This window comes from Pristis pectinata, chromosome 13 (genome assembly GCF_009764475.1).
Source record: "Pristis pectinata isolate sPriPec2 chromosome 13, sPriPec2.1.pri, whole genome shotgun sequence".
NCBI lineage: Eukaryota > Metazoa > Chordata > Chondrichthyes > Rhinopristiformes > Pristidae > Pristis > Pristis pectinata.
In genome coordinates, this window is record NC_067417.1 from 35,770,365 (window position 1) to 35,842,453 (window position 72,089).

The window sequence follows — 72,089 nt, forward strand, 5'->3', positions numbered from 1 at the left end:
TTGTCTAATTATAAGAAAAATTCTGTTAAATTTACTTATGAGGATGCTTTATGCAATTTTACTTCATTTTTAACTCCTGAACCTAAACCACCATCTGAGTAAATTTGCCATGTTTTAATTAGCCGTGTCCTCAAGGCAGAAGTAATGCAGTACTGTCACTGGTGTAATTACAAAGGAAGTTTCCATTATACATGCGATTTTATAATAAGGAAAGACTGGATATATAACCCAGATTTTGAGTGAGAGAGATGGTGAAACCACAGGTGTTTGGCATCATTATCCTGCAAAATTGACAGCAACTTCAGGACTTCTGTCCATGAACAGAAAACACAAAAATACAGAAGTTGCTGTCAACAATTTATTCCAAGTCAGCAGGTCGTATTCCAGCACATTTTTTTTCATATTATATTATAGAGTCATTGAGTCATAGAGCAATACAGCATGGATACAGGCCCTTCAGCCCAACGAGTCCATGCCGACCACAGTCCCCACCCAGCTAGTCCCAATTTCCTGCATTTGGCCCATACCCCTCTAAGCTCCATCACCCCATTTACCTATCCAAGTGCTTCTTAAATGACACTATTGTACCTGCCTCAACCACTTCCTCTGGCAGCTCGTTCCATATACTCATCACCTTCTGCATGAAAAATTTGCCTCTCAGGTAGCTTTTAAATATTTCCCCTCTCACCCTAAATCTATGCCCCCTAGTTTTGGACTCCCCTACCCTGGGGAAAAAATTCTTACCATCCACCTCAACTATGCCTCTCATAATTTTAAACATTTCTATAAGGTCACCCCTCCTTCTCCTATGCTCCAAGGAATAAAGACCTAGCCTGGCCAACCTCTCCCCATAACTCAGGCCCTCTAGTTCTAGCAACATCCTCATAAATGTTCTATCTACCATGCCCTCATTCATTTACCTAACCTGTTTATATCCCTATGAAATAAAAAAAACAGCAAGAGGCAGAGCTTACACTGCAGCACTGATATAGAGTGGCTGCAACCTGTGGTCCAGTGGAGACTCTGACTCCTGTTGTCAGGTGCCACGTACCATGATTGTGTCTGCAAGTTAGCACGAAGCAGCCATCACCTTTAAGCTGGAAGGGATGGGCTCGAAGGTGCATAATTAGAACTGGACTTACTTGTCCAAGACACCTCACACAGGCTTTCAAATGGGCCTTAAAATGCCCCAGGGATCTCCTCATGCGTGCACATCCACCTTTGTCTATAAGATGCCCCGCTGCAGGTCTCATCTGAGTCATCAGGAACATCTGGCTATTGGGCAAGCCAAAGGGATGATTTTGCTTCAATTTACTTTTTCTAACTTTAATTGGACTGAAATAAGAGTCAAGTTTTAATGTTATTTTGCATTAATGAAGCAAAAATGTTAATTGCTTCTAAACTCATCGACCTGCAACTGTTTCTCCTTCTAAAGAGGCTGCCTGAACTGCTAAGCGTTTCCAACATCTTTTGTGTTTATTTCAGATTTCTTGCAGCTACAGTATTATATTTTTGTCCACTGTTTCTTGTTTGTTTGCACATACTTAGCAAGTTAAACATTTTAGCAGCCTATGGTATGATATAACAGGACAACTTGTACTTTGAAGTGATATGGTTCCTGGGTGCAACACTACATAACATTTGTTATGTACAGTATGGTAGAGTATGGGCAGGCACAGCAGTGTATGGGCAGGCACAGCAGTGTATGGGCAGGCACAGCAGTGTATGGGCAGGCACAGCAGTGTATGGGCAGGCACAGCAGTGTATGGGCAGGCACAGCAGTGTATGGGCAGGCACAGCAGTGTATGGGCAGGCACAGCAGTGTATGGGCAGGCACAGCAGTGTATGGGCAGGCACAGCAGTGTATGGGCAGGCACAGCAGTGTATGGGCAGGCACAGCAGTGTATGGGCAGGCACAGCAGTGTATGGGCAGGCACAGCAGTGTATGGGCAGGCACGGTAGTGTAGCAGTTAGTGTAACACTATTACAGCACCAGCAACCCGGGTTCAACTCCAGCTGCTGTCCCCGTGTCTGCGTGGGTTTCCTCCGGGTGCTCCGGTTTCCTCCCACATTCCAAAGGCGTACAGGTTACAAAGTTGTGGGCATGCTATGTTGGCGCCGGAAGCGTGGTGACACTTGTGGGCTGCCCCAGAACACTCTACGCAAAAGAGGTATTTCACTGTGTGTTTCGATGTACATGTGACTAACAAAGATATGTTATCACTATTATGCTTCATAATAATTTAGTTACTATAATAAATAATTTTAGAACATAGAACACTACAGCACAGTACAGGCCCTTTAGCCCACAATGTTGTGCCAACATTTTATCCTGCTCTAACATCTATCTAACCCTTCCTTCCCACATAGCCCCCTATTTTTCTATCATTCATGTGTCTATCTAAGAGTCTCTTAAATGTCCCTAATGTATCTGCCTCCACAACCTCTGCCAGCACTGCGTTCCACACTCCCACCACTCTGTGTAAAAAAACTTACCTCTGACATCCCCCCATACCTTCCTCCAATCACCTTAAAATTATGTCCCCTCGTGTTAGCCATTGTCGCCCTGGGAAAAAGTCTCTGACTGTCCACTCGATCTATACCTCTTATCATCTTGTACACCTCTATCAAGTCACCTCTCATCTTCCTTCTCTCCAAAGAGAAAAGCCCTAGCTCACTCAACCTATCCTCATATGACATGCTCTCCAATCAAGGCAGCGCCCGGGTAGATCTCCTCTGCACCCTCTCTAAAGCTTCCACATCCTTCCTATAATGAGGCGACCAGAACTGAACACAATACTCCAAGTGTGGTCTGACCAGAGTTCTATAGAGCTGCAACATCACCTCGTGGCTCTTGAACTCAATACCCCGACTAATGAAGGGCAATACTCCATATGCCTTAACAACCCTATCGACCTGCATGGCAACCTTGAGGGATCTATGGACTTGGACCCCAAGATCCCTCTGTACTTCCACACTGCTAAGAGTCCTGCCATTAACCTTGTATTCTGCCTTTGAATTCGATCTCCCGAAGTGTATCACTTCACACTTATCAGGGTTGAACTCCATCTGTCACTTCTCAGCCCAGTCTGCATTCTATCAATATCCTGTTGTAATCTACAGCAACCTTCTACACTATCCACAACACCACCAACCTTTGTATCATCAGCAAAATTACTAACCCACCCTTCTACATCCTCCTCCAAGTCATTTATAAAAATCACAAAGAGCAGGGGTCCCAGAACAGACCTGGTCACTGACCTCCAGGCAGAATACACTCCATCGACCACCACCCTCTGTCTTCTATGAGCGGGCCATTTCTGAATCCACACAGCCAAGTTTCCCTGGATGCCATGCCTCCTGATTTTTTGAATAAGCCTTCCATGAGGAGCCTTATCAAACGCCTTACTAAAATCCACGTACACCACATCCACTGCTCTACCTTCATCAATGTGCTTTGTAACATCCTCAAAGAATTCAATCAGGCTCATGAGGCATGACCTGCCCCTCACAAAGCCATGCTGACTGTCCCTAATCAGCCTATGCCTCCCTAAATGCCCATAAATCCTGTCTTTAAGAATTTTCTCCAGTAATTTGCCCACCCCTGAAGAAAGACTCACTGGTCTATAATTCCAGGGTTATCCCTACTCCCTTCCTTAAACAAAGGAATAACAGTTGCCACCGTCCAATCATCCGGCACTACTCATGGCCAGTGAGGATGCAAAGATCGCCGCCAAAGGCACAGCAATCTCTTCCCTAGCTTCCCATGATAGCGTTGGATATATCCCATCTGGCCCTGGTGTCTTATCTATCCTAATGTTTTTCAATAGTTCCAGCACATCCACTTTCCTTACATCGACATGCCCTATCATATCAGTCTGTCGTACGCCAACCTCACAAATGTCAAGGTCTCTTTCTCTGGTGAATACCGAAGCAAAGTATTCATTAAAGACCTCCCCCACCTCTTCCGACTCCAGGTACAGGTTTCCTCTTTTATCTCTGATCGGTCCTACCCTCACTCTAGTCAGCCTTTTATTCTTCACATACGTGTAGAACGCCTTGGGGTTTTCCTTGATCCTACTCGCCAAGGACTTCTCATGCCCCCTTCTAGCTCTCCTAAGTCCATTCTTAAGTTCCCTCCTGGGTACCTTGTAACTCTCCAGAGCCCTGTCTGATCCATGCTTTCTAAACCTTAGGTAAGCTTCTTTCTTCCTCTTGACAAGATATTCTACATCTCTTGTCAACCACGGTTCCTTCACTCTACCATCCTTACCCTGCCTCAATGGGACAACTCTCCAGAGCCCCATGCAAGTATTCCTTAAACAGCCTCCACATTTCCGCTGTGCACTTCCCCAAGAACATCTGTTCCCAACTTATGCTCCCAAGTTCCTGCCTAATGGCCTCATAATTGCCCCTCCCCCAGTTAAAGACTTTCCCATATCGTCTGTTCCTATCCCTCTCCAAGGTGATGGTAAAGGTCAAGGAGTTATGGTCACCATCTCCAAAATGCTCTCTGACTGAGAGATCTGAAACCTGATCAGGCTCATTGCCTAGTACCAGGTCCAGTATGGCCTCTCCTCTAGTCGGCCTGTCCACGTGCTGTGTCAGGAAGCCTTCCTGTACACACCGAACAAACTCCGTCCCATGTATCCCCTTTACACTAAGGAGGTGCCAATTTTGCAATAAAATAAATGATAATGCATAAATACAAAATTAACTTTGAGGTAAATTTATGACATCCACACACATATTCTTTTTCTATAGTTAAAATATTATGCAAACTTAATTTAAGTAGTCTCCAAAAATGATCAGTCATCCCTATGGCTTAGCTTCTTTTAGCTCAGTATTGTTTCCCAACATGTTAATCTACCTATTAAAGCATTCACTATATAAAAACATTCATCTAACAACTATGGTTCAACACTTTAGTCTAAGTGTTAACAGTCCTCCAGTACATGTTCAGACAGACCACCACACTTTCAACACATGCTAAGAAGTGCAAGCAGCATTAAGTTCTGTGCTTCCAGTGGTTTTCCTCCAGGCTGCAGTTATTTTTGATGCAGAGCTTGTAATGGAAAACAAATTCAGAAGGGACTTATGGGTAAGTCAAATGAAAGCCAACAGCAGTTTAATTTGGCAGCCACGCTGGCAAATCTGTACTGACTCTTGTGTACATCAGTTTAAATGAGATAATGTTACTCCTGAAGATGAAAACTCAAGGCAAGCCAACCAATCCGCTCAGTGAAAACAAAATGAATTGCTGGTTTTGGTTCAGTAAGCTGATACTGTTTATCCAGAATTGCATAATAGTGAAAACTGTGTTTATTGCTTCAGGAAATGGATGAACCAGGCTACTTTTATGTTGGCATGCAATACTGTAATGTCGAGGAACAGTCAAACCCAAAGGTACATAGAGACTCAGCTGTGATGCCACATAGTAAACACTGCAACCTCACAGGAATGGATGTCTTTACACCCTGGCAAATAAATTACCAAGAACAAAAATCACAGTTTAATTCAAATACTTTCCAATAGTACCAGATAACTACTAAAGCAAAGGGCTTTTAGTGTGCAGATAAATATCGGCGTTTCAATTAACTTTGGATAAACTCTATGTTGAACTGCAGACTTGCATATCAATTGTTATTTAATCAAAATATTTGAAATCTTCACGGAAATACAAATCATTTTCCTCAATTATTCCCACTCTGAGTCTTGCACACACTAATTCTGATCAGTACAGTGCACTACAGACTGAACCCAGAAGCTACAGCTATTTTAGAAATTAAGTCAACTTAGTGCAAAGTTAATTGTATTAATGAAAAACACAATGATGCGGGAGCAACTCAGCAGGTCAAGCAGCATCCTGGCCTGCTGAGTTCCTCCAGCATCATCGTGTTTTTCATCTAGATTCCAGCATCTGCAGTCCTTTATTTCTCTTTAATTGTATTCATGTTTTTTTATTCAAACTAAATTATTGAAGTGGACGAAAATACAAAGAATTATGATTTGGCTGTTTAAATTTACATTTTATGGATACCAAGATTACAAAATTAAGTTTAGTTCAGATGGTAACATTTTCACCCTTGGATCAGGGGTTATTGGCTTAAGTTCCAGATCAGGACTACAGCATAAACTGTGCAGTGAAGGAACAACACATTATTACCAATGTTATCATCTGAGCGAAATGTTAAAACAAGACTGGATCTACAAGTTCTGGTGCCCCAAGATGCTGTGGAATTATTAGCAGAAAGAAGGGGAAATGGAGAATCATCCAAATGTACGGCTCAGAAGTGGGCCATTTAGCTGGTCTACACAGTTGTAGGACACAGCTTTTCAAGTGGACATCCTGGTCCTTTATAAAATGTGGTGAGTGTTTCCATCTCCACTATCCTCTCAGGCAGTGAGCTTCCAAAGGAAACAACCTAGTCTCGGCAGATGTCCCGAAGTCCTGGCAAATTCCCAGCTACACAATGAGCAGATGTAGAGCAGGAGAAGATGAGGAAATTTTGACATCTTTTTCCCATCTGGCAATTGATGCAGCTGCTCAACTAAGAAATATAATCCCATTTCCTTATTCACCAATAGACTACATCTTCCCTCATCACCACTGCCGATTGTCACAGAATGTACTTGTCTATAATGTCAAAAAAGTCTTATCAAAACCAACATCAAATAAATTAAACACGATATGTCAAATGTCATCAATCTATCCATGTGTTCCTTTAGTACCGCCTTCTGTGTCTTTGCCAATCCTTTGCCAAAGGGGTGAGCATGCATACTACCCGGCATCTGAAGCCTGGCAGGAGGAAGGCTGCCGACTTTCCACCGATGTTTGGATTCCGAATTATGCTGATGGAGCTAGCCACCATTTCCTTACTGGATAGGATTGGTACCAAGCACTGCAAGGAGTTGGTGCTGCAAGCCAGCACGACACTGCCTCTGGATTGCTCCATGCTCCTTAATGTAATGCACAGCCTTGTTGGAAAGCCACCTGATGCACCAAGCATTACATTATACATACACCATCAGCCTTCTTCTGCAGTCCACCCCATCAGAAACACCAGCAGAACACATTGCACAACCTTGCCCTCCAATAAGCTGGCAACTGTGCCACAGCCACCTCGACAGAAGGTCATTTGTACCCACTGTCTCATCACAAGCAGATCCTGCCTTTAAGCTAAATCAACTCCCTGGTCATCACCCAGAGACATAATGACACATCTTCATCTTCACCATCTTCCTGGTTTTCTACAGTCACCAGGCCAGGTTGCAGTTCCTGGCTGTTGAAAAGAGAAAGGCACAAGGACAAGTCTGTGGTGACAGGATGTGGAGACAAATAAGTGGTCCATGCTCCTACCATCTAGAGCATGTAAACCAAAAGTGATTGCAGCCTAATGAGGAACTGAAGTGTGAGAAGGAGAATTAGCTTTGGTCACCTGCCCTAGTTTCTGCCCCGGCCACTCCAATGAGTACCATTCCAGTATCCTCCATGCTTAGCCTCTACCATCAGCTACTGCTGCCTCTGGTTGTGTGCCATCAATTTCTTCCGCACGTCAGAGGGAAGTTTGTAAGTGAGTGTCGCAAAATATATTTTGGTGATCTGCAAGTTGTGGTCGAATATCTGTTTACGAGCCGTCAGCTGTGTGAGGCTTGTAGCTGGTGAATATACTTTCTGCCAGTTCATGGTGTCAAGCCACTCTGATCGGTGATGACACTTTCCTCAATCACCAGTTATGTTCTCACTACTGGTACTGATGGCCTCCACTTTAATCCCAATCACCAACTCCTCATGTTTCCACCCAACTCTTTTCTGGTCACTCATTTCTTGATCTTCTTTAAAGAACTATGAAGGGCGAGTTGAGCCTCCCATCTGGTCAGCTTCCTCAGCACAACTACCACTCACAATGATAACAAGGCCTGAAGCCATAGATTTCTCAGGCTTGTCTAATCACACTTGTTTTGGGGCACAGTCAAAATTTTAAGCTATTAGGATTAGCCATTTTGATCTATTTCAGCAAACTCTTTAGCTCCTTCCATAAACCTCTTTAGATTGAATTATTCCAATAAATAGTTTGCAATGTTCCACAACAATTTAACAACATTAATTTAAAAATGAAACTTCATATTCAGTTAGTTTTATCTGAAACCATCACAGTTCTGTAATTCAGGAAAATCACTGCAGTTGAATGTCATAAGCAAAATAAATCTGCAATGTTTAAGAATATCCCCACAGAATGAACAAAAAGTCAAAATTGTGCTGACATGAACACCAAACTGAAATTAAATTGCTAGCTGAGCTCATGCAGTGTGGGTGTAGATTTATTTGCTCTTTGGAAAATAAACAAGATGAAAGATAGGAGAATCAGACAGTACTTTAGAAAGCTAAAAGCCGCAAATGAGTCAACCCTTCTGCCTCAGACTAACTGACAGCATATTTATGTTCTAGTAAAAGTATATGTGTATCGTCGATAAACAGTTAAATATTACATTACCGGGGAGATGTTATCTCCAGTGATAGAATGAGCAGTGGGCAGCACACTGACTTGTTCTAACTGAGGTATACTCAAAGACTGGGCCTTATTTCCACAATTACTGTAAATTTCAGGCCAATTAGCTGATCTGCTGGCCAACTTCAGGCAGTGGGGGTGGTAAACTGGGGCACTCTCTTCCTGTGCAGTGTGTAAGAGTGCCTCAAGGTGAAGTTACTCCCACACTGCTGGACCTCACTTTACAGCCTCCAGGCAAACACTGTAGGCTGACCTGACCACACAGAAGGAAATTTTTGCTGTAGGACCTAAAAGAGCACTTGTGGTCCTCAAAAATAATTCCATAATCACACTTCAGGCCTGGTACCATTCCCCTTTCCGCTTTGCTGGCCAAGTTAAATCTGGGCCTTGTAAGTTAAAGAAAGATTTAAAGAAATTGCCTCATACTTTAAAAGGAACACTTTCATGAAAAGGTGTTTCATAAAACCTTTATTTATCTGCCAATGGGATAACATGCAAAAGACACATGAAACAGAATGTAAATTCAGCAGAAAGACATCACAGAATAACCATGTAAAGGAGACATGAACTGCAGCTTCTGGAATGTGGAGCAACGTACAAGATACTGGAGGAATTCAGCAGGTCAGACATAGATGCAACAGTGTAAAGGGTCACTTTTTCATGAAGATGGCATTTTTTTTCCCAATTACACACTTCCTTTTATATTCACATCAATATCTCATTATCATATCTGAAAAAAAACTTTGCACATACAATAAATAATCATAAAGGAGTAACAAAATCATGATTTCTCCAATTCTTCACTTTGTATCCACCATCCCTTTGCCTCTGGTGTCTGTCAACTCAGCTGGCCAGCCCCAAATACTGAAATACCCAAGCAATGCTATTTGTGCCTCCTTCACCTTTCTCTGTTGAAAAGTACCCTCTTTACGTAAGGTTTTTGTCAGCCCTTCCAATTTCTTCTGCATTATCTTGCCTTCCCTTATTGTCTAATTGCGTCTCTGTGAAGTGCTTGACACACATGTATTTACACATTATACATGAATTTCAGTTGGTATTGGTAATATTATTGTCACTTGTACTGAGGTACAGCGAAAAACTTGCCTTGCATACCGATCGTTAATTCATTACACTGAGTCAGTACGGAATGCATTGATGTAGTGCAGGTAAAAACAATAACAGTACAGAGTAAAGTGTCACAGCTACAGAGAAAGTGCAGTGCAATAAGGTACAAGGTCACGACAAGGTGGATCGTGAGGTCATAGTCCATCTCATTGTATAAGGGAACCGTTCAATAGTCTCATCACAGTGGGGTAGAAGCTGTCCTTAAGTCTGGTGGTACGTGCCCTCAGGCTCCTGTATCTTCTATCTGATGGGAGAGGAGAGAAGAGAGAATGACCCGGATGGGTGGGGTCTTTGATTATGCTGGCTGCTACACCAAGACAGCGAGAGGTAAAGACAGAGTCCAAGAAGGGGAGGCTGGTGTCCGTGATGTGCTGGGCTGTGTCCACAACTCTCTGCAGTTTCTTGCGGTTCTGGGCAGGGCAGTTGCCATACCAAGCCGTGATGCATCCAGATAGGATGCTTTCTATGGTGCATTGATAAAAGTTGGTGAGTGTCAAAGGGGACAAACTGAATTTCTTTAGCCTCCTGAGGAAGAGGAGGTGCTAGTGAGCTTTCTTGGCCTTGGCATCTACATGATTTGACCAGGACAGGCTGTTGGTGATGTTCACTCCCAGGAACTTGAAGCTCTCAACCCTCTCTACCTCAGCACCATTGATGTAGACAGGTGCATGTACACCACCCCCTTTCCTGAAGTCAATGACCAGCTCTTTTGTTTTGTTTACATTGAGGGAAAGGTTGTTGTCATGACACCATGTCACTAAGCTCTCTATCTCTTTCCTGTACCCCAACTCATCGCTGTTTGAGATACGGTGTACAACTGTGGCATCATCTGCAAACTTGTAGATGGAGTTAGAGCAGAATCTGGCCACACAGTCATGAATGTATAGGGAGTAGAGTAGAGGGCTGAGGACACAGCCTTGTGGGGCACCAGTGTTGAGAATAATCATGCCGGAGGTATTGCTGCCTATCCTCACTGATTGCGGTCTGTTTGTTAGAAAGTCAAGGATCCAGTTACAGAGGGAGGTGTTGAATCCTAGGTCTCGGAGTTTGGTGACAAGTTTGCTTGGGATTATTGTATTGAAGTCAGAGCTGTAGTCAATAAACAATACTCTAACGTAGGTGTCTTTACTGTCCAGATGCTCCAGAGCTGAGTGTAGGGCCAGGGAGATGGCATCCACTGTAGACCTGTTTTGGCACGAGGCGAATTGCAGTGGGTCGAGATTGTCTGGGAGGCTGGAGTTGATGCGTGCCATGACCAGCCTCTCAAAGCACTTCACGATAGTGGATGTCACAGCCACTAGTCGGTAGTCATTGAGGCATGTTACCTTGCTTTTCTTCGGTACTGGGATGATAGTCTTCTTAAAACAGGTGGGAACCTGAGATTGAAGCAGGGAGAGGTTAAATACGTCTGTAGATACTTCTGCTAGCTGATTAGCACAAGATCTGAGCACACGGCCAGGGACACCATGTGGGCCAGGTGCTTTCCTCGTGTTCACTCTCCGGAAGACTGATCTTATGTCTTCAAAGGTGACCACGGGTTCAGTTGCATTGGAGTCTGTCAGGGTGGATGGTGACAATCCACATCCCTTCTGTTCAAAACGCACACAGAATGCGTTAAGCTCATCAGGAAGGGATGTGCTGTTGTTAACTATGCAGCCTGTCTTCCTCTTGAAGCCTGTTATGGCATGTAAGCCCTGCCATAGCTGACGGCTGGTCAGGGACTCTATTTTGAGTCAATATTGCCTCTTGCCATCCCTGATAGCTTTCTGAAGGTCATATTTCGATTTCTTGTACAGATCAGGATCACCAGACTTGTGCGCAACAGTCCTCGACTTCAGTAGAAAGTGGATCTCTCAGTTCATCCATGGTTTCCTGTTTGGGAACACCGCATTGTCCTCTTTGGTACACAGTCCTCAACACACTTGCTGATAAAGTCTGTGATGATGGTGGCATAGTCATCTAGGCTGGCAGCTGAGTCTTTGAACATGGACCAGTCCACGGTCTCAAAGCAGTCACGTAGGAGCTCATCTGCTTCATCAGACCAGCACTGTTGTTGAAATTACACTTTGTATTCTGCCCTTAACTGCTAATTTCATGGAACTTTGTTAGGAAATACTAATACAAGTGTCATACCCCAAGAGCGTTTATGATAGTCCTTATAAAAATACAGATAAACAAAACAGCACAAGACAAACTGCAGAGCTCAAAATGAAGCCAAGTCTCTGCCTCAACTGATTTTAGTTGCAGTAAAGCATTGAGTGCTCCAGTAACTTCTGGGTGTGACAACAGTAGTTTCAAACTACCCTATTGTCCTAATGGAAGTATTTCCACAGATCTTAATTTTTTTCATAAATGTGAGTAAAAGCTGTTAAGATAAATATTCTCTCCTGTGAATTGTGCATAATCTTGTCAAACATAATTTGACTACAAAAGTTGGTCGCTGGCTGCACCAATAACATCCCCATTAAGGTGGCCAAAGAAAAGAACTAAGAATAAATATATGTGAAATAGGTTATCATACCTCAATGGTTAAATAATTATCAACTGTTGAAGAATAATCTTAAGGGGTACAAATGTAATTCTGCTCACCTATTGGTTCAATGTGATTCAGAATTTACCTCAAGTCTGGTAAATTGATTGTAAATATTATAAACACATGCAAGAATAATAGCAAGAGTTAAGTTTACAGAGTTCAAAAAGTTAGCTGGAGCAGACTGCAAAATGCAGGTTATATATTCTCAAATACAAACAAGGACTACTATTTGGGGCCTCAAATTCACATTTATCTAGTTCTGCTTAGACAACATACTGGTGCACACAGATGTGATAACATGACAGCTCCAAGCTGAACAGCCTCTGCTGAATAATAAGGTATTCAGAGAAACCTTTACAGTTACAGTAGAGTCTTTCATAAAATTCCTCTGTACAACAGAGCATAAAAGCCAATGCATACTTGCTGAAAAAAAATCAAGTTTTTTAAATATTTACCTAGCACACACATTAATGGTGCTACCTGTAACTATGCTTTCAAGATTTCCATTTCTTGAGGCAAACCCTCATCTCAGTACATAATCTGAAAATTTTTACTGTAGAAAATGAAATAGCATTATATTTTGCAGCTGTCAGATGGAATCAGTATAAAAGCTTTGTATTTAATAATTGTAAAATAGCAATTTATGCTGAAATCATTTTATTAAAAACTACATAGAAGCACAAATTTGTGACAATTACAAAGTCATCATGTGTGGAACTACTGCTTAAGAATTAAAGCCTGCATCTCTGCAATCAGTGGAAAAATATACAGTATCAAAAATTAAGTGTGAATTTTGAGGCATCCATTGTTTATCTGTCCATAGCCATTCGTGTCCCCACATCTATAATTACCTCCAAGCTTTAATATCTTCCAACATTATCATTGTTATCATTGCTCCACCATTGGCAGCCATGGTTTCAGCTCTTAAGCTCTGGAATTCCTTCCCTCAGCCTCTCACTCCCTTACCTTTGTGACCAAACTCTTGGTCACCCATCCTCCTCCCTCCTTATACATCTCTGCCAAATTTTGTCTTCTACGGAGAGCCTTGAGAGGTTTGACAACATTAAAGATCCTATAAACATTATTGATGTGGTTTCAGGAGAGTTAATTGGGCCACAAGATGACGACTCAATGCCAATTAAACACAGCAAATCTGAGGTATGCTTTAGCTCAAGGCAACCAGATGCATGATCACACTTCACCCTGATCAAAGTGCATGAGAAAATGGTCTCTTCCATCCTCCCCTCTCTCTCTCCCACACACACACACCCTACCCCCCTCCACCACCAACTGAACTGTGATTGGGGAGGTGGGGGATGGGATTCAACATCATCTGTACCAGCTGTCTTCTTTCTCAGTTTGCACATGGATTCATTTGGGAGTCATTAGGAGTCTTTAAGCAGGCTCATCCACCAATTTCCTCACAAAATGAGAGCCCAGGTATGTCCAGATCAACTGCATTGTGAAATAAATATCAGCTCACTCTGATACCAATGAAGCCTAGAAATCTCCTGTACAATTTGTTTTCTCCTTCTCTGTGCACTGTTCATTTGCCAGACACCACAAAGAGAAAAATGTCATCTTGCATCATAACATCCTTGAACTATTTTAGCTCTATGAAAGAGGCAGCAAATTCACAGGATCTTTGGTGAGTGCCTTTATTTGATGCTGGGTACTGTACAGTCACAGCCCCCCCCCATTCATTCTGAAATCAGGAACACCACCACAAGTCAGATTTTGTACAGGTCCTCAAGTAAATGTGTCTGATACTCACATACAATGAGAGCCAAGCATGTTCTGTGGAGTGTGGTTGTTGTGTAATGTGAAGGAGCCCAAGTGCCTAGGAAGTATTGACAAAAATGACTGACGCATCATAAAGCAGTATTGACCCAAGGGCTAGATTCTCCACTTTAGGGCAAATTAGAAACAAATTTGCGACTGTGCGTAGAACACCACCAAAGGAACTGGGCATCAGTGATCAACAACTGCAGGCACCCCACAGAATCTGATGGCCATACCTTACTCGTGGTTGCATCTTGGTTCAATTATAAAGAATAACTAGTACTTCCAGAGACAATTGACAATGAAATAATATATACATTTAAATAAAGATGTAATTAATAATCAAATTAATAAAATGCTGCTTATACTCAGCAGGCAGAGAAAGAAAAACAGTTTTTGTGCCATACCTGACTTCCAGCAGGAGAAGCCACCTTAAATCACTGTGGACATGTGTACCAACTATGGATTTAGCATTTCCAGATCTGCCAATGTCAACACTGCCCAAAGCCACCCTGATCCCAAATGCCAATGCCCTCTGCTGTGACAGTACCTTGTGTAATGTACAGACAGTATCTGGGAGGATTAGAATAAGCCCTACCCTGAAAACTACCAAAGCAAAGCCCCCCAAATTTTTACTGGCTGCCAAAGCTTTGAATGGTTTTGAATGTCAGGAGCATGCCAAAACATTCAGAAACTACTACAATCAAAGAAATTGTTTTTTTTAAATGGAATTACTAAAAATGTTAAAAAATTAATAATTTGCTTAGAAACAGAATTAATGAAAATATGTACATTAGGTTATCCTTACATTTCTCTTGTGTCAGTTCAGAGGGCAGAGTCTACATTGCAAACTGCCAGAGAACTGCAGAAAGTTTGTGCTTCACCATTGAACTCCTTGTACAGTCCAACACCTGAGCAGGAGTCCTGAACTACCATTTCGAAGTTGAGGAGGATATTTCTTGGGAAGTTCTGGCCCAATGTTTTCACTCTTGCTGAGCATGCCACCTCAAGCTTCTTTTAAACTGAAATGTGTTAATTGGTATGCAAGATGCTTTATCATATTGTGCCTTTAAGATAAATACATATGTAAAATATTTTTTGTTCAAATTTCTGTTCCAAGTCCAATGTAACATTAAATCCTACACACTGAGAAGATTACTGGGAGTTAGACACGTCTTTAAAATCCTACTGTTGGAGCTTCAACACTTCAAGTCCTGCTGTTATTTTACTTTGATAAGTACTCTAGTTTAATTAAATCCTGTCATAAAATATAAAATGCTCAGTCTCCAGTGTCATTAATTCAACCTTTCAATTCCTACAAACCTAAAACACTAATGAGTAATTAAGTCCATACAGGCTGTCAATGGGGATTTGTACAAAAATAACAAGACAAGCAGAAATATTAGTACGATGCAGTATTTTTTTCAGTGATAATGGACTACCCTGATTTGTTAAAGAAATCATATCTCCAGAGATCAAATCATTAAGTGCTAAAGAAAATCTGACCGAGTTGAAATGCTGTGGGCTCTCAAAACATATTAGCAAAATATCATTCATCACCCCATCACCTCTCCCCAGACTACACTCCCTTGAACTCTGTGTCCCAGGACAGAATTACTAATAAAAATCAAACATTTGCTGTGTATTTTAATTACTTACCTCACACTTTGAAAAGAGAATTCATGAAAGCTATGGTGTATTTAAGAACCACGCATCATGATGTGGAATTGTCCAGAAAATATGTGCAGTATTTTTCTTTCAAGTGACAAAACAACATTATGCATCACTCAAAAGCATCCAATGTATTTGGCACAACAGAATAACCTGGAGATATTATTCTGGGATAAAGTAAGGAAATGTCATAGTCTCATGTCCTAGTGATATTCAGTCTTCCTACATGTGACTGCTTTTGAACGACTGCATACAAGGGAAATATTACAAGGCTGATTGAAGAAGAAGAAATCTCTTAAGTCTTGTTGTTGATTTTTATATGGACTATTCAATTAATTCTTTATTTCGTACTTCATCCAACAAATGGTATAAGAATTGTGCTCCTCCAGCCCAGTTTATTCTATACATTCACGTTGAACGATGTATGTTTGCAAGTTTTCTTATTTTTGCTACCTCAGTATTGTAGTTGTGCTAAAGCTTCACCAAACATAAAGTTAATAAGATTGAAGGAGACAAGTGATGCACACGTTGTTCTTGGCTCTCTAACCCCTTCTTTCCATTAATGGCCATTGGTATTGTATTGGGCCAGAGCTTGCTGGCTGGGACATTGCACTTTATCCACCTGTGGTCACTGCACTCCTGAGCTCATTTGGTCCAGGTGCAAAGGGCCTATCTGCTGGACTGGACTCCAGTAATGAGGCCTGACTGGTGACAGGGCCTCTAACAGCACAATGAAGAGGTGCCTCCCATGGAAACTTTGACAACTTCAACATTTGAGAGTTTGAATGATTATAGGGAAACCATAAGGAGTTAAATGTGATGGCCCCCATAAAGAGACACAAGATAATGATGATATGATTAATTGGGAACCATTCACTGCAATGCATCAGCCTCCCGAGTATGAGAACTTCAATAATTTGAGGCCCTACTTTTGACAGGCTGGATGTACTATCCATTATAAGAGGCAATATTGTGACCAATTAGCACCACCAAGAGGTGCAGTCTGTCTGGAGAAGGTGCTGCTCACCTTTCTACCCGTGCATCTGACCTGGGGAACACTGAACAATTCCAAAGCCTTTGTGGAAGAGGTGCAAAATAGGAGATGCTTAGTATCTACAAGGGCAAGGAGATCCTACCCCACACCACCCATCCCCCAAGATAAACTTTAGAAGACATTGTGGCCAGTTAACCTCAGAAGTCAATACCACCAATCACATGTTGAATTCCAAGATGCAGTGGTACAAGGTGTTCAGTGACCTCACTTGAATGCTCAAGGTCAATGATTACATGTTCAAATGGTAGAAACTGCACTGTGAGTCTTGGATGTTGCTCAATTCACCACAACCTCATTACTCACCTTTCCATCAAGCCTCATACATGATACCCATTTGCTCCAGTGGAAGCTCAGCCAGTCTCACACCCCCGGTGATGGAGAACTTAAGATCACATACAAGCAAAAGGACAGAATTAGACAAGAATGTTCTTTTCAGAATGAAGGAGATATTGCAGAGTTAAAGAAAGGGGTGATAATGGAGGAATTTGATAACAGAGGGGGAAAAAATCAAAAACAGATGTGTTGCTCATTGGGGCCCTTTGTTGCTTGGCAATACCAGGATTTTGGGAAAACAGGGTGGTGCCTGGGTAGCAGTTATGGACAACCTCAAATTTACAGAGGGCACAATGAGGGGGAGTGACTAAGAGTCCTTGGGAATAGTCAAAGCTCAAAGATAATAAAGATTTAGATGTAGCTTTCATCACCAGATGAGCTCTGTGGTTAGATGGTTAGAGAGGTGTAAATTGGTTGAGTTGGTGGTAGTGTGGTCCCCCACTCACCTTGAGATCAAATTCAACACCAGGATTACCATCAGCCTGGTTCAGCTGTACCAGATATGGAAGCAGAATACGTAGTAGCTACAAATAATGCAGTAAGCACAAGTGACTGTGGATAGATTGCTCCCCCACTTGTTCTACTGGAGACCATAAAACATTGTTTTGCTTAAGTCCAAAAGTCACATGGGAAGAGTAGTGCAGGAAAAAATTACCTTCAATGCGTGCAAGAGCATTAGACAAGACATCTTTATTAGTCACATGTACATCGAAACACACAGTGAAATGCATCTTTTGCGTAGACTGTTCTGGGGGCAGCCCGCAAGTGTCGCCACACTTCCAGCACCAACATAGCATGCCCATTACTTCCTAACCCGTACATCTTTGGAATGTGGGAGGAACCCGGAGCACCCGGAGGAAACCCACGCAGACACAGGGAGAACGTACAAACTCCTTACAGACAGTGGCAGGAATTGAACCCAGGTCGCTTGCACCGTAATAGCGTTATGCTAACCGCTACACTACCGTGCCTGCCCTTAGGAATAGCTTGCACTCACTTCCATCATTCCTTGCACCAGCCGCTCATAGAACCCAAGGTGAGGAAACCAACAGCTGCTAATCAATGCTCTCCAACATTAGCAACCAAAGATGGATTTCTTCAACCACCCCCTCCCCCCCCCCCCCCCCCGTGTCTTCCACCACCAAAATTCCTTTAGCTTAAATATTGAAGTGCAATCATATTGTAAAAACTTAATGCAATAGTTGAACTGTATAAACAAAATGTAAACACTAAGCCTTTCTCCTTTTTTTGTAATGTTTGCGCCGCCCCCCCCAAATCACAAACTCTCCCTCAATTGAAGAGATAGGCAGCTCCGTGTTCTTTGTCAATGTTACACTACATGCAATATCCAGACATTGAACAAGACTGATTTGAAGTAATTCACTTTTTAAAATTATTTTTCCTCTTTAAAAGCAATGAGATGTTTCCTCTTTCTGAATCCATTCACAGATGAGCGAGGTTGACAATTTCAAAGATAGCAAGCATAAACAAACATCTTGCCACTTCATGGAGCTAATGACGGCCACTTCTAATGAAGGCTATTCAAAAAAAAGGTGATTGTACCACTTGATTCATGAGCCGTATTAAACAAATGCCATGGCTGGGAAAACAATAATTACAGATACCTTTGTAACAAAACCTGACCATCTTTTTTTATATTCATTGACATCTGGAGATTGGCTGCAAAGCATTTTTTAAAAAAAAGTCATGAGGTATCAGGTCATTAACTTCTTGATGGGTATTTCAAAACTTGTGCAGAACAATTTAAAGCGGCAAAGCAGCAGCAATTAGTGCAGCTTAGGGGTTAAAAGGCCATCAAAAAATTGTCACTGTTAGTCAGGCATTAAAAATGTTAATTGAAAATAATAGCCAGGTCCATGTAGAAAGCTATTCCATTTGCATCTAATTGTAGTCATAGAGTCACACAGCACAGAAACAGACCCAATGACCATCAAGCAAACATTTACAATGATCCTATTTTATTCTCCCACAGTCTCATCAACTTCCCCCAGATTCTACTGCTCCCCTACACAATAGGGGCAATTTAAAGTGGCCAATTAACCTACCGAGCTGCTCTATTCAGAGTTTTTTTTGCCTGACATCTCCCTTCCCTGCTGAAAGCTCTGACTGTGAAATTGGGCTTCATGGCACCTGTTTTTTGGCACATTTTCTGTTTTGCTTCTAGACAGTCCATGATGTCAATCTTCATGTAATGCCAATTTGAATACAAGAACACCAGAGAATTGGAGGATCTTGTTCTATTCAAAATCATGTTCACTGGCTTAGGGTTGTTGGCAAGTGAATTGCAAGTTGGCAGGTTTAAGAGAACTACTCGGAGGATGATATTCTGGGAGGTGATGGAACGCATCTCTGCCATCCATTTATATTGGGTATAAGACTCAATTGATTTTGTTTTGGAGCTTTGGTGGTCATCCTACTGGGTCTCCATCATGACAGAGAAAAAGAAAACCCAAAACAAAAACAAGCTGCTGGAAGCAGGATCCATGGACCTTATACCACAGGAGGCCATTTGACTCATCAAGTCTGTGTTGGCTCCTTGTAAAACAATCCACTCAATCTCATCCCCCATGGAATGATAGAATCCCTCTCCAATCTGCTTCCTCACCCTCAATCTTCCCACTCACCAATTTCTCCCCACATCCCACCCCTCCCTTTTCTTCTCTCCACCAATTTACTTCCCTCCCACCTTGACCATCTTCCCAACCCCACCCATCCTGGTTTTCCTCACTTGTCATCCCCATCTATCAGCACTACAGGTGTATCTTTGGTCAAGAACATGGTTCCCCACTGCCTTCAACAATGTGGAATGGTCATTAAAAGATGCCCTGCCACTGTACCCTTAGTGAATGCAACACTGGTGCAATGCAATGGCTGCTTGGAAGGATGACACAGTATGGATCAGCCTCAGACTGCACTGTCTCCCTGAGGGGCAGCAGAATGGGATAGCTGGGTAACATTCAACAGTAATGATACTGATGCCCAGCAACACTGTACTGGAATCTGTTGAGGCCATGGTTTGCTGGGTTGCAGAGCTTACTTGCAAAACAGAAGTCTAAGCTTCCACTGCATACAATCGTCTGGCTTCTGCCTCTGCTGCAAGGGAAATAAAAACATTGTCCATCAGCCTCTGTATGACATTTGTGTTCACGACTGTTGCTTTAGAGCTGCCTAACACTTCCAAACTAGAAAGAATGGGCTCCAGACTCCTTAAAATACCCTGTGCAAGTCAAAAGCTGACTCCCCCATGGTCCTTGATGTTCCAATGCAAACCTTCATGCAGGCTTGCCAATAGCCCACATTCTTCAATGTGCATACCCAACTGCTCCATTAAAGGCATTTGAGTATCCTAGAAGCAACTGATGTGCAACTTTGACCTCTGGGGACCTGGACCACCTTTCTTATTGCCCTGGCTGAAGGCCAGTGATATAGCAGTAACCATGACATGCCAGTATCTGAACTCATGGTTGCAGTGTTACATCAAGGGATAGGGGACTTTTCTCCTACACATTGTTTTTCAGAAGCCATGTCCAGCTAGTTGGGAATTCTTGGATTCTCATTGAAAGAAGTCACCCTGATATGGGGAGAGGGAGGTAAGGGGTCATGCGTCCAGTTTCTGTATTTTGTTAACCCAAACAGACTGTGGGGTGAGAGATAAATGGGTTGTGAGACAGCAGATTATATAATGGCACACCATTTTCTCCAGTGACCTTTCCAACACTTAGTCATGAACTCTGTGGTGGCCACCCCAACAATGGGAGGCATTCTCTTCTCCAGACTACTGAGCCATCAATACTAGTTCCCCACCAATCTGCTGCTGGTGAGGGGGAAGTGAGCAAGTGGATGTTGAAACATGTTTGGTGATGCCCCCATTGTGGCTGAATGCTGAGCAAACACACACAGCTATTCAACCACTGCACCAGGATGGGTGCAAGTAGCATGTCATTGTGTGAAGATGTGATGTGGCTTCTGAATATTTGGCAGGACTCTTATGATCGACAGAAAATTGTAATTACAAGAGTGCTGGGGTGTATGCATTGCATGGACCCATGTGTGTGGCTAATGGTATCCAGTTGTTGAAAGGTGGGATTTGTTAAGGTATTCCCCAACCCAGGTCATGTGTACAACATCGTTCAACGTTTTGCAGCACTGAATCCATATATCTGATATGATCTTGTCACTTTGCTGCTTCACTACACAACAGCATTGTGTCCAGAACCCCTTATGCTCAAAGATTCCTCTCCTCCTCACACCTCATCCACCATAACATGCAAAATCATGGAATATTTGAATGAATGCCCAGTTCCATACCCCAATTTAGCTTCCTAAACCAGTGGAATTACTTCCTTTTTCAGAGCTGTAAAGCACTGCTTCAACAGGCACTGGCTGACTTCAGGTGATGCTAGCCACTCTCAAAGTTCTACTCTATTTACATGCATTAATGCAATAGATTGGTCAGTTGGCACCATTGAGCACCAAATACAAGAATGATTAAGAACTGGGATTATGCATTATGCAACCTGCCAAGGAATGCATTGCAATTCCAGCACACCTTTCCAGTGCAAGTCAATTTCTCACAACTAGTTTCTTTTTGGAATATGCAACAATGGAAGTCTCAATATAAAACATCCTACAACATTGCATAGAAAGCAAAGCACATCAGCTGGAAGTTTCACCTTAAGGCATGCTCTTCCTCCAATCTTTCCCACCTCCTTCAGCTCAAAGCATTTCTGCACTGTAACATCCATGGCATGAAAGGGCAATGAAGCATTTGGGACACTAGTGAATAACAGTACCAAACACTACCTCCTTAAACAATGTGATTTGATGATTGAGAAACAAAAAAAAATGCTAAGGGGCCAATTGGAGACAAATCAGATGCAGAACTGGAAATAAAGAGAGGAAATAAAAGATTAAAATAGGAGGAAAAAGAGGGGCAGGAAAAATAAGGAAGAAGGAAAGTTTTAAAAACCTCCAATAACAATGTATATATCTGTTAGATCAAGATTCCACAGTTTAAATTATATTCCTTTTGAGATGGAGAGTTTGGCTGGCCTTGGAAAGTATTAATACCATTTAATTTTTTGCACCAAGTCTACTCAGCAATTAATGTTCAAAGGCTGCATCTTCATGAAAAGGGTTGAGGGTATAGTTTATTGAGACTAATGGTGGAACATTGTAAATCATCCAGCAACCTGTGACAATTCTCAATTCAAGAGAAAATCTTCACCATCAATTGCCAGATAATTTGCACATTGAAAACTAAGCAAGTGTTAATTTTGGTGTTACTTTGACAGCAACAGCTATTTGTTCAATTAAAGATGTACCTGGAAAATAAGTTGCCTTATAAAGGCAGTGAGCGTAAGAATTGGCAAGATCTATTTTAAGTGGTGCAAGGTGAGAGAATTACATTGATGACATTAGAGAAAATTATGTTGAAAACCAAACCCTGCAAAATAAAGTTTATCTCAGCTAGCCTTTGTATGACTGTGGATGGAGAATGGTTGACTGCACAATAATGCATTGTTTTAATTTGTCATTTTAAGATAGTTATGTTTATAATAGTGAGATTATTTCTGTCATTATTTGTATTCTGTGATATAGTTGATTTCTGGCAAAAAAAAACTCACTATGTTTATAACCTTCAAACAACCGAGAATTGAAACCACCCCATAGTCTGGACTTTGCAGTCAGTGGTAAAGAAACAACACTGAGCGTTCACCTTGCTGAGGAGATGGTCTCAAAGCTTCGAATGGCTTCACAGCACCAAATTGCTCTCGTCCAGCATCAGCTCCAAGACTGTTACCTCCGCAGCGGATCCGTGCCACGTGAAAGCATGGAAGAGTACACCCTCCAGAATGAAGCATATAAACCTGGAAGCACGAAACAGCAATTAGATTTGAATGATGCACAGGAGCAAAATAAAATAAAATAGAAATTCAAGTAAGAAAGGTAAAATAAACAGATTTATTTTTTAAAGAGCAATGCTCATTTTCTGTAGAAGAAAGACCCTATAATTTTATTTTTTGGGGGGGGTTTTGAGGGTTGATTACCACTTAACAAATCACTTATTCCTGAAAGCCCTCACCCTAATATCTTCAACCTCCTTTCACAGAAATATTGTGGAAAATCAAGTTCAAGTTGTTGCAGTGTTTTAGGGCCAAATCCATTGGCAAGGATTGCAACATTGAAGGAGTATCTCTTACCAAAACTTCCTTATGTCTCCTTTTGACTGCACATCTGCAGATGCCAGAGGTTTCTGTCAAGTTTGTCCAATAACAACATTTAACAAACATGTTATTACCACTAAACACAGTCGTCTCGAAAGTATGTCATGGTTGGCAGGGGTGGAGGATAATTTGACTAAAATAGAATAATTTTACTAAAACAAAATAACCAAAATTTCTTGCAGAATAAGTGGAGTAAATTAAGAGAGTCAACAGTGGTGTTCAAAATGATTAATAGTTTTGATAAATTACGAACAGTTTCCCAACCTGTTGGATCAGTAACCAGGGCTCACGTAGTTAAGGTTATAGAAGAAATAAAACACTGGGATTTTTTTGTTGCGATTTCGATAGCACTGCACGGGAAACAGATTCAACTGCAACATTCAAAATAATCAAGGGCGAAGGGTGGGGGTTAGTGCAGGACAATATAAACATGTGGAATCAATTAAATTGCTTAAAATAAGAGGAGTGGGGAAAAGGTGCCAGTACAAGGCAATAAATGTGTTGTGCGATAGGAATAGTTCAGTGCCTGAGATAAGATTCCACACAAGTACCATTTCGTGAAAGTATTCTTTGACAGTGACTGAATCATTAAACCATTACATTACCGAGGGTGTCCATTTGTCCTGCTTTAAGCAGAACAATCCCCATTTCCCCACCGCCCTGCAAATACTTAACACTCTCGTGCCTTATCCAATTCCCTTTCGAAGACACTGATTGCTTCCACCGCCCTTGCTGGCAGTGAATCCCAGATCCTAACTTTTCTCTGCCTTTAATCTTCCTCACACATCCATTGTGTCTTTAAAAGTCAGGTTGCACGTTTGCCAAATGGCGCGTGTGCATAACCCTCTTTCTGCTTAATCGCTGCAGAAATTCGGTTCCAGTGAAGTGCTGGAAATTGAGGCGACTTGGAACTGTGCAAAAGACATCCTTAACCCTTTCGCTTCCCCTGCAAAACCAGTGAAATCAGCGTTTGCGGCAATAGTTAACAGAAAAGAGAGGGATCCAACCCATCCCTGTGGCCCCCTCATCCAGTAAACGTTCACTCCAATCAAAAAACAAACATCGAAAGCCTTAAATACCAACACTGATTTTGCAACGACCATGGGTGCGCACCCAAGGCGCGCCTCCAGCAGTCGTACCGGAGCGCCGGTAGGAGGTTCCTCCTCCTGCCGCAACGTCTGGCAACGAAGCATTGAAATTATGCACCAGGGTTGGCACCAAAGACGACCCGGCGTCTCCAGCCTTTTGATTGTTACAGCCACCCAACAAGTTTACTGCACACGCTTCCAGTTTAAAGTTGGAAAGTTTTCATGCATTTAACATTTGTTTTAGAAAGAATTTCTAATATAAACTTCAAATCATTTCAAAGTAATTTGTAACATATTCTCTGATTTGTTTAAATTTCTACCAACGACATTGAAATCTATCCAGCATTATCCACATATGACTTCAATTAGTTATTTATTTTCTACTGACCGTTGAAATCGACAGATTTTTTTGCATTCATGGTTTTAAAGTCCTATTTCTTGTCATTGTCAACACGTTAAGGCGGTGGATGTCAATGCCGTTTATGAGATGTAAACCAGCTATCTTTGGGAAACTAGCAAACTCCTAATTGGAATGGTAAAATAAACCCCAAACCAGATGAATAGCTTTATCACTTTTATGTGCACAGTTTCTGAACATATAATGGGAATTTTGCTATTTAGGAGACCTTTTATGTATGGACAGAAGTGTTCTCATCTGGCAGATGTGTGCATGTCAGATTTTCAAATGTAACGAGACCTGGGGAAAGCAGTGCTCCAGATGCCAGAAATTGCATTTCCTTCGGTGGTTTTTTTTCAACTTCCGCCAGTACTCTGCCCAGCAGATTGATCGCGTCTGCGCATCTGGAAGTACAAAGCATTGGAGTCGACAGGAGCAAGCAGCCACGGTATAAAATTGCCCTGCAGTCTGATCCCTGTGATGGCAATCCTGAGTTAAAAGTAGCATTGTGTTTCTGCAGTGAAGGATATTACAGCTGCGATTTTTTTCACCTTTAAATAATTATCTTCCCATTGGAAGAAAATGACTGTCAAAGCAACCAGCAACTCTTACCGTTTAGTTTTAGAAGTAACCTTGTTCTGCATCATCGGGGTCCGGCAGGCTGTAGCGGCGCCGATAGGCATCGTCAAGTTTCCAGGTGATAACAGCACGAAAACAGACAAGGAACTAGCCACTGTAAGTTGGGGAGTTGTTAACTTTTTATCACCGTTGCCTTGCAAATGGCGTTTAATGTTTACTGGGCTGATCTTTTCTCAGCTGCCAAGAAGTATGTAAAAAAAAATCTGGTATGCTCAGGAGTCAAAGTTTGGTTCTAAGTATATAATTGAAAGCATAACAGGGCCTTGATAACATCTGTTTGTTTTGATAATCAGAGCCATCTGAAGCCGGAAAAAGATAATCGGAACTTATATTGTTTGTGTAAAACGTATTTAATAATAGAATGTTTTTTCCAAAATTGGTTGTAATGCAAAAGTATTATTTGTAGAACAAATGTTATGTTGCAATTTGTTTAGTGTTTCCACGACATATATTTCAAATTATCAAAGCAAAATTAGCACTATATCAATGTATTTTGAATGTCAACCCATTGCCTCAAATAAACTAGCATCATTCAAGCTCATGAGTGTTTAGCAGTATTCCAACAGTTTTTATTCTGAGGATGGATGGCAAATAGCCAGTTGATGTACCGTGATTGGGTGTGCAGTGAGCTTGTTATTTGTGCAGATTACTCACCAATGGAAGGAAGCTTTCAGATTTCCAAATGCCTGATGTGTCTATTAATATTAAATTAAACATTTTCAAAGCATATTTAAAAAAAACTAGTTCCAAATCAGTTTGAATTACAAGGGCTCTCCCCTTTCCTTCCAACCCCAAATCTGGTGACCCACAGTATGAATTATAATTCCGGCTAAAATGGTTAATCTTGTATTTGGGAATGCATTGAATGGTTTCATTGCTTGCAAATATTGCCCAAGATTGACTCATAGCTTTTGCAAGTAATGCAATAACACTTTACTCAATGGCCATTCACTTTGCACACAAACACACACACTCAAACATATTAACTTATGTTTTTGCATCAGATATACTTGAATAAGTTCTATGGCTGTCCAAAAGAAAGGTGTGATCTTGTGGTGCTGTCAGACACACTGAAGAAAATGCAGAAGTTTTTTGGACTGCCTCAAACTGGAGAATTGGATTCTGAGACAGTAAATGTGATGAAAAAGCCACGATGTGGAGTTCCTGATGTAGCCAATTACAACTTCTTCCCACAGAAGCCAAAATGGGAAAATAATAAAATAACTTACAGGCAGGTGTCTATTTACACACGTTTTAATGGCCAAGATAACTTGTAAGATGCTTTTAAATGCTTGGAATCGAATTTGTAGTTGCATGTTCTCCAAATTGACTGCAAAGAAACAGAAATAAGTTTTTGTTTTAGAATATTCCTAAATTCTGTTGTTAACTTCTTTGTTACTAAGGTCAAGCATTAAATAATAAACTAACCAAAAAAGATGCATGGTTCACCAACTTGTGAACATGAACAAATTTACAATTTGGTGTCAACGATTGTGTCAAACAGGGTTAGATTTATTTTATGAGATAAATATATTATGACAAATGTATTACCTTAAGGGTTTTTAGAAAGGTTTCTATTATCATCGCTCTGCATTGCAATCAGTTCATTCTAACTTAACGTCTCTTGGTTCTGCTCTCAGGATTTTGGGATACACTCATGATCTGGACCAAGAAACAGTTGATGATGCTTTTGCTCGGGCTTTCCAGGTGTGGAGTAACTTCACTCCACTGAAATTTTCAAGGGTCTACGATGGCGAGGCAGACATCATGATCAACTTTGGGCGCTGGGGTAACATTGTTTTCATTGTTCACAGCTCTTGAAAGAGGGGTGATAAATCCAATTGTGTAATTAATGCATAACATGGGTATTGAAAGGTCACATTCAATGTCTAAAGGGGAGTTTTAAATGATGCTTCCTCATAAAGTTACTTCAGATTGAAAGAGTTGTAATGAAAGTATTTGTAAAACTCTTTTCATTTAGCAAATATTTTGAATCAAAACTTCAGTATAATCTTGATGATATGACTGGCACAAAGCCTTCTGCCCCATACCAACTCTTGTCACTGAGATTTTCATTGTCAACGGGAGGACACCTCTTTAGGATCTGACAGCTAGGTACAAACCGGTTGTATCACTGCCATCAGATTGTCCCACTGACTCCATTAGACAGGGGAACAAGAGTCCAAGCCAGCTGCAGCTAAATTCTTCTTGGGTCCTCATGATAAAAAGAATTGATCATTTTTTCTTCTCTTTGGGAGGAACAAAGCTCCTTGGAACCCATGGGTGGAGGCTAATAGGACTCGCCTCTCCAAGTACACTGATCACCAATGATTTGTTGTGTCTCCGCCAGCGCTCGGGTGGAAAAGCTACCGGTTTAGGAAGTCCCTATGCTCACCATTCCCTTGCAAGGAAAATGCAAGTTTCGTCTTTAAGGAGGCATTCTTGAACTCCCAAAACTGGCTGCATTGAGGTTCAACAACTTGCTTGGGGTATTGAGCAAGGAAAACCCCTGAGATTTCAGGGCCTTTTGTTCACACAAGTAAAATCAAAATTTATATTATGGCCTGTTATTTCTATCTAATTGTGAAGACTTAATTAATGAACTCTAAAATGACATCTTTTAAGTGTTTTTTTTTAAATAGCTCAACTGATTTGGTTGTGTGACTACAAAACTTCTTAGTACTTTTCATTACTATTAATGGCGTTATTTCCTCATCAGCAAAGCTATGTTAAAAACAAATTCCTTTGAGTAACTCTGGATATGTTATTAAAATTGTCACTTAAGTTTTCCTATTCAGGAAAGTGCTTCAACAATAATGGCAGCACAACCTCACAGCCCCAGCAACCTGCTTCAATCCTGACCTCTGGTGCTGTCTCTGTGGAATTTGCAGTTTTCCCTGCAACTGCATGGGTTTGCCCTGGGGTGCTCCTGTTTCCACCCACATTTCAAAGGTTTATTGAGCACAGTAACTTGCCCCTCAGTGTGTAGGTGAGAAGTAGAATCTGGGGGGCAAGGGACAAGAATAGGGTGTGGCATTGAGAAATTTGTGGGAGAATAAATGGGACTAATATAGGATTAATGTAAATGAGTGATTGATGGCTAGCATGCACTCAGTGGGCCAAAGGGCTGTATGACTCTAATGATGTTAAATAAAGCAATTCTGTTTTGCTATTGGTTGACAATAGATGAGGGATAAGTAAAAGTTAATTTCTCTATTATTTTGATCCAACCAAGCCTAGCAATGAATTTTTTTTTGAATGTCTACAGTGCTTTGAATCAATCATCTTATCTGAAAGATAATGCTGAACAAAAACAGCTTGAGATAAAACAGAGGTGGAGCAGGGGATTTTAATTCATCTGGCCAAAGGCAAATGGGTGATAAAATCAAAGTGGCACGTTTAACTCCTTCTTCTTAGTCAGTCCCTCAGGGTTCAGGATGATTTACTTCAAGTTAAATTCAGATCTCTGTGGCTGAAAGGTCCAATGTGCTATCCACAGGTGGGTCAAGTAGTGCTTGATGACCGTAGAGTCATGGAGTTGAATGGCAGAGAAACAGGCCCTTTTGCCCACCTTGTCCATGCCGATCTGTTTGCCCGTCTACACTAAACCCACTTGTCCACATTAGGTCTGTATCCTTCTATGCCTTGCCTATTCAAGTGCCTGTCTAAATGTCTCTTCAACATAATGATTGTACCTGCCTCCACCATCTCCTCTGACAGCTTGTTCCAGATATCAACCACTCTATGTTTTTAAACAGGTTTTCCTCTCAGATCTCCTTGAAAATACCTTAAACCCATGCCTCTTGTTTTTGATAAAGCTAGCATGGGGGAAAAAAGGTTTTGACCATCTACCCTATTTATGTCCTCATAATTTATTATACATTTATCAAGTCACTGCTCGGCTTCCTTCACTCCAGGGAAACAAGCCCAGCCTATCCAATCTCTCCCCATAACTTAAGTCCTCCAATCCATGCAAAATCCTGGTGAATCTCCTCCGGACTATTTCCTTTGCAATGACAACATATAGTGTGGTGACTAGAACTGCACATAAAACTCCAAGTGCAGCCTCACCAGTGTTTTCTAAAGTTGCAACACAATGTCCAAACTTTTATATTCTATGCCCCTATCTATGAAGGCAAACATGCCATAAGCCTTTTTCATCACACTATCTACCTGTGTTGCCACTTCCAGGGAACTATGGACTTGAACCCCAAGGTTCTGCTGTTCATCAACATTGATTTTTTTTTATTTACAGCGTGGTATCAGGCCCTTCTGGCCCAATGAGTCCACGCCACCCGTTTGTTTTTTAAACCCAAATTAACCTACCTGTACATCTTTGGAATGTGGGAGGAAGCTGGAGCACCCGGAGGAAACCCAGGCAGACGCGGGAGAACGTACGAACTCCTTACAGACAGTGACGGGAATTGAACCCCGATCGCTGGCGCTGTAATAGTGTCGCGCTAACTGCTACGCTACCGTGCAACCCTTAACACCCTTAACCTTCCTTAACACCCTACCATTTACTGTATATGTCTTATCCCTATTTGATTTCCCAAAACGCTTCACCTCACATTTGTTGCAATTAAGTTCCATTTGCCAATCTTCCACCCAACTTTCTATCCAGTCTATATCCTGCTGTAGCCTTGGACAACCTTCCTCACTATCCACAACACCATCAATTTTCATGTCATCTGCAAACTTACTAATCGCCTCCTACATTCACATCCATCTTGTCAATATATATCACAAACACCAAAGGTCCCAGCACCAATTCCTACTGGCCACAGACTTCCAATCAGAAAAACATTATTCCATCACCACTTCCTACCTTCTATCACCAAGCTAATTTTGGATTGTTAGCCAGCTCATCTTTGATCCCATATTCGTTAACCTCTGGACCTCCTTATCATGCGGGACTTTGTCAAATACCTTACTATAATCCTTATAGACGATGTCTACTGCCCTGTCTTCATCCGTCTTCTCAGTTCCTTCTTCAAAAAACTCAATCAAATTAGTGAGACAGGAATTCCCCCTCATAAAGCCATGCTGACTATCCCTGATCAGCCTCTGTCTTTCCAAGTGTACACAATTCCTATCCCTTGGAATTGTTTCAAGGCTCAGTGGAGAAACAAAGGACTGCAGATGCTGAAATTAGATGAAAAGACAACAGGATGCTGGAGGAACTCAGCAGGCCAGACAGCATCCGTGGAGAAAAGCAGATGGTCAAAGTTTCGGGTCAGGACTCATTGGCCTGTAGTTACCTGGCTTATCTCTGCTGCCTTAAATAAAGGAACAATATTAGCTATCCTCCGGTCTTCTGGTACCTCACCTGTGGCTAATGAAGATGCAGAAATCTCTGTTAGGTTCTTAAATATCTCCTCTCTTGCTTCCCATAGCATCCTAGGATATATCTCATCTGGCTCCAGGGATTTATCCACCCTTGTGTGTTCCAAGACATCGAACACTTCTACTTCCTTAATACTGACATGCTCCAACTATCACATACCCCTCTTTGAGTTCATTATCTTCCACGTCCTTCTCCTTGGTGAATATAGATGACAAGTATTCATTTAGAACCTCACTCACCACCACTGGTTCCATATATAGATTACCTCTTTGGTCCCTAAGGGGACACACTCTTTCCCTGGCTACCCTCTTGCTCCTGGTATAGAATGTCTTGGGATTCTCCTTAATCCTACCTGCTTAGGATATTTCATGTCCCCTTTTTGCCCTCATAAATCCTTTCTTAAATTCTCTCCTACACCCTTTATATCCTCATGAGACTCACTTGATTCTATTTGCCTCTAACTATCAATTTTTTTTTTATTGATCAAACCTTCAGTGTCCTTTGTCATCCAAAGTTCCTTAAGTCTTGCCGTCTTAGCCTTTTCCCCCTCACCAGAACATGCTGGCTCTGAACTCTTATTAACTCTTTTAAAAGGCGGCCACACTTGTCAGATGTCATTTTAACTGCAGGCATCTGCTCCCAACTTACCTTCACCAGGTCCTTTCTCATGCTTTTGAAATCAGCCTTCCCCTAATTTAGTAACTTAGCTTGAGGACCAACCTTATCCCTTTCCATAACGACCTTGAAACTTACGGAATTATGGTCACTGTTACCAAAGTGTTCCCCACTGACACTTCCATTACCTGCCCAGTTTCATTTCCTAAGATAAAGTCGAGTACAGTTCCGTCTCTAGTACTGCAGTGCTTGGGATGATGTGCACTCCCTCCATTTTGCATGCTCCTATCATAGAGACTCGAGATGCTCATCTGCTTGAATGCTCCTCCATTTTGAGTGGTTATGGGACAGGGATTCCCATAAGTCAATGGTGATGTCAAATTTATCAGGAAGACTTTAAGAACAGCCTTGAAACATTTTCTCTGTTCTTTTGGAAATCTTCAGCTATGATGGAGCTCAGAATAGAAGTTTCTTTTATTTATTATTTTTAAGGATGAAGGCATCACTGGCAAGGCCAGCACATGTTGTCCTTCCCAGATTGCAAATGATGAGCTTCAGTCTCAAACCACTGCGGTTCTTAGACCATAAGGCAGAGGAGCAGAACTAGGCCATTCAGCCCATTGATTCCACTCCGCCATTCAATCATGGCTGATTTATTCTTCCCTCTCAACCTTATTCTTCTGCCTTCTCCCCGTAACCTTTGATGCATTCAACCTATCAGCCTCCACTTTAAATATACCCAGTGACTTGGCCTCCACAGGCATCTGTGGCAACGAATTCCACAGGTTCACCACCCTCTGGCTAAAGAAACTCCTCCTCATCTCTGTTCTAACGGGATGTCCTTCTATTCAGAGGCTGTGCCCTCTGGTTCTAGACTCCCTCACTACCAGAAACAGCCTCTCTACGTCCACTCTATCCAGACCTTTCAATATTCGGTAGGTTTCAATGAGATCCCCTCTCATCCTTCTAAACTCCAGTGAGTACAGGCCCAGAAGCATCAAATGCTCCTCTAATGTTAACCCTTTCATTCCCAGGATCATTCTTGTAAACCTCCTCTGGACCCTTTCCAACGTCAGCACACCCTTCCTTAGATATGGGGCCCAAAACTGCTCACATTACTCCAAATGTAGTCTGACCAATGCCTTATAAAGCTTCAGCATTACATCCTTGCTTTTATGTTCTAGTCCTCTCGAAATGAATGCTAACATTGCATTTGCCTTCCTTACTACCGACTCAGCCTGCAAGTTAACCTTTAGGGAATCCTGCACTAGGACTCCCAAGTCCCTTTGTACCTCCAATTTCTGAATTCTCTCCCCGTTTAGAAAATCGTATATGCCTTTATTCCTTCTACCAAAGTGTATGATCATACTCTTCCCTATGCTGTATTCCATCAGCCACTTCTTTGCCCTTTCTCCCAACCTGTCCAAGTCTTTCTGCAGACTCCCTGCTTCCTCAACACTACCTGCCCCTCCACCTATCTTTGTATCACCCACAAACCTTGGCCACAAAGCAGTCAATTCTGTCATCCAGATCATTAACGTATAATGTGAAACAGTGAACCCAACCTCGACCCCTGTGGAACACCACTAGTCACAGGCAGCCAACTAGAAAAGGCCCCCTTTATTCCCACTCTTTGCCTTCTGACAGTCAGCTAATCTTCTATCTATTCTTCTGATGATATTAGTCCTGCACTGCTTTTGATAATGAGTTCCAGGATTTAGTCACAGAGACAATGAAGAAACGGTGATACATTTCCAAATCAGGATGGTGTGTGACTTGGAGGGGGACCTGCTGGTGGTGGTGTTCCCATGTGCAGCTGCCTTTGTCCTTTTAGATAGTAGAGGATGCAGGTTAGGGAGCTGCTATCTGAATATCTCAGGGGCGAGTAACTTCAGAGCATTTTGTGGAGGGTGCACACTGTGACCACAGTGTGAAGGTAATGGAAGGAAGAATGCTTGCTTCGGGATCTGGTGTTAGGTAAGTGGACAATGTGGCCCACCCACCAACAGCAGTTGAGCATTCACAGAGCCTCAACATTGGCCTGAGAGAGGACACTGACACAGGTTTGCCTATTCCCACCAGTGGATTTGGGGGATCTTGCAGACATAGCAATCATGGTACTTTTCCAATGTTTTGAGATATCATTTATAGATTGTGCATATCTCCAAAGAGGGAATCACTGCTTCTTAACAAAGGGTTTTCATCCCATTAATATCTTATCAATACCGGTTTATGGGCAAATGAGGTACTTGTCTGACAAATACATTCAAAACAAAACTCCAGAATAACATGCCTTTGACCCACTGTGTAAGTCTCCTGTTGAAGTCTTCACTTTTGAAAACAGACATGACAGTTACTTTCAGTGCATTTAAATATGCTTCTAAAGTCATTCTGCACTTAAGGTGTCAGCTTGATCACTTTATTTTCAGTAATTGTTTTGAAGAGGGTTTCAGTATCAAAGAGAATGTGCACATTTTTTATTGTAAGAATAGTCATGAAAATGAGAAAGGAAAATGCCACCTCACTTTTCTGGGATTCTGTACATTTGTCCTATGGAGTGTGACAATGCCAACATAGTCAAGCATTTCTGGAGTGGCCAAAAATTAAAAACTGATCTATAACCAAAGGTGATCAATGTGGGATCTAACCTTGCAGCGTAATTTTAACCTTATCCAGAACATGGTGATGGATACCCATTCGACGGGAAGGATGGGCTCTTGGCACATGCCTTTGCCCCAGCAAAAGGACTTGGAGGAGATTCTCATTTTGATGATGATGAGTTCTGGACACTGGGTGAGGGACCAGGTATGTATTCATCTGTTTAGTGTGGTCTATTCAGTTTTAGTCACTGATTGGTTGCTCATGTATGATTTGATTTGAATTTAGTCATTAAATATGAAATTTTGTTTGACAAGAAGCTTTGCAGGTTATTTCATTTACACCAACATTTTTGACTGTTACACAACAGTTTCAGAGTACTGTTGCTCACTTCTGAAACTTTTTGAAGTCTTGATTATTTCATGATTATCAGGTATGCTTAAATTTTAATCGTTAATAAAATGTATATGCATTTATTCTCTGTAAAACTATCATTATCACAGCTGACATTGTTATCCAGTATGTGACTTGTTTAGAACTAGCTAATATGAATGATAAAATTACAGTTTAGAATGTTTATTGAAGTAGACTGTAAATGCTGTATGAGTCTGTACATTTGTATTTTACAGTTATTAAAGCAAGGTTTGGGAATGCCGAAGGTGCATTTTGCAAATTTCCATTTTTGTTTAATGGGAAGGAATACAACAGCTGCACTACTGACGGCCGTACTGATGGATTCCCTTGGTGTTCCACGACCTACAATTTTGATGCAGATTCAAAATATGGATTTTGTCCTCATGAATGTAAGTTTCCCATTTTAACCAAGTGCGTTATAGAGACTAATCAGGAAAAAGTGGATGATGAGTTAAAGGAGATAAGAGGACATATAATCAAATGAAAAGTCAAAGAGATCTGTAGAGAGTGAACTGGAGAGAACATGGCTTAGGAAGAATCTACAAGCCATGAGGATTATGCAGCTGCAGTTATGATGACAAATGGTTGAATGTGGAAGTAAGATGTACTAAAGCCCACCAACAGAGAAACAGAACGTTTGTGACAGGAGTTGATGGGCTGAGGGAGATTATAAAGATCGGGGCGAGGCACACTCTTCATTGCCACACTCCTATCGTTTCAAAAAAAGAATGCAAATTTTACAGTGGAGTAGCTGAAGAACTGGGATCCAGTTTAGCTCAATGAGAACAATAATGGTGATGAGCTGGTGAGGGATAGGATACAGCAGCAGAATGTTAAATGAACTAAAGTTAGCCATGGGTAGAGAAAAGGAAGCCAGTCAAGAGAATGTTGGAATTGTTGAATCTAGACTGGACAAAGTTGTGTATGAGAATTTCAGCAACAGATGGGCTGTGCCAGAGGCAGGTGACGTTATAGAACAAATAGATGGTCTTTGTGATGGAGTGAATATGGGGTTGGATACTCTGTGGATCGTCAAATGGGACAGTGAGATGGGGAACAATCTGGTTCAATCTGAAAGAGTAGCTGGGAAGAGACATTGAGTGGTGGCACAGGTTTGAGGCATAGGTCAAAGACAATGGATTTGGCCTTCCCAATGTGTAACTTAAGAAAATTGCACTTCTTCCATGATGGGATTCCAAATGAGTAGCCAAGAAGGATAAAGTTCATAGAGGGGTGAAGTCAGGTGGTTGAAAGTACAGTTGGATTTCATCTGTGTTCATGTGGAACCTGACCCTGTAACTTGGGATAATGTCAACAAGGGACAGTGTGTAAATAAGGAAGAGAATGAACTTGGGATGAATAACTGGGAAGCTCTGGAGCAGAAGATACTAGGTAGGAAGAGAAATAGTCACTAGAAATGCCATGGCTACAATTGGATAAGAAAGAGTGGAACCAAACAAGGGAGGGCATTCCAAATGAGCTGGACAACAGAGCAAAGGGTTAGAAGAAGACGGTGGAGTCCTGGGTGATGAGAGGTTGAGGATTAAGCCAAAGAAAAATGGAAGGTAATCAGAATTCATCTTTCAAGATTTCTCATGGGACCTTCTCATTTGCACCATTTGCAAGCTCCAGTTTTAAAATCTGACATACTGAAGTGTGATTTTGTGGAAGTATGTTGTATTTTGGTCAGTGGTGGGAAATCAATGACTTCAGTTATAACGTGGTGTATAAGCATGGAGGGAGGTTACAATGATCCTACTGACAACCCACTGTGATCTTCTAACGTGGAACCTGCCTATTCTTGTGGATCATTGAAGTACAGACTATTGAGAAAGAAACCAAACTCTCTCATGCTGTGTATCAGTGAATTAACATCTTAGATAATGCTGAATATCATCTTTGTAAATATGGCAGAAAGGGGCTCTCTTTTCTGCATAAATAAATCCTGTAGCAGTTTTCTGTGGCTATTATGCAAGAACTTTACAACCTAGATTTAGCTGAGAGCAGCATATTTACGAACCTGAAAATTTCCATTTATGGCACTAGTAGTCTGTTGCAGTTATTAAGCCTTTGTTTAGCAATGTAGACATATGATTTCACTTAAGAATTGTGTTTGTACTTTTTGTTGCTGCATGTGCATATGAATCAGCAGTATGTTCAAAATCATTAAAGCCACAATTGATCTTAAGCTGCATAATAGCCTATAGTTCACCCAAGTTACTGCAGTTGGAGCTTATGGTGTTAAATATGAGTCATTGAACAGATGTTCATGTTTCTTCAACAATAACAATGAAATGTAGCTTTTTGTTAAGTTCATGAACCAACTTTAAATAAATAGTAAGCCAGAATATTTTTCCTTGCATCTGCTTGATAAATTTTACAGCTAAATTGTTAGCCCTGAAGTGAGTCTATAACAAGCTCTGCTTCCTTGCAGCACTATTTACTATGGGTGGAAATAGTGAAGGAGTGCCGTGCTCATTTCCTTTTACTTTTGATGGCAAGCAGTACGATAGCTGTACAACTGAAGGACGAACTGATGGCTATAGGTGGTGTAGCACGACCAGCAACTACGATACAGACAGAAAATATGGCTTTTGCCCAGAACAAGGTATTAATATTTTATGTGCAGTACAACAATAAAGAGAGAAACACATGATTTATATAAGTTTTCAGCTAAGTCACTCCATGAAAGTATGGAGACTGAAAATGTGATCAAAGGACATAGGGTTAGTGCAGGTATGATACACTGACAACTCCTCATTACAAGGGGTGCGTTTCTAGAAAACAGTCCATATTGCAATTTTCTGTAAGACATGCATGTTGAAAAATAATAAATTTGTGTTTATTTCTTTACTTTTTTCACATGAATTTCATAAGACCAAATTTTTATTCCATGTCCCAGACTTTTTAGTAATGGTGAATGTCTGTTACCCAAACTACTGTAATGCAGGGTCAAAAGTCAGCCATGACCTTATTGGGTAATGGAACACAAGGAGCCCAGAAGGCCATCTCCCTCTTCTCTTTCTCATGTCCTTATGTTGGTATTGGTATTGGTTTATTATTGTCACTTGTACCAAGGTACAGTGAAAAACTTGTCTTGCATACTGTTCTTACAGATCAATTCATTGAATTTAGGTACATTGAGGTAGTACAGGATAAAAACAATAGCAGAATACAGAGTAAAGTATTACAGCTACAGGGAAGTGCATTGCAGGTAGACAGTAAGGTGCAAGGTCATAACAAGGTAGATTGTGAGGTCAAGAGTCCATCTCACCATATAAGGGAACCGTTCAATAGTCTTATAACAGTGGGATAGAAGCTCTTCTTGAGCCTGGTGGTATGTGCCCTCAGACTCCTGTATCTTCTGCCTGATGGGAGAAGAGAGAATGATCCGGGTGGGTGGGGTCTTCAATTATGCTGGCTGCTTCACCAAGGCAGCAGGAGGTATAGACAGAGTCCCTGGAGTGGAGGCTGGTTTCCGTAATGTGCTGGGCTGTGTCCACAACTGTCTGCAGTTTCTTGTGGTCCCGGGCAGATCAGTTGTCATACTGTGATGCATCCAGATAGGATGCTTTCTATGGTGCATCGATAAAAGTTGGTGAGGGTCAAAGGGGACATGCCAAATTTCTTTAGCCTTCTGAGGAAGTGGAGGCGCTGGTGAGCTTTCTTGGCCGTGATTGGACCAGGACAGGCTGTTGGTGATATTCACTCTCAGGAACTTGAAGCTCTCAACCCTCTTGACCTCAGCACCATTGATGTAGACAGGTGCATGTACACCTCCCCCTTTCCTGAAGTCAATGACCAGCTCTTTTGTTTTGCTGACATTGAGGGAAAGGTTGTCGTCATGACACCATGTCACTAAACTCTATGTCTCCTTCCTGTACTCCAATTCATTATTATTTGAGATACGGCCTTCTGCGGTGGTATCATCTGCAAACTTATAGATGGAGTTAGAGCAGAATCTGGCCACACAGTCATGAGTATACAGGGCGTAGAGGGCTGGGGACCTCTACTGTTTGTATGTTCTGTGTGATGCTTATCACCTGCAGCAATCGTGTATCTTTGACACTGTCTCAATGTGTTACGGGCTTCTGAAGATTGAGGCTTGTAGGGCATGCATGCAGAGCGGATCAGCCCGAAACTCTCTGGCAACTTGCTGTCTGTACAGCATTTTTATTCTAGTTTTAATAATATCTCCAATTTTAACGTGAATGAGGGGAAGTTTCCATGATGTTAGTGTCACATCAGAACATTGTTCCATGGGATAGTCAAACATCCAAAATAGGCTTCAAAGTGGAAGTTTACTGAGTATAGTGAGGATCTCTGAACCAAAGAGCTTCACAGCCTATTTAATGGGCATATTATTTCAACCTATTACAGACATTCCCTTGTTTTACCCATTCCGCTCTCCCACCTTCTCTGCCACCTAGACTAACTTGTTTTCTGTCTTTCACAGTTCTGACAAAGGGTCTTCAACTTGAAAGATTAACAGTTTCTCTTTCCACAACTGCTGCCTGACCTCTTGAGTTTTTCCAGCATTTTCTGGTTTTTCTTTCAGATTTCCAGCATCTGCGGTTTGTTTTTTTTTCTGATTTCCTGAACCACGTCTCTCTGATTCCCTCTTTTTGCCTCCATGCCAAATATTCGTGAGCTATGGAGTCACGAATAACAACTTTCATAACCTCCTTTATGAGCTGTCTTTTCCTGTCAGCAAATGGAAGAATAACATATGTTGGAGCAAAGGGTATGTGGTAAGCTCCCACACAGAAAAAGGTCATTGTGGAATCTTTCTAACTGCTCTTTGCTGACTGTATGTAATGGGCTATCTGACAATGTTACAATGCCCCAGGAATAATATGAGACTAGCTGTGCTTTTCAAAAGATTAACACATTTTGCAGTGCATGTTCTTTTCCCAGCCTCAGTCTGAAATGCGTTAGATGCAATATGTAGCAACATTTTAAGGTGAAGTCGTACATAATTTCCATAGTAAATACAAAATTACCTACTTCCTCAATGGAGCTTCAGGTGTGATTTAAATCATCACTTCCTTCCATGATGTGCCATTATCTCCTTTATTATAAGGTGGTCCTTAACTCTGAGCAAATCTTTCTAGTTTTAAAGAAATGTTGCCACGGGATCATCGAACAGTGTCAATGAATGGCTTCGTATCAGTTTTCAACAATTTCCCCTCACCCCAATTGCAGGCCATTTTTAATGAAAGCCACTGTCCTTTACAATCAGCAAACAATCTGCCCTTTGAATTCACCCAGCATGTGAAACTGAGCACAGGGGATGCCAAATATTTGTTAAAGTACAGGGTCGTCAGGATGAACCATGGATATGTGCAACACACAAACAGCAATGATGACTCAGTGTTTCACTCTCAAGAGACGGGAAACTAATTAATGATTAACAAAAAGGGTACATTTATTAAACCAAAGCTTCCATTGAGGGACAATATCCTTACTGAAGCTTGCACCTGGAAAGGTAGATCAGTTCAGTCCTGTGGTAAATGGAAGTATTTGAAGTGATGTAGGAAAAATTCCGTTAATCCAATCTGTGCAGACTCTGGTAGAGTCAGACTGGCAGATTTTCTGGACTATTGAATATTATTCTTAATAATACTCCAACATACTTTTATTTAACTTTGTTTTCAAGATGTACAGTACAGTAGTACAATAAATTTTCCTGTGAACCCAGTAAGTTTCAAGGGAGCATGGGAAACAGTTTAAAAGGAGTGCAGGATTGGGGCCCATTGAGTTCAGAGGGAGTGTGGAAAGCACAGTGTAGAGAAGAGCACAGGAAGTGGGGCCTCAGTGAGTTTAGAGGGAGCATGGGACTGGGGCACTGATGTGTTAAAGGGAGCATGGAAATCAACCAGAGAGCCAGATGCTGAATCATTAAGATTTTCAAACAATATAGAGTAGATCTGAAGAAACCTTTCCCTGTTGGAGAGGTATCTAAAACAGAAAGCATGGGTTCAGGGTAAAATATTCAGAGGGGGTCTGCGGAAGAATATTTTCACCCGAGGATGGTTGGAATCTGGAGTGCACAGTGTGAATGAGTGGTGGAGGCAGATACTTTCAGAGCATTCAAGAAGTATCTACACAAGCACGAATCGCCAAGGCATAGAAGGCAACAGACCAAGTGCTCTTGAACAGGATTAGTATAGATAGGTACGATGGTCAGCATGGATATGGTGGGCCAGAGGGCTTGTTTTTGTGCTGTGTGACTCTTTAATCAGTAGCAGATTATCAGAGGTTTAGTGTACACAGAGAACAGTTGGTCACATGCTGCAATTCTTAAAGGGATAGGCATCCAGTATCACGAAAGCCACTATGTATCAAATGGCTCTAGCATGATTGCCCGAGACTTTGGTATCAGTATCATAATGGTCATCTAAATCTTCAGCATTTCCAAATGGCTGGGCCTTTTTCTACTGAGAACAGTCTGATAAATTCTCAGAGTGGCTCAGCTGCGGTCAACAACTAGCAATTTACTTTTTACTCTCCCAGTGCAGCAGTTGTTAGGAAATAAAACCAGTGGAAGCTTGTCGGATCATCACTGTGGTATTTCTTTTCTGCTTCAAATGCAGTTCTGTCATTGCAACATAACAAAGTCTGGTCGTTCAGTAACAATAAATTTTGGCAAAATGTTCTTTTTAAAAAAAATATTGGATGAAATTATCTGCTCAGGATAATCACTTCAATATGGCTCTTAGGCTTACAAAAATGCATCACTTCCAAAAAGTAACATTTTAACTTCATGCAGTTTTGGATTTTCAACCACTTGTGAAAAGCTCTTACCATTCATCATGAATACAAGGCTATAATGTTTTGGAATGAGCTCTGGGAGATTATAAAATAAAATTCATGCTAAATGACACAAACTTAATGAGCATTTCTGCACAAAATGGTCCTGAACCCACAACTGGCTCAAAGTATCCATTCGTGTTGTGTTTAAAAAAATATTTCTTGGGAAAAATATCCTTTCTTAGACGTTGGACAAACAAATCTGATTTGCTTGTTCCTGCAGCAAGTCCAAAACAAAGTTACAATTGATTTAGGCTATGGTTTACTTTTTTTAGGCACCTTTATTGAACATTGCACTTCAGGTCATAATTAATGTGATAGCTTTTAGTAAAATGCCTTTGTAGAAATAATTATTGATCAATCCACTACTTGTATCTAGTTTGTTGATTTATAGTTTTAGCCACGTTGCTCATTGGACTGATTTCTTCATTTCAGCCATGTCAACCATTGGAGGGAATTCGGATGGTTCACCCTGTGTATTTCCTTTTGTTTTCCTTGGTAATACATTTGACTCCTGCACCACCAGTGGACGTAATGATGGCAAGATGTGGTGTGCAACCACTGGAAACTATGATGAAGACAGCAAGTGGGGATTCTGCCCTGACAATGGTAAATGGTAGACAAAAGTTGAAAAATATTTAGAAGGGAATGGTGCGTACAACAAGGTAAAGAAGTGTATCACAAGTCCAACAAGTGTAAGACAAGAATATGTTTTTCATATTTGAAAAAAAATTTATTTCCGATTTGGAAGATTAAAAAACAATTGATTAAGACTTGCCAAACCTTAGACAACTGTGTAACAACAGCCTGAGGTTTAACTGATGTCCCCTGCCCAATCTATGAAAGCATCAGATGCTTTAATGACTGCGTGACATAGGGCTGATTGTTAATATAACCTGACATAATAACAGAGAACACAAGTCACAAAATGATCCTTTAGCTGTACAACACTTTGAAATGACCAAGGATCTTGGAAGATACTACATATGTGCACATGCCTAGAAACTGGATTGCACTGAGCTGTCTGTCTCAGAACTGTACACTGCAAAATGGAGTAAATTGCAAAAACCTGGGTGTTCCTCAAGAATCACATTCCAGGAAACTCTGCGTGTCATTGCACATCAAGTGAGTGTTGTATGGAAAGTTAATGTGGAATGATATCATACTTTGTGCAAGGCTCATTTAGACAATTGCTGGGAGAAATTGGGTTATGTTTTTCACACAAATCATTGGCCACTCACAAAGATTGTTTTTGTAGTATTCCAATTTGTTAAATGGTTCAATTTAAAGTGCCATTAATACAATGGACACTTGCTTCTGCAGTCTGCTGCAGATCACTCTAGAGGCTGCTTGCTCTTTGAGGAATATGCAGCCATTGACTACAGTGAATTAGGATGAGGTGTACTGTCACTTTGTGACCCATCATGGATTGTTCAGTCGAGGTCCTGCAGGAGGCGTTGCATGATTCAGAGCTGCAAGGGGAAAATAGGCTCATTCCATTGACCCTATCCTCCAAGAGTGTTTGGAAAACCATTCTCAAGCTCTCTGAAGAGCATGATAAATGGAGGCCTGTTTTCCAATGACAAGGTTGACCTGCAGTCTTCTCCAGGTAATGCCAAAACCAAGCAGTATTTCCTGAACCTCTGCCTGTAGAGGTTAAGAAGAGTATGAGACCTTGATTTGTTCCAGGTAGCAGTGTATAATCTGTGACCTGTTTCATAGTTTACTGCACACTGCAGCATCAGGGAGGTTACTGGTGCTCTCCACTCAAGGAAAGGGGATTTTATCTACTCTTCCTTCAACACCGATTATCAGTCTGAAATGGCAGCAAAAAATAAACTGCTGGACGAACTCAGTGTGTCATGCAGCATCTTTGCATGCAAAGGGATGGTTAATGTTTCGGGTCGACTGTCTCTTTTCCTCCACAGATGCTGCTTGACCCGCTGATTTCCTCCAGCAGTTTGTTTTTTTTCTCCAGATTCTGGCATCTGCAGACTCTTGTGTCTCCAGTCTGAAATGGCATTTGGATTTTCAAGTATTGTTGACCTTACATAGCTCAAGGGTGATAACCACACGTGAATGGCATCTTCGAGCCTCTCTTCAGTCCTGCATGGGTGATCATTCTCTGAATCAACAATCCATGGTTAACCACTGCCTGCCATATTTCACCCAGAACATTGCCCCATAGGCTGTATCTTGGAAGGTAAAGGTTAGACCCTCCTTCCTTGACTTCTGACTTCTGTCCATACTTCAGCAAGTGCAACTTACTGGTGTTATAGGCCATGGCATGAACAAGGACCTAGTGAGGAATGCCATCGGAGTCTGCATCACCTTGGGGCTACCCTGCAGTACTCTCCTGAAATGGCCTCATACCTTGACATCATCTGCTGCTGCTTGCACAGCAGAATGGCTAAGAATTTGCCTGGGATGCTTCAGAAGGGAGGAGGAGAAGGATAATCTTAGCGCTGAGCAAAGACCTTGGGAAATATGTTCCAACCACCTAGGTCACTGTTGGCAAAGATCAGAGCCAACAAGGTCAACAATTTAGAGTCAGCATTTGGACTTCAGCATAGTCCGCATCATTGACATGAAAAAGGCTTGAAAAGACGACCAGCTGGGAATGATGCCCATTATTGTGATGTAAAGATTTCTAACAAAATTTGCAAAATGAGTTGCAAGTTTCAATAATAATGCTAAACATAATTGGAGCAAGGAATGTTTAATAATCATGCAAATGCTTAGATTCAATCTTCACGATTCTTTCATCTCTGGAACCCCCTGAAAATTCCATCCACACCTGAATTTCATTTGAAACTGGGTCATTTCTCTGCTTCCACTGGGTGGTATGAGGAAATCTGCCAATAATAGTATTCTCAAAGACTTGATGCAGTCATTTCCTGACAGCGATTACTTTTCCACATTAATGAAGTAGAAAGGGGCCTTGGCAACTGGCATATGTTGAAGTAATGTGTTAACTCCACAATGTGTCTGTTTTCAAGTAAATTTAATAAATAGAGAATATTCAACACTCCAGAGAAGGAGACCACACAGTAATGCCAAAAGAAACTTAATACTGCTACATCTGTAACAACTGATTATCCAGTATTTTTTTTACCCTTTTGTGAGTGCCTTCCAACTATGTTTCCTGAGGTTAATACTGATTGCAACTTGGGCTTAATGGTCTTCAGTCTAGCTGTGGGGCACAGATGAAGGCATTCCTTGAGAAGTTGTGGAAAGAAGAGAAATGGTTGAGAGAGGAGTGTCAGTGGGACTCTCATGGGACCAGCCAGATAACAGCTGTATATCTGCAGTGAGGCAGATCATATGGTTGCCAAAGGGGCCTTCAGGACAGTGCCAACACAACTAATGAGCTCTAGCAGAATGCTCCCCAATGACAATAGTGTGCTGCCCATTGTTGGGTCTCTGCTTTAAAGGAGCTGCAGTACACTCCCTCATGGCAGAAATCTGTTCTTGATCTGTCCTTGTGCTACAGCAAGCAGAGCTCTGACTGGATCAGCACAAGACTCCACTGAGACACAGTGACATTAAATGACTTCCACCTGTGTCTTCTTGGAACAGAAACTTGCTCGATTAGCCGCTACATTAAGTAAGTGTGGCCACTGGTTAGTGCAGAGTATGTACCACATCCAGTGTGGAAAACAGCTGCTCCTGACATGCATAAGCTCCTGTACAAGGTTGAAGGTAGACTTGTCCATGCTTCCTGATATCTATTGAACTCTGTCAGGCTGGCCGGATAATACAACAAGCATTTGTTCATGCATCCACATCAGCCTCCCTGTATATACTCCCACGTTGTTGCCTTCACTCAAGTCGTCTGGGGCAGTAATAATGTGTGATTTTTTGTTTTCAAGGGAGCTGGCTTATTAGCTTCTCTTTGCTTGTGATTCCAGTCATCTCGTGAATTGTGTGTCTTTCCATGTGAAACTTGCCCCCAAACTTAGCCTGTTCAGTCACCATGGTGCTAGTATCTGAAATGATGCTTTTCAATGTCAGGCACAATGTCATGGGTCTCCTTCTCCACCTCAGTGGAATAGTGTTCCTGTGCTGGGTGGGGCGGGCTGCTTCTGATGGCCCATTATGATAAAGTCAAAAATCAGACCATGGTAAGGTTGAACAGAGTGGCCAGCATGCATACAGATAAGTAGAGGCAATATATGCCAGCCAGGTCCATAGTGCTCCTACAGCACTTCCTTGAAAACTGCAGTTGAGGCCAAGGCTTGTCATAGCAGGTTCCCGGACTAATTCCTGGGCTTCCTACCACACTCAGTGGTGTGAGGACCAAACAGCCAATGGTCAGGTAGATTTATGCCAAGCATTGACCAGACAGGATGGCAAAAGGTCATGGTCAGTATGGTTGAGTGGGGCAGGGGTGGGGGGGCAAGCTCATCAGTATCTACAACTAAAGTGCATCACTAATCTTTGATAACAGTTAACGCTAGGTACATTAGAATCTAGTCTGTATCCTTGCTCTATTATTTTTTGGCAAAAATAGCACTGATTTTTCTTTTTATCTCTTACAGGTTATAGTCTTTTCCTTGTTGCTGCTCATGAGTTTGGCCATGCACTCGGTTTAGAACATTCCCAAGACCCTGGAGCATTGATGGCCCCAATTTACACCTACACCAGAAACTTCAGGCTGTCACAAGATGATATCTCTGGCATTCAGAAACTCTATGGTACAGTAACAGTTGACAAAATTCATAATGGGAAACCAAAACGTTGTTTTGTATACTGCAGTTTGACCCTAGTTGTGAATAAAAATATTCTTCAAATGGACTGTGAGGCACATTGCAACTTAAAGGAGAAGAATCATGGCAAGATGGCTTTAAAACCAGAGTTCACCCCCTTTCCCTCCACTTATTTATATATATTATTTAAAGTACAATGTCAAGAAACTACCTTGAGAGAAACTTCGGAATTTTATTACAGCTTTTGTCAGTAATTCAAACATTTAAACAGCTTCATTGTATTTTAAACAGCTGCACATTAAACACTGATCAGTCCATAAGAGACCCGCCTGAATATCAAGACAATTGAGATGGAAAAGCAGGCACAGAGTTTGTAAATTCATATGAGATATTGTCATGATGTAACTTTAATTGAATTATTAACATGTAAATATTTTATTATTGAAAGGGTTGAGTAATAGTTAACATTCTTACTGCATTCTATCAACTGCAAACATTTTTGTCCTTTACATTCACTTCAGGTGTGCCAACTGATAAGCCTTTACCACCAACGCAGGGTCCTGTCACTCCTATGGATCTATGTAAGGAAACATTGATCTTCGATGCAATTACTCTAATGAGGGGAGAACTGTTCTTCTTTAAAGATCGGTAAGGACCCTTTTCCCATTTTATATCCACCTTTTATTCACCATTAAATATATCAAATGAAATAAAACATTTGAAGAGATAGAAAATAGATTCACCATCTTTGTTTTACACTATCACACTTTTAAAATTACATCTCTTCAATGTGCCCAAGTTCTCCTAATTAGAATTTCTGACCAAGATAATAAACTAATAGAAAATTTCAGGTATGATGAGTTTCTCTTATTTCTCTTATAAAGAACACATCCCCAAATTCCTGATAAAGACACAAAAAAAACAATCTTTCTGTTGAGGTGCCGGTTTCACTATTTTAACACAATGCTGCATGATCACGTGCTCTTGTCTTAATTATTCAATAAAGTAGTTATTTAAACTTTAATCTGACTAAAAGGCTAAAGATAATCATTTTTCATCAAAAGATGAGCTGCTGGAGGAGCTCAACGGCTCAGACAACATCTGTGGAGGGAAATGGACAGTTGAAGTTTCAGGTCCAGACTCATCACCAATTTGTCCATTTCCCTCCACAGATGCTGCCTGACCTGCTGAGTTCCTCCAGCGGCTCATTTCTTGCTCCAGATACCAGCATCTACAGCGTCTTGTGTCTCCATTATTTCTTTAATATCTAACATCATAAATGATGTTCCAAAGTATTTGAATTACTTATTGGTATTTTTCTTATTACTGCTATTTGTATAATGATAACATAGAAGTGATTTAAGCAATTCATTCTATTTAAAAAGGAGACTTTTATCATAATGTGGGTGTTTCAGACAAGCTTGGCTAACTTCTTGTAATTGTATTGTAATTTTATCCATTTAAACTAATTTGGTAGAATTACTAGTTTGCAGATGACCAACTTATTCTTCCATTTACCAGAGATATAAAATGAGTCTTTCAGATATCATTTTATTCTGCTTGCAGGTATGTTTTACATCTTTTTTGGAAAACAATTTTAGAAAACAAAGACAGGGAATTAATAATTTTGCTTCAGTCCTATATGTTGCATACGATGATTACCTGGATAAGCTAATGAATCAGACTATTGTGTATTCCATAAAGTCTTTTGTTCTGTTAGATTCTTTTGGAGGACCAGGAATCCCCGGACCAAACCCTCAGGACCAAATCTGGTTGGGATGTACTGGGCTGAACTGCCTGATAAAATTGATGCTGCCTATGAGGAACCTCTGGGTCAGAACACTATATTCTTTGCAGGTATCAATTTCAATATTCATCTCTCTGGTTCAATAAATACATAATGTAAAATATGTATTTTATTTAATAATAATAAAAATTATTAAACATACTTCCAGATACAGATCAAAGACTTGGCCAAACTTGAGAAAAATTCTCCAAACATACATATGTACAGAACTTAACCAATTTGTTCAGCCACAACATTATCTTCTTAAAAACTGTTTACAGCTACAGAAATCCTAAATTATCTACAAGGCAGTAATGCACTTTAACACTTATTTTTGCAAAACTATATATACTATGCAAATTCTGAGATAAATCTTTTGGGCATAATGATTCGGCTAAAGAAAATTTCAGAAAGAAACATTTTCCATATTTTGAACCTTTACCGACACTATGTTATATGCAGTAATGAGTAAAAATTTTGTCAAATGAGAAAAAGAGAAAATTAATTATTTTAGATGGAGCAGTGACCTTGGACTGATGTGTAGATCAAGTTCCTCCAGTAATTTTAGAAAGGCTCTTTATCACCCTGCTATTCAGAACATAAGTTCTGAATATCACAAAGTGAAAATAATTTTAGAAGAAAGAAGAAATTTTATAGAGCACATGGCTGCTAACACTAAGAAACTACCTGTCAGCAAAGTTCAGTCATATTACATTACTACCAAACAATGGTTCTCTTTACTTAGGTGATCAATACTGGGTTTATACTGCCAATGATCTGAACAAAGGATACCCCAAGAAACTATCTGCACTTGGGTTACCAAGTGACTTGCCACGAATTGATGCAGCTTTTAACTGGAAGAGAAACAAGAAGACCTACCTCTTTGCAGGTGACAAATTTTGGAGGTAAGTTGAAGCTCTAAGTATTAATTAGCAATGTTTTGATTTTCAGATCATAGTTTGAATAACATTTCTTTATTCCTTTAACTGTGCAAAATATAAAACACTGGATTTTACAATGCTGCAGATTATATTATTTTGTTGTTACATTTTTTCAAGAAATAATAAGATTCAATCATTGCTCTTTTTATGGTTAAGTTATTTTACTATAATTAAAGGTTTGAATTTTAAATTCTTGCAGATACAATGAAACAAAGAAGAAAATGGATACTGGATTCCCTAAATTAATTGCGGATGCCTGGAATGGGATCCCAGACAACTTGGACTATGCCCTGGAGTCTCTTGGAGATGGTGAGCTCAATATCCTCAAAGTAGACTAAAACCATGGGATGTCACTGGTTTAAAAACCAGGAAGCTAAACGATGTTATCCTTGGTATGGTGCATCCTGTGACCCAACATACATATTTATAAATGTATCAGTTCTCTATGAATGGTTGGAGGTGTTGTGGATAGTATGGAGGGCTGTCAGAGGTTACAGCGGGACATAGATAAGATGCAAGACTGAGCTGAGAAGTGGCAGATGGAGTTCAACCCAGATAAGTGTGAAGAGGTTCATTTTGGTAGGTCAAATATGATGGCAGAGTATAGTATTAATGGTAGGGCTCTTGGCAGTGTGGAGGATCAGAGGGATCTTGGGGTCCAAGTCCATAGGACGCTCAAAGCAGCTGCACAGGTTGACTCTGTGGTTAAGAAGGCATATGGTGTATTGTCCTTCATCAATCGTGGAATTGAACTTAGGAGCTGAGAAGTAATGCTGCAGCTATATAGGACCCTGGTTGGACCCCACTTGGAGTACTGTGCTCAGTTCTCGTTGCCTCACTACAGGAAGGATGTGGAAGCCATAGAAAGGGTACAGAGGAGATTTACAAGGATGCTGCCAGGACTGGGGAGCATGCCTCATGAAAACAGGTTGAGGGAACTCAGCCTTTTCTCCTTGGAGCGACGGAGGGTGACGGGGGACCTGATAGAGGTGTATAAGGTGATGAGAGGTATTGATAGGGTAGATAGTCAGAGGCTTTTCCCCAGGGCTGAATTGGTGGCCACAAGAGGACATAGGTTTAAGGTGTTGGGGAGTAGATGTAGAGGAGATGTCAGGGGTAAGTTTTTTTACTCAGAGAGTGGTGAGTGCGAGGAATGGGCTGCCGGCAACAGTGGTGGAGGTGGATACGATAGGGTCTTTTAAGAGACTTTTGGATAGGTACATGGAGCTGAGAGAAATAGAGGGCTATGGGTAAGCCTAGTAATTTCTAAGGTAGGGACATGTTCAGCACAGCTTTGTGGGCCAAAGGGCCTAAATTGTGCTGTAGGTTTTCTATGTTTCTATGAATAAGGCTTATACATAACTTCCACAAATCATTGCAGTAACAAAAGTCTGTAATGACATTATTGGTATTGGTTTATTCTTGTCACTTGTACCGACGTACAGTGAAAAGTTTGTCTTGAGTTCCGTTCGTACAGATCAATTCGTTACACAGTGCAGATACATTGAGTTAGTACAGAGTGCATTGAGGTCGTACAGGTTAAAAAAAACAATAACAGAGTACAGAGTAAAGTGTCACAGCTACAGGGAAGTGCATTGCAGGCAGACAATAAGGTGCAAGGTCACAACAAGGTAGATTGTGAGGTCAAGAGTCCATCTCAGTGTATAAGGGAACCATTCAATAGTCTTATCACCATGGGATAGAAGCTGTCCTTGAGCCTGGTGGTACGTGCCCTCAGGCTCCTGTATCTTTCTCCTGATGGGAGAGGCGAGAAGAGAGAATGGCCCGGGTGGGTGGGGTCTTTGATTATGCTAGCTGCTTCACCAAGGCAGCGAGAGGTAAAGACAGAGTCCCTGGAGGGGAGGCTGGTTTCTGTGACGCACTGGGCTGTGTCCACAACTCTCTGCAGTTTCTTGCGGTCCTGGGCAGAGCAGTTGCCATACCAAGCCATGATGCATCCAGATAGGATGCTTTCTATGGTGCATCGATTAAAGTTGGTGAGTGTCAAAGGGGACATGCTAGATTTCTTTAGCCTCCTGAGGAAGTAGAGGCACTGGTGAGCTTTCTTGGCTGTGGCATCTACGTGGTTGGACAGGCTATTGATGTTCACTCCTAGGAACTTGAAGCTCTCAACCCACTCGATCTCAGCACCATTGACAGCTGCATGTACACCGCCCTCTTTCCTGAAGTTAATGACCAGCACTTTTGTTTTGCTGACATTGAGGGAAAGATTGTTGACATGACACCATGTCACTAAGCTCTTTATCTCCTTCCTGTACTTCGACTCGTAGTTACTTGAAACACGGCCTACTACGGTGGTATCATCTGCAAACTTGTAGATGGAGTTAGAGCAGAATCTGGCCACGAGTCATGAGTATATAGGGAGTAGAGTAGAGGGCTGAGGACGCAGCCTTGTGGGGCACCGGTGTTGAGAGTAATCGTGCTGGAGGTATTGCTGCCTATCCTTACTGATTACGATCTATTGGTCAGAAAGTTGAGGATCCAGTTACAGAGAGAGGTGTTGAGTTCTAGGTCTTGGACTTTGGTAATGAGTTTGCTTGGAATTATAGTATTGAAGGCAGAGCTGTAGTCACTAAACAATAGTCTAACGTATCTTTACTGTCCAGATGCTCCAGAGTTGAGCGTAGGGCCAGGGAGCTATAGAGCTGTTACAACGGTAGGCGAATTGCAGTGGGTCGAGGTTGTCTGGGAGGCTGGAGTTGATGCGTGCCATGATCAGCCTCTCAAAGCACTTCATGATGGTGGATGTCAGAGCCACTGGTCGGTAGACGTTAGGACATGTTGCCTTGCTTTTCTTCGGTACCGGGATGATAGTGGTCTTCTTAAAGCAGGTGGGAACCTGAGATTGAAGCAGGGAGAGGTTGAATATGTCTGCAAATACTCCTGCCAGCTGATCAGCACAAGATCTGAGCATTCGGCCAGGGACACCATCTGGGCCAGGTGCTTTCCTCTCCAGGTCACCATCGAGGACTCTCCAGAAGACTGATCTTACGTCCTCAGTGGTGACCAATGGTTCAGTTGCATTGAAGGCTGTCAGGGTGGGTGGTGACAATCCACTTCCCTTCTGCTCAAAACGTGCATAGAATGCATTAAGCTCATCAGGAAGGGATGTGCTGTTGTTAACTACGCAGCCCGTCTTCGTTTTGTAGCCTGTTATAGCATGTAAGCCCTGCCATAACTGATGGCTGGTCTGGGACTCTATTTTGAATCAGTATTGTCTCTTGACATTACAAACTGGCATAACAATTGTTTCAAAGTTTTAGTAAGAAACAGTTCAGGCAAATTAATATACTGGGCATAAAATCCACAGAACTCGTCATCTGGACCAATAATTAAACTATATAACTTTTGGTACTAAGAATTGTCAAGGCATCTTACTTCAGTGCCCTCCTCCCCACCTACCTACCACCCACCCCACCCCCTACTCCAAGCCAACCTAACTAGTTGGGCATTCTGTCTAACTTATATCTATAAACATGTGACAGACTCATTTTGGAAGGCAAAGTCAGATTCTGAAAGTAAGATCTTCTGAATTTTGCATCTCCATTCACTTTGAACACTTGGAACTTTCCTGAGATTTTCACCTCTCCCAACCACATCTCCTTTCAGAGCCCATCTTATCCATGAGACCACCTGCTACTCTCTCAACCCTATTTACCCCAAACCGTTGATTAATAAACTTCCCTTCCTGGCACATATTTTCTACAATATTTTTAATGGTTCTCTCTCCACTGTGACTTTGCTTGATTAATTTAGCATATGTAGATTTGGCACATTGTTTCATATTGATATCAGTGGTGTAATGGACTTGAAGTCCACCATGTAAATGAGCAAGAGTTGATAATGTGTGACATGGCTTAAGCTTATCTATTAGGACATGTTTTTCATCTAAGCAAAATCTCATTGGTAAAGATTTGAGGCATAGTGGCTCTGCCTACTTAGAAAGCAGTTAACAATATTCTATATTCTGGTATTGCTTTTCCCTTGCACTATGTACTTGTGTTTTTCCACTGTATCTTGGTCCATGTAACAATAATAAACCAATACTAATACCAATAATAAAAAAAACAGTAATGATGTGACTTACTACTGGGTTAGAGATGAATAGGTTATTAATTGATACCTGTTCTGACCATAAGTAAGGAAAAATCCAAGGGTTTTAAAAGGGTGGGCAACTTGAACATCTTGAGGGAAGGTGAAATGCTGTTGAGTGCAATATGTTCCGATGCCCAGGCTGCTTAGATCTTACACTGAATCTAGTTGTTAGGTTTGTTTCAATATCGGTGCAGTGGAGGTGACTGGGAACATTGTCACTGAGGACTGGAAGTGGTGTTAGAGTGGATTCTATAAATAGTTGGCTGTTTACATCCATTATGAGACAAACAGACCCATACAGAATCATGGTATTCTGAAACCAAATGGCACAGTGCAAGGGCAGTTGAACACACAGAGGAAGCATCAGCATTCTAAGTTCAGCCTGGATGTCATTCCTTACTTTGATACTTAAGGGAATAGGAAGCATCAGCATTCTTGCTGTGCTTCCTCTCAGAAGTCAAGCCATCAATGAAACTGATAATGTAACCAGCTGACTGAAGGAGACAAGTGTCAGATCAATGTCCCTCTCTATCAAGTCTTCCATCATCGCCCTCTCCTTAAAACATCAATGTACAACCCTCCCTCTGTCCTCCCCTTTCCTCAGTCTTCTCCAAACTCCTTAATCATATGTGTCCATCATTCCCAGAAATCCATGATTAAATCTCCCCAATCAGGTTTCCTCTACTGAAGCAGTTCTTATCAAAGTCACAAATATCAAACAGTTTGACTGTGACAAGAATAAACTATGACTCCTCATCCTTCTCAACCTGTCTGTGGCCATTGAATTGATTGGCAACACATCCTCCAATACATTCTGGCTGGGCAGAACCACATTTGCTTATCCACTCTGATCAGTTCTGTTAAAGCCAGAGAATTACATGTAATGTCTTCTCCTCCCACTTCTACCCTGTTAATCCTGGGGTACACCCCATCTACTTTTTTGATTTGCAAACTATCTACAGCGATATCATCCTTAGTTCTCACGTGTGCTGAAGACACACTGCTGTACCTTAACCACATCCCCCTTTACTTCCATCAGAATTTCAAAATTGATCAAGTCTGGATGGGTAGCCAAAAGCCATTTGATCAGAATGTACGGTTGGATAGCCAGTGGTTCCCTAGAGAATGGTTAGCTGGCTGCAGCACAGGCATCTAGAGATTCCAGACTTCTGTACCTGCCATTCAAAAGTTGGGAATGTGCTGGAGGTCAAATGAGGTCTTGTTCTGCTCCCAGAATCACCATTAAATCCAGGGACTGTTCTGTAAGTTTTCTAACCACAGCTGAAACATCTGGCACAGCCCCATGCATTTGAATAGGGTCACTAACGTTCAAGTGAAAGGGGTTTATGGAATGTCTTTTCATGTTTTTAATTTATTGACAGCAGTTCCTTGTGTTGTTAAATAAGTTAATTTAAAAAAAACACAATTTTTTTTTTTTTTAACTAGTTTCCAAATGAGTGGGATCATCAGAGATATTTGGAGGCAATGAAAAGGCCTGCAAACAGCACCAGGTGTTGGATGGCCATTAAGGTAGACAATGAGCAGGGTCGTACTTCCTGCCACCTGACCAAGGCAGAATTTTAAGAGCTGACCATTAGCAAGAGATCATTTCAACCAGGATGCTAGTGCAGAGGGTGACCATGGGGCACAGGCCAGGATCTATATAATCTCACCCTTTGTTTTCTGCCCTTCAACTAAGTCAGTTCCCAAGCCACCAGTGCCCCATTTGTAATTGTAGGAGGCTGAACTATACTGCTCACAACCTTGGTGTCAGAAATAATCATCTGTCTGCACACCACAAAGTTTACTTACCTCATCCTTCAAAACATTGGCTGGCTACATTAAACAAAATAGAGCGCACGCTGTTGTATTAAACTAGAGGAAAAAGACATAAACTGTCATTTATAATTTTGCATTGAAAGTTTTTTTTTCATTTTGAACAGGACACAGCTACTTTTTCAAGGATTGGTACTACCTTAAATTGGAAGATCAAAGCTTGAAGATTGTCAAAGTAGGGAATGTGAAAAATGACTGGCTTGGTTGTTAGGTTAAACATATTTTCAATCATTTATCTTTATTTTACTTTCAAATAATCGAATGTCTTCACTGTATATTTTTGTTAAAATGGCATGTACAGCATTGTCTTACAGTTGCAAAGTCCAACTTGGAATTCTATACTGAGACCAACTACAACAGTATTATATCCAGCTTTGGTATTGGTATTGGAACTATAGTTTTGCTTCAGTAATTTCATTATTCTGTGATATGGTAAAAGTGGTGAAGGCACAGGTTGCCTCAAGTATTGATTTGTGTAGTGTGATGGAATTATAATGAGAAACTATTATTTAAGAATTTGAAAATGCTTTCTGTACTTCACTGCACAATTTTTTTAACACAAGCAATATTAATGTGTTTTGTCTTTTAAAGTACAGGAAATGCTTTGAACAAATCTGAATTTTTCAGTTTTGTGTTCCATGCAGTGGCTACAAAGTATTGATAATAGCTGAGACATGAAAATAAACAACTAGCTATCAGAAGCAGATTGCAATTAATATCTTTTAGAACAAATATGACAAATAGATGAAAACAGTCCAAATATCAGGTGTTTGCTTAATGAAGCACAGCAGCGTCAGTTTAATTGCATGTGCGGAATAAAATAAGTTTGAAGAGTATACCTAGCCAAAGCTAAGTGTTCAAATCTGATTACAAATAATATCTCACAAGAAACACAGGTGTTTCAATTTCTTGTATTACAGTTTTAAATGAATCTGCAGAAGAAATATAATTTTTGGAAGTATTCTTCTATTAATTTAGATTTTTGCGGAAATTTGATATTCAATAAAGTTATCTTAAAGAGTTTTGAATCCAATTCTTGTGACTAATTAACAGTGAAAAGACAGTAGGCAGACAAAGTTACCTCATTAAGTTTATCCAGAAATTATTTAACCCATACATCACAATGGGTATTAATATATTGTTAATCAAATAAATCCTTGCCTGGAGCTCGACGTTTTAATGAAGTCATCTCATTAACAAGATAGTTTGGCAAACCTATTTGAAAACCAGAGGAAAAGAGGTTATAAGTGTGAAAATGTGATAACCTCATATTAGGAATGAACATTCTTAATATAAATTCCAATTTGCAAGCACAAATTAAATTACCTCAGGCACAATGAGACACTGACAGTAACTTTTCTCTTCTTGAGTGACTTTACAAAGTTCTGCTGAAATTCAAAGATAATTACCCATAAGTATATAAAAAATATTAGCCAGGAATTTCTTGTGATTGTTTATTTGTGGCCATTGTGCACAATGGCGTCCAGTGAAAAATTTGTACCAAAAATTTACTGGCAAAGAATTTAAAAAGTATTGTTGCATAATACTGTACAACCCCAGTTTCTCAATGTCTAAATAAACGTCCAAATAAACTATGAAGTTCTCTTTTTTCTGTTGTTTAATGTAGCCACTGAAATTGCATTTGTTGCCCATCTTAGCCTTAGATGTTGGTGTGTCCTTTCTTTTGGCAACCGATATTGATGTGATGGTGGTGAGTGTGATGACCATTGCAATAACAGCAACTGCCTGAATTGGTCTTGCCAGTATGCTTTGGTCTCGATTTCTTAGCCTTGCACTTTGCTACAGCTTTTTCACTGTGGACTGCAGCTAGACCAGTTGTTTGTGGTTCTCAAGCCAGTTAGGACAGCCATGTTGTCCCATTCCTACTCAACAATGACAAGTTTAAACTTGGTGCATGCAGTAGTCCAGTGAGAAGTCATGTCACATCTATACGTAGACTCCAACTAGGACATAATATAAACGAGGAATTTAGAGGAATATGTAACAAAGATACGCTTGGATATTTTGATCTGCATATAGTCTGGATAAACTAGATTAGCATAAATCATGTGGAGGACAAAGTATAAGTGATGGTTTCCTAAATCAGTATGTTGAGAAACCAAAACAGGAACAGGTTATTCCAAATGAAAATCAACTTGGGTTATTTTAGGTTATTTTAAAACTAGTATTGTGCAATGAGGTAGGACTGATTGAAGATCTGGTAATTAGGGGGCCTTTAGGAAACAGAAATCTAAACAGGTTATCTGAAACCAAGGTCTTAAATACAAATATACCAAACTACGAAGTCATGAGATGTGAGCCAGCTATGACAGATCAGGATACAACACATAAAACGTAGAACACTACAGCACAGGAACGCCCTTTGGCTCATGATGTTGTGTTGAACGAATTAGTAATCAAATGCCCAACTAAACTAATCCTGTCTGCCTACTCAATGTATGTATCCCTCCATTTCCTGCACATTCATGTGCTTATCTGAGAGCCTCTTAAACACCTCTTTTGTATTTGCCTCCACCACCACCCCTGGCAGCCTATTCCAGGCACCCACCACTCTCTGTGTAAACAAAAAACTTGCCCCGCACATCTCCTCTGAACTTGCCCCCTCTCACCTTTAGTACATGCCCTCTGGTATTAGACATTTCAACCCTGGGAAAAAGATACCAGCTGTCTACTCTGTCTGTGCCTCTCATAATATATCATGCCTCGTATAAACTTCTATCAGATCTCCCCTCAGCTTCTGCCGCATTAAACGTGACAATACCTTACATTGAAATAAATAATACATAGTATACAAGTAAAATGGAAAGTCAGATAAAGTGATCCAGTTGTGGTTTATCAAGAGACGTCAAAGATAACACTGGCACAAAGATAACAATGGAAAAGATTTTTAACATTTCCATAGCAGTAAGATTGAGGATTAGGAAAATTCCAGAATTCAACATAGGAGAGCCAAGGCATTGATTTAAAAAAAGGAACATAGAATACAAAAGTAGTCAAGCAAGAAACATAAGAACAAATTGCAAGAGCTTCTATAGATAAGTAAAAAGGAAAGATGAACTAAAGTTAAAGCGAGTTCCTTAGAGAGAGGAGAAATTATGGGCAACACAGTGGTGCAGCGAGTAGATCTGCTGCCCCACAACTCCAGTGACCAGGGTTCAATGCTGACCTCTGGTGCTGTCTGTGTGGAGTTTGCACATAGGTTTCCTCCAGGTACTTTGGTTTCCACACACATCCCAGAGACGTGCAACATCTATACTTTCTTCAGTTTCAATGAATAAGATGTAATCTTATTAAGTACACAAAATCCTTTTGGGATTTGACAGAGTAAACACAGGGAAGATGTTTCCACTGGTGGGGCTCTCTAGAAGCAAGGATACCTGCTTCAAAATAAGGGGTCAGCTATTCAGGACAGAGATGAAAAGAAATTTCTTCCTCCAGGAGCAGTGTATGTTTGGAACTCTCTACACAAAAAGGCTGTGGAGGCTCAGTTATAGGGGGTATTGATGACAGAAATCAACAGATCTTTAGATAATAAGGGAATCAAGGTATATGGGATTAGTGCAGGAAAGTAGTGCTGAGGTAAAAAAATCAGCCATGGGCAGGAACAGCAGCTGATGGCTTCCTTCTGCTTCAATTTCTTTAACAAATTGGAGAAATTGTGAACTTATGCTCTCCTGGGGTCCCACAGTTTCCCCTTGTAATAACAACCCTACACTTACTCCTTTTGCTGCCCTTCTCCTCCTTGGCCGAAGGTCTCCTCATTGACATTTTCCACATCTCTGATTTCTCCCATCAATGTCCCCCCACCTCCAATCTCTCTCAACCCCCACATATCCATATTTCCCCACTGACATACTATCTGTCTTGATTGGTTCCCTCTCCAAGCAGCCTCTTTGATGTCATAGAACATAGGACAATACAGCACTGGACAGGCCATTTGGCCCACAATGTTGTGTTGATCTTGATGCCGATTTATACTAAATGTCCTCTTCCTGTGTATCATCCATATCCCTCCATTCCCTTCATATTCATGTGTCTATCTAAAGGCCTCTTAACCTCCACCAAACTGCCTGCTTCCACTGGTAACCCTTTCCAGGCACCTACCACTCTCTGCGTAAAAAACTTTTCCCTCACATCATCTTTAAACATCCCCCCTCTAAGCTTAAAAGCATATCTTCTGATGTTTGACATTTCTATCCTGGAGAAAACTTTCTGACTGTTTACCCTATCTATGCCTCTCGTAATTTTAAAAACCTCTATCAGGTCTCCCCTCAGCCTCTGACACTCTCGGGAAAACAACCCAAGTTTGTTCAACCTCTCTTTATAGCTCATACCCTCCAATCCTGGCAAACCTCTTCTGCACCCTTTCCACAGCCTCCATATCCTTCCTATAATGGTGGGACCAGAACTGCACACAATACTCCAAGTGCGGTCTGACTAGATACACGATGTGACTCCAAATGTCACCAGCTCTCCTTTTCAATTTCCCACAACCCTATTCTCTGCCCACATTCCCTATCAATGAGTCCCATGATCTCTGCCATCCCTCCACGTCCAGAAGCCCTTATCTTTCCTGAATCCCTTCTGATGTCTCCCCAGCTCGCTAGCTCTTGCACTAACCATCCCCACTACGATTAATGTCCCTCCCCAAACAAAGTCTCTCCAAGCCACCCTTACCCACTAAACCACCCAATCCCGTATCAATGCATCCTAATCCACAATCTGTCACTCTATTTCTCCTGCACACTCCACCAGCCCCACCACCCACCACCACTACCATCACTACTACTACTACTGTATTTAGAAACACCCAGACTCTCACCCTGCTTCACTCCTCAGCTGTGTCCTGCTAACAAAGGTCTACCCACCTGACAGACAGGCAGCTGGACTGTTTAACTGGCTGCAGCTGGAAAACAGATTGTACAAATGGTAATTAGGTCCTACTGGATTTGCCAGGAAGTGGGGGAAATCCATCCTTTCACATTGCTCAAACTGCTTCTCCCCCACTGCATCTCGCCAAGCTTTCTGTAAATATCAGGCACTTCATTTCCATGTGACATCACATTAAGGTTGACAATAGTTTGAAAACAGAACATTTGTTTCCAAATTGTTCCACATCGCAAGCCAAACCTTCAGCCACAATGGTATTTTGGATTGTTTTTGTGACATTCCATTTCATTTTGTACTGCTCTGCACTTTTTCTTGATTTTTTTTGTTAACCAGTTTTATTTTCATTGCCAAATCTTCTTTTGTTGTTTACAATCCCTTCAGCCCCTCAATATTGATTACATATAATCACTTAAAATACCACATGCATTGTGGATGTTGTAACAACACTGATCTCTGCTCCAACAAAAATAACCTTTTCTGCCCCAAAGTAGAAGTAAATCTAGTAAGTGAAATGATCACTTTCCAATTCTCCATTGCACAACTACTTTTGAAAAGAACAGCAATGAGTCGTATTTATATAGCTTCTTTTACATAGCAAAATATCCCAAGGCTCATTATCAAACAAAGCCACATTAGGAGATGTTAGGTTAAAGAGCTTGGTTATAGAGATAGATTTTAAGGAGCAGTCTTAACAGGTAGAGAGGTAGAGGTTTGGGGAAGGGAATTCCAGAGTTAGGTCCTTGGCAGCTGAAGGCACTGATGGAGTGATCAGATTCAGGTATGAGCACGACAACAATATCTCAATCATTATAGAGGTGGAAGAGATTACAGTGATCGAGAAAGTGAACTTATACAGGAATTTGAAACAAAGGTGAGAATTAATCTGGACCCAGTGTAAATCAGCAAACCCATGGTAATGGCTGAGTGGGGTGTGTGAGGTTGGACACAGGCAGCAGAATTTTCAGATCTACAGACGGTAGAACTTGAAAGCCCAGCCAAGCGTGCTTTGCTACAGGTAAAGACAGATGAGGGATGAAGATCATCTTTGCAATAAAGATGGTAATGAGCATTCGGGGTAATGGTGCAGATACCTAGTCCAAAGCTCAGCATAGAGTAGAATCTGACACTGAGGTTGAGAGGGCAGTGAGAGCAGATCCACCGCCAGAGTCCACAGAGCAACAGTGGATGGAGTGAGTGGACAGATGGGTGAATGGAAAATTAGTCTCCAACAAGTTTGCTGGGCAGTGAGGATGGTGAGAGGACTGGTGTTGAATGATGTTACTTGTGCTGTCCTGCTGTTCAGGTGCAGCTGTGACCATAAAATCTAATTCTTCAGAAGACTGGACAAGATCAGAGTTTATCTAGTCTGAAAGCATAAAGTCACAACCTTGGATTTCCCTTCTTTGAATTTAAATGTTGAATTTGCTAAACAATTTAAAGGTTATAAATATTTCTCTTTCTTAAATGCAAATTGATAAATTAATTGCGATGTTTGAAAGATCCTGGCTCCCGTACCAACTGAACATCTTTATTCTTTCAAGTTTCTTTTGATGTGTGACACAGATATTTGAAAGTGACATGAATAATGATGAAGAGATATGACTGGAAATATGTACAAATTCTTAAAATAATATTATTGATTGATGTCCCATGGCATTGTACAATGACAGCTAAGATTTTATGTTGTTTTGGGGTGTAATAGATTTAGAGACAAGTACACTGCAAAAATATAATTTAGTCCACCTCTTAATATACATATACTTGCTTTTATGAATCAATCCATTTATTAACTACCATGTATTATAGTTCCAATTGATTTGTCTCAATGTCTCCCCTGATTTTTTTTTGCATAACCTCAATGAAATACAATATTTTCCTATTATCCATACACTAGTAATTTTAGAAATTCTTAAAGGCATTCACAGTAATATCTGCAATTTATACCTACTTTTTCATACAACCATGGGAGTTGCAATATGTTGCTTTTGCCTCTTCCCATCTGACCATCGAAGGACCCAAACATTCCTTCCAGGTGAAGCAGTGATGCACTTCCAATCTATTGTGCTGCACTCAGCATTCACAACGTGGTCTCCTCTGTATTATTCATGGGCACCCTTAAACTTCCAGTTGCTTGTCAGTTTAATTATTCATCCCACAACTATTCTGAGCTATCTGTCGGTTTCTCTTGTACTATTATAACAAGGCCCAAGACTAGCTTGGGAAACTTTTACTTGGGCAAATTGCAGCCTTCTGGACACAATATCAATTCAACAATTTCAGGTAGCCTGCCTTCTCTCTGTTTGTTTTGGAAATTGCCAGGTTTTTTTTGTTTTTAGTTCTACAATTTTTACATTTCCTATCTTTTGTGGTTTCTCTCTCTCTATACAGCCTCATTATTCTGTCAATCACATGCCTTCATCTACAACTTATCATCGCAACTATCCTGGTTTCCCTGTGGCAGAAATATCTATTTTGTCCTGTCCACCACCCTCCCACCCCAGCCTCTTTGCAATTTAAAACTAATTTAAAACTAATTTTGTTTTCCTCTGCCAGTTCTGACAAAGGATCTTTGACCTGAAATATCACTTTGGTTTCTCTTTCCACAGATGTTGCCTGAGTGTTTCCAGCATTTCCTGTTGTTCTTTCAGATTTCTGCATCTGCGTTTTTTTTATTTTCATGTCTTGTGCATGCTGTGAAAAGTTTGACAACTATCAATATTTAATCTCTGAATGAACTGATTTAAAGAAATAATTTCATAATTCAATAGAAGTTGATTAAAAACATTGACACCAGTTGATGATTGAAGAGTAATGTGTACTAATCCATTTTAAATCAATTTTCTGTTTAATTTTACAAGGAGCCCAGCAGATTTTCAATATAGCAGTGGAGGTAGAAAACAAGTTCAACATTGAATTAAGTGATGGAGTTGGCAAAATTGGACCAGCAGCTGATCTGGGGGAACAATGGTAACTGAGAATAGGTTCCCACTGATCATCAGACCATCAGTGATGTTGGCTTAGATAAGGCTAATTCAGTTGCTGTATCAGTTCACAACCATCAGACCAATTGTAATATTGGCACGGAAAGGGTTAATTGACTGTTGTTATGATCAATTCATTTTATGAAGCTGAACACCTTTTTAAAATAGTGAGTGATGAAAGCCCAGATCTAGCTTACAATAATCTTGGGGCACTTAATTTGATGAACTGATAGTAGGGGAGGTTAGAGAGGTACCCAAATAATCAGACCGGTCCAATGCAACCAGCAGAACAACATGGTAGAGGGCAGAGGCCACATAGCACAGTTTCTGTTGGAATGATTGTTCAATTATCTTTCTGATACAAATTAAATTACAGTTTAAAGTTGATGATCAGAATGAATCGACGTGAAAAATCAGTGGCATTCAGTTGAGAGAATAAAGTAGCAGCGAGGGAAAGATTCTGCCACCTGATGGTAAGATTACATAATTACATCTAAGTTGCCATAGACCCATCTCATTGTAAAGCTCGACATTAGAATTCCCAATGCTAAAATTATTACAACAGGGCCAGATCTTCAGCTGACCAGCAAGGTGTCCAAGCTTGTCAATCATCTGCCCTGGAACCATGCTGTTTCTTCCTAAAGGTCCAGGGTACACCCTTCCAATGGGAGACCAGCTCTCACTGACTTCAAAGCCCCAGCATGGTGCAAGGCCTATCTGGCACACAGTAGGTTGGCTGCCGAGGTCCAACCAATACCCCCCACCCAACCAAGCTCACTGGCTGTTAAAGCTGTTGCTGGGAATGATTTTTGTGAAGCTGTCCTGACAAATGCTCGACCAGCTCAGGTACCATTAGAATAAAGAACAAAATCAGTAAAAAAAAGTGATGCCATGGATTGTTGAGGATGGGTTAAATGCACTACAAAACACTTACACAGACATTTAAATTAACTGAATGAAAAATATATAGGAAATTATCTTGTAGTCTCACTTTCATCCACAGCCATCTCTTCCCAATATTTTCATGGATTTATACCAGGTTAAGCTCGTGCCAGTTCACTGGGCAAATTTCCCAACACAACAGCTGGGAAACCTGAGGAACTACACAAGTAGTTGTCAAGCACTGTGCAGGAATGGCAGAGTGAATGCATCACTGGAGAAGAAGGCTCCATTTCAACCTGTGCTCCAGAATGCCGGAGCACAGAAGAATGAGAGGGGACCTCATAGAGACATTTAAAATGTTGAAAGGACTGGACAGAGTAGATGTGGCTAAGCTGTTTCCCTTGGTGGGTGAGTCCAGGACCAGAGGGCACAATCTTAGAATTAGAGGGTCCAGGTTTAAAACAGAGATGAGGAGAAATTTCTTCAGCCAGAGGGTGGTGAACTTGTGGAATTCCTTGCCAGGTACAGCAGTGGAGGCCAGATCATTGGAGGCGTTTAAGGAAGAGATAGATAGATATCTAAGTAGTTGGGGTATCAAGGGATATGGGGATAAGGCCGGAAATTGGGGTTAGAATAGTGTGGTTTTTTTGCACCCCCCACCCCCAATTTCTCATTTCTTTTTCTTTTTTCCCTTTTCCTTGGAGCAGACTCGATGGGCCGAATGGCCTACTTCTGCTCCCTTGTTTTGTGATCTTGTGAATCCTGAGCATCCAACCAGAGAACTGACCAAAAGCTCATAGATCAGCAGGATCAAGGAGATTTGAAGCCTCAAATCTGCCTCAATTTGTACAATATGGAGTGACGTAGGAATTTGAATAAGATCAACACAATAGGTAGATAAACAGTTAGAGGTGGTACACAGGCAGATGAGTTTGCAATGCTTTTGTCTAATCCTAGTCCAAAGACTTATTTTCCTTTTCACTGATGATTAAGAAAAGCAGGTTTGTTCAACAATTAAATGTTAAAAAACAGAAAATGCCCAAGAATAAGCTGTGGAAGCACTGAGCCATCAGGACGGCACCATCAATATGACTTTCTTTCCCATTGCTGTTTGATTTCTTTTATTGGTCTCTCTAAAGATCCAAGGGACATTATTAGTAGTTCATGGCTGTTATAATTCAAGTCCTTATTAAAGTCAGAGATATGTCATTTCACTGAATTATAATGATGACACTTTGATAAAGAAAGACCTTGCATTTATGCAGAGTCTTCCACAACCTTGGGATCACATGAAAGGTTTTTCTTGTGAAGATATAATGGGAAATGCTGCAAGTCAATTCATACACAGCAAGAATCCATAAAAGCAAGGAACTAATGAGCAAATTGTTTTTCATAGTTGGTTATTTGGTTGGTTGAGAGATTAACTTTGGCCAGGACACCTGTAAGAACACCTCTTTTTCTCTTCAAGTAGCATCATGAGATTTTTTACATTCACCTGAGAGGGAAGATGGGACCTAGTTTAACATTCCATCAGGAAGAGAGATGGTTTAAATGATATAGTTGCAAACATAAGTGTTACATATTGTACTAGCTAAAGGGCAAGATCACACTGGGCCAGCCTTCTGTCCAGAGTTGCTACCAAGGATTCCCCATACTGACACTTTGTCTGAAGGCAGAGGGCAAAACTCATCCCAGAGTCCAGCAGCATGGTCTAAGCAGTGACATGGTCTCCAGCAAACGAAGTAATCCATGTTTGTTCACAACAAGATCTAGACAACATTCAGGCATGGGCTGATAAGTGACAAGTAACATTTGTGCAACAAAAGTGACAGGCTACGAGTTTAATTACCCATCCTCAACATTCCATGGCATTCTCCCATCGAGTTTCCACCCAACAATTACCGGAGAGAAGGGTATCACTATTGGCCAGAAACTCATCTGGACCAGCCACCAACACTATGCATACAAGTGCAAGACAGAGGCTGGGCATCCTGCAGCAGATGATTCACCCCCTGACACCACTACTCTCCATGCCTTTCCACCATCTAAAAGACACATGTCAGGAATGCATTGGAATACTGGAATGCTTTCCACTTGACTGGATGAGTGCCAATACCTTTCAAGAAGGTCAGCGCAATCCTTGACAATGCAGCCTGTTTGACTGGCACTCCATCAACTATCCTAAACAATCATTCCCCCCACCACTGGTGCACATTGGCTGCAGTTTGTACTAATACAAAATGCAGCTACGTAGCAGGCTACACCAACAGCACCTCCCAAATGCTTAGCATCTATCACCAAGAAGACCAAAGGCAGCAGGTGCATGGGAACACCACCAGGTGCAGGTTCCCCTCTAAGTCAAAGTTTACAGATGCACCATAGAAAGCATCCTATCTGGATGCATCACAGCTTGTTATGGCAACTGCTCTGCCCAAGGCCACAAAATATTGCAGAGAGTTGTGAGTGCAGCTCAGTCCATCATGTAAACCAGCCTCTCATCCATTGTCTCCATCTACACTTCTTGTTGCCTCAGGAAAGCAGCCAACATAATCAAGAACCCCTCCTACCCCAAACATTCTCTCTTCTCCCTCCTCCTGTTGAGCAGAAGATACGAAAGCTTGAGAACACGCACCACCAGGCTCAAGGACAGCTTCATCCCTCTGTTATCAGACTCTTCAATGGACCACTCATATGCTATATGACCACTCAGTACTATATTCTGCATTCTGTTTTACTTTTTATTACCTTGATGTACTTATATGTGGGATGATTTGTCTGAATGGCATGCAAACAAAAGCTTTTCACTGCATCTTGGTACAGGTGACAATAATAATAAACCAAAACCAAATCACACAGCATCCTGACTTGAAAATATATCGCTGGATCTAAATCCTGGATCTCCCTCCCCGACAGTACCATTGGAGCACTTTCACGAGGACTGCAGCAATTCAAGAAGGTGACTCACCACCATTTTCTCAAGGGCAATTAGTATAGGTAACAAATGCTGTCCTTGCTGGCCACACCTAGATCCCAAAAATAGCCTGAAGAAATGACACCTGAAAGTCTAGTGTTTATACAGCCAGAACACTCACAAAGAGCTTTGTAAACATGCTAAGTGCTGTCACTCTGGATTATAAAGTATTTTTGGGTATCAGTGACCTAGATCTTACAATCGACAGTAACCCAATTACTATTTTAGGTTTCATTTATAGTAGTCCATCATTTATTAGCAAATGCAACACAGTGTAAACTGCAACAATAAGTCAAATATACCACAAATATAATGTGGTTCCAACAGAGGTAAACATCAAATAGGTGATCCCATGTCACCATTAAAAATAGGCAGCAAAACAAAGTCATTACACACACAAAACATCTACATTTACAATTACTTCACTGTTATTCCTCAGAGCAGCATACTTTAGAAAATAGAACACAATCTTCATATCCCTTGAGTCTTTCTTAAACTTTTTGAACAATGTGTATGCAAGAACCAAATGGCAGATTTATAGGAATAAAGGAAATGAAGTACAATGCAGTTAGCTCCATCTGCTGGATTATTGCTGCCAATCTTTTGTTCTCTTCAAGATTGAGAAAAGTTAAGGGTAAACGACTCAGTGGTGTTTGGCACCGGTCTTTCACTGATCTGTTGTAGATTTACTAGTTAGTATCATAGTGTGTAAACCATGGCCATCATGGCGCAAATATAAGATGAAGATGAATTCCTGTGGGCAGCTGAATTTGAGGAGAGTGTTTCACAGTCCCTCCTGATTGAGGTCAGAGAAAGGCCATGTAACAATTCTGGCATTATTCCCTGCATTTATCTTGGAGTTGTTGAGCAGATCAGATCAATTCCTTTGTGCCTCTGCATGAATGGAATCCATGCTGTGTTTCAGGTAAGAGCTCTTTAGCCATTGGGAGGAGGCAGTTGAGGAGGACCCTGGGAATGACTTTTCCTGCTGCAGACACCAGTTGGATCCCGCTGTAGTGACCACAGTAGGACTTCTACTTTCTTGAAGATGGTCATGATTACAGTTGCCCTGTTTTCAGATGTGGATGATAATATTGTGGACTCAAGACTGAATCTCTTCACTAACGTCTGTTCCTGAGGCATTGTTTTGGTTTAGCTGGGAGCAAAACCCCTGCAGCAAAACAATGGGACAAGGCCAACTTGAAAAATTCTCAGAATACAGAACAGAATGCAATTGTCCAGGCTTCAAAGCATAATGCCTTAAGATTCATAAACCTGTAGGAATTTGACTGCCAGGAGTTTGGATAGCCTGTGGATCATGGTCTCGTTAGGTCTGTACTGGTAAAAATCAAACTGCTTTAATTTAAGAGTTATCTTCCTTGAAGGAGAAGCTAATGAGCAGACTTGCCCCAATGAGGGAAAAAAATGGTCATTTACCAGCTTAACTTTTGTTTCTTCTTATCACAAGAAATCATCCATATTAACTTGGGAAAACAAATGTCTGCCAACGCTCCTCCTATTATAATATCCTAATTTGTGGCCATATTTCCTCTGTTAGTCACCACACCATTTGCAGTTAAGTGCATTTCATGATCCTGAATTTGCATGGGAGACTGCATAAAAAAGCAACATTCTTTAACTTCTTTTTGTAAGATCTCAAAGACATGCTGGATGGTCAGTTAATTGGTTGCTGTGCATGGTCCCTGATGTAAATGGGTGGTGGGAGAATCAGCGTGGTGTTGGTGGACATGTGAAAGAGAATAGGTTACAGGGAAATAAGGTAGGAGGGAGGTGGGAAAATGGGACTGATGGGATTGTTCTGAGACCTGGCATAGACTCAATGGGCCCAATGTTATGAGAAATGTAAAATATGGAGTTGATAGTCAGAAAATGAATGCAGGCACAGTTACTCCCATCCTGGGTAAACTTGGAACCAACTATTGACATCATAAAATGTAACTTTAGTTGCTTAAAGAGGTTAGAGGGATTGTTGCACTGTTATTTCTGTCTGCTGTATAATCAGAATTCAGTCATCCGAAGCAGCATAGCCATGTGTGAAGATGACCAGGAGACTTAGCAGCAGCAACCCTCAGCAACTTAACATAGAGAAAGCCCTTTGCAAAATACGCTGCAAGAAACTGTTTCCTTTAATTAGCATTACTTTGATATGGGATGTCCTTATTTTGTAATAAGGTTGAGTGTGCCAAAAATGCAAACCTCTTAAGAACCCAATGCAGTGCAGGCAAAGCAGTTGGGAGAAACAGCTTCACTAAAAATGTTCCGATATTCCTCCTCTTCATGCCAGATGTTTATATGTGCTGCATAACCAGTAAATAGCAGTGAAGCATACGCTGAGTTTGTTTCTTAATATCTATAATCGTTAAGATGCAAAAATGCAACATCAGCTTGGAATCATATAGGTGTTACGGACTCAGTGAAAGTCCCTTTAAGATAGAGAGTGTGTGTGTATGTGTGTGTGGGGCGTGCTTACGTCAATAGAAGATAAAGGACGTAATGACGTTGTTGAAGAGGTTAGAAGAAGAAGGAGAGAGAGAGAGAAGGGAGAGAGACACCAGCCTGCTTGTTTTCTCTATCGATGGATGAGAAACAATAACTGTGTCTGCCACTGAAATCCATGTCTGGAAATTGGAAGTAATCCGGTGGAGTTCACTTTGTTGCTGACCTGTAGAAGGAAACAGGTATTTGTGTGTGGACGACCACGATTTGGATGCTTTTCGGGGTGAGGAAGTCACTACCGAGTAAACACTGAAGTGTCGTTTGGGTTCCATCGTGGAACATTTGGATTTCGTATGTACTCTCTCTATGTTTTTCTACATCTACATCTTATCTTCAGACAACAGTGGTTGTTGAAGAAGCCCTTGCTCATGTTTCACCTTATGGCTTGCGGAACTGAACTTTAAGAACCATTCCGGAACTGGGAGTTTTGGACTTTGTCACACACACACACGACGAGTTTAGTTTTGGGGTTAACGTTCGAGGTTTAACATTCTTGAATTCTAACATACTAATATTTTTACTTTTATTTTACGTATTATCATAAGTAGTGATTAATAAAATAGTTTTTAACACTAAATCATGCTCAGTGTGTTTCTTTTGTTGCTGGTTCGTGACATAGGTCCTTTGTGTAATAAGATTTTCCAAGGTGGTTCAAAGGTGAGCGAATGGACTAAGGGAGAAAAGTCCAGAGTTTACAATTTTTTAAAGCCTTATTGGAAAGAAAATGAAATGTATTCGACATGTATTTGAAATGCATCCCTCCACTAAGTTTGAGCCTGTTCTGGTTCTAAACATTATTATTACCTAGCTCGTTATTGAAGCCAGCCCATCAGAGGAACATTCTGTGCCCTTTCTACTTTCAGTTCTTCTTTCAATTGTGTGCAATGTGGAGAAGTACTGATTCATTAGTGGGGAAGGAACATTAGGGCACAATCAACAACACTCTTGATTGAACTAATGTCAGCTTTCATGGGCACTGTTCTCAGTGTGGACCAACATTGCCTCCTGGTAAATGATAAAGCAAGATTTTAAAATTCTTAACTTTGTTACCTTGCTTCCTACATGGATTGTCCCTCCCTATTTCTATAATATCTTCCAACCCATACTACTCCAATAATGCTCTTGATCAACTCTGAATTTAATCGCTCTAAAAATGCAACACATGCCTTCTGCTGCTAAACTCTAAACTATGGAATTCCTTCCCTAAAAACCCTGAACACCTGGAAAGTATTTGCATGATCAGAGAAAGTCAGCATAAATTTGCAAAGGGTAGGCCATGCCCAACAAACCAGAATGATTTTTTGAAGATGTAACTAAAATCATTCACAGGTGGTCTATTTACTTGGATTTCAGGAAGGTATTTGCTAAACTCCCTCATCAAAGACTGTTACCTAAAGCTGAAACTCATGGAATTAACAGCAAATTATTGAAGTGGCTAGGAAAGTGTCAGAGAGACAGGTGAAAGAGTTGGGTTAACAGTTGGATATTTACCTCAACAGAATGTGACTTAATTTATTCCATGAAAACCTACGTATCCAAGTTTGACAATGATTCAAAGAATGGCGGCATTGTGAGCAGTGTAGCAGAAAGCATTAAATCACAAAGAGATTTTAATAGATTAAGCAAATGGGCAAAGCTGTGGCAAATTAATTTCAATATAAGCAAATCTTCCTGTAGCACTTAAAAGAGTTGAACATCGTACTTTCTGAATGTGATAATCAGGAAGCTGTGGGGCTCCAGCAGACTTGTGGCTTCATGTACATAGATCATTAAAATATCTTGGGCAGGTGCAGAAAAGAATCAAATAGTCTAGTGAAAGTGTGTCTCCAGGGAGTGCAAGGTGATATTTTTATATGCTTCAATTATACAAAGTTTCGGCTAGACCATACCTGTACTACATCAGGTAACTGTGAACAATGCACCTCAGGAATGTTGGGTTAGGTCTTTCAGGAATGCAGTATAGATTTACCAGAATAATCCCTGGACTGCAAGTTAAATTGCATGGATACATTATAATTTTTAAATTCATTTTTTGGATCTGAGCATCACTGGCAGATCCAGCATTTATTGACCATCCCTAATTGCCCCTGAGAAAAAGATGGTGCCCCTGAGAAAAAGAAAAAAGAGCAACCTCTTGAACATCTGCAGACCTTCTGCTGAAGGTTCTTGCACAGTTATGTTAGGTAGGGAGTTCCAGGATTTATCTTCAGTGATAATGAAGGAATGGTGATACATTTACAGGTCAGGATGGTGTGTACCTTAAAGAGGAACCCACAGGTTCCCATGAACCAACTACCCTTGTCGTTTTATGTGGTGGAAGTTGCAGATACAGGGGGTCCTGTAAGCATAGCCTGGGCAAGCAACTGCAGTGCATTTTGTAGATGGCAAAACTGGCAGCCACTGTGCACTGGTGGTGGAGGGAATTAATATTTAGGATGGTTGGTGGGATGACAATCAAATGGGTTGCTTTGTCCAGGGTGGTGCCAACCTTTTCAGAGTATTGGCCCTGTTCTCATCCAGGCAAGCAAAGGATATTTCATCACACTCCTGTCGTGTCTTGTGGATAGCGGAAAGGCTTTGGGATGTCAGGACGTGAGTCACCCACCACAGTATACTCATTTTCTGACCAGCTCTTGTCATAGTATTCATATGACTGGTCCAGTGGAGTTTCTTGTTTATTGTGACTCCAAGAATACTAATGGCAGGGGACTTGGCAATGGTAATACTATTGAATGTCAAGGGTAGGACTCTCTTGTTGGAGAAGGTTATTGCATGGCACATTGTAATACAAATGCCCATGTCTGAATGTTATTCAGGGTTTGATGTGTGCTGGCATGGATGCTCCATTTACTGAGGAGATGAATTGAACATTGTGCAAACATCTCCACTTCTGACTTTATGATGGAAGCACTTTAAGATGGTTGAACATAGAACACCACCTTATGGAACTCCTGTGGTGATTTAGAAAGCTAAAGAGTGATTTAGTGGATTTTCACGAAATTGTAGAGAATGGTTGGATAGATATAAGTAAACTATAACCTGCTAGTTGGTCATTCTAGGAATGGTGAGTATTGTAGAAATATTAGAGCCAGTGCTTTCAGATGTAAAGTTAGGAGACAGATCTACGTGCAGAGGGTGGCTGAAATTTGCAAATCTTTTCCATGAGTAACAGTTGTTTCTGGGTTACTTGTTTATTTTAAATATGAATTTGTTAGATTTTTATTAACCATTGATATCGGGAATAAGGGAAAGAAGTGTGTAGATGATGTTTT

The 72,089-nt window shown here is 41.0% G+C and overlaps 1 protein-coding gene across 1 annotated transcript; it reads left to right on the plus strand.

The window, feature by feature from the left end:
* The first annotated feature begins 25,130 nt into the window (after positions 1-25,130).
* mmp2 (matrix metallopeptidase 2) lies at positions 25,131-56,150 on the plus strand. Its single transcript, XM_052028270.1, has 13 exons — positions 25,131-25,476; positions 26,385-26,611; positions 27,021-27,169; positions 34,019-34,147; positions 34,570-34,743; positions 36,789-36,962; positions 41,603-41,776; positions 45,709-45,864; positions 46,398-46,524; positions 47,597-47,733; positions 48,408-48,567; positions 48,803-48,912; positions 54,663-56,150. Exons 1-13 carry the CDS (start codon positions 25,324-25,326, stop codon positions 54,764-54,766), a joined length of 1,974 nt encoding a protein of 657 aa, XP_051884230.1. The 5' UTR covers positions 25,131-25,323; the 3' UTR covers positions 54,767-56,150.
* Positions 56,151-72,089: the final 15,939 nt, after the last annotated feature.

Bases quoted from the DNA above. Each gene is read 5' to 3' on its own strand.
- mmp2 (XM_052028270.1), top strand. From the start codon at position 25,324: ATGACTGTCAAAGCAACCAGCAACTCTTACCGTTTAGTTTTAGAAGTA. The intron at 36,963-41,602 runs GTATTAATATTT...TCTTCATTTCAG, and splicing joins TGGCTTTTGCCCAGAACAAG to CCATGTCAACCATTGGAGGG. The intron at 45,865-46,397 runs GTACAGTAACAG...CATTCACTTCAG, and splicing joins TGGCATTCAGAAACTCTATG to GTGTGCCAACTGATAAGCCT.